Genomic DNA, 72089 nt, shown 5'->3' with positions numbered 1-72089 from the left:
GTCTAGGCCTACCATTTCTGGCTTTCTTTGACTTCATTTGCTCGTAGCCGGATAGTCAGTCCTGCATACAGTGGATTGATCCGGATGGGATTTTGGATCGGTCCCTTTCTTGTGAAAACTGGCATCCCTACCTATAAACCACCACCACCAGCCTCAATTTTTCTCCTATCCCCTATAAATCCGCGATGTAAATCTTTAATCGCTTCCGTAATCGGTTGGTTTATAAATATGAATTAACCGGAACGGTACTATACTATGTGTAGCCAGTTAAGAATCAAAGTATTCGATTGGATTATATGCCGTTCTGTAATCTTGTCGGCTTTCAGTACGATGAAATTGAAATTGGTGTTTAGGTTCCATTCGATGAAAATCATCACAATTATACGATCCAGATCGAATATGGAAAACGCTTCCATCTTTTTTACTCCATCTACTTCTTCGGATGCTGCTCCAGAGGGATCCAGGTTGCATAACAATAACCACCCTGTTTTCAGTGTAGTAGATATATACACCGCTAACTCCGGTCAAATGTCAAATCTGTTGAGAATTCCTAACATTTCTCACACTTTCTTAATATTCGTAAACGAATCAGATGTAAAATCTACTTCGGGTTTCTGTAATTTAGGTAATTTCCTGAAAGCCCGTTACATATTTCTTTAACTTTATATTGATTCTCTTCATTATGTTTCTTCAAAAGCAAATGCACCAATTCGTGATCTAGTATATAGCCATTGATCCGTTCGTAACAACCAAAATTTCATGCTTTTACACCATATAGCCTAAAAGACGTCAAAGTGCTATTTAATCCATCCAGAATTACCTTGTTCTCAGCGACGTCACTATATTTTTTACCGCAATACAGCCTGGAACTTGCCTGGAAAACTTCATTGCTGTCCCCAAAAACACGGATATCATCATCGACTTCGCAATTTTTCACATCTATTGCTATCATTCACGGCGTTGCAAAACGCGAACTTTCCAAGCACAAACGGATAATCCAAGATCGAGAAGAAGAATAAGGCTGATTGTACCTGTAATGTAATGTTAGTCATGCAAACATTTCTGAATTAATACTTCTCCTTTGGGTGAACCCATTATTATGTTAAATGCAATTTGTTTTTGTCTTACCGGCATCATACACCGGGTAAATCTGGTTCTTCGCGTACTTAGCACCTGAATGTTATGTGCACCCTTTTGTAAAATCTCGGCTAGAATGATTTTGTAGAACATTCGAGAAATACTTTTGATGCTTGAAGATAATAGTCAATCGGTAATACAGACAAAATATGATTCTTTGCAATTTAAACAATTCAAGACGCACGATTTGCGGGACACAAAATAAAAACACAGAAACAGCTGATCAACGAGGTTGTTCTACGGTCATGCTGTTTGACGTAATATTGGCGGTAATATTTTCGAACAATGATTCAATTCGAAATTTAACGACACATCGCGATATTCACCACAACACTAGTTCACAAACATTCCAGTAGAGGCGTATGAGTCGTAAGAACTGTCAAACCAATCGTCGATTGAAAAAAAAATCAAACATGGAATGTTTAATTTTGTAAACAATCCAAACGCATAATTTAAAAAATTTTTTAACTTCGTTTCAGCTTCGTTTCAGTTGCAAAAAGCAATGTTAATATTGCACTGCTGTTCTTTCACCAGGAAATAACACTGTAGTTTGTAAGAAACTTTCAAGGAGCCGACACTGGAAAGATCATTCGAAGACGATCGTTTTCAATCAGTTTTAAGAAATTAGAAATACTAAATTTTGGCAGCGCAAAGGTTGTAAACCAATCGACGCGATCGCGTACAAGGAGGCATAGGGAAAGGATGTGAATGGTTAAGAAGTTAATGTTTGACGATAAAGGAATAAATACACAATGTAGGGCAACAATAACAAAAATGTCTCTCCAGTGTTATAATCACGAGAAAGAACGCAACTCTATTTATTAGCTTAGCCGAAGAGCTGTAGTGTATGCTATTGAGCACATTTCCCACGTTCTGCGCCAAATTCGGCGGATGCCTTGCCGTATCGCGCGAATTCGGATGATGTGCTATTCTTCAAGTCACATAAACTTTGAGAGCGACCTTACGGATACCATATATGGCACGACGTTAAACATTTTAAAACATAAGCAAACGCCACCCCGATCGAAACACCGTGCTGAACGGAGAAACCAACTATGGCAACTTACATTGTTGAGTCTCTGAATACAGAATCTGACCATGGCGAGTAGAGGACTATGCATAATTTACGTTCGTAATAACCGTCTTTATCATTTACTTCAATGGTGCATCGAATTCGATCTTGAAGCAGTATTTTGGTCCGCTCAGGGTAAGTAACGGTGAGTTTAATTTGTACGTATATCAAGCGACTGAAATATTTCGTGCCACTCAAACTGTCAATCCAACCCTGATGTCGTTTGCAAGCAAGTTTGTGAGCATCGTTTCGTGCGTACAACTTTTTATGCGCCCTCGTTTACGCTGCCCTGAATTATTTCTTCTATTTTTATTTATTTCCAAAATCATTTGTTTGAGCAATTCATTCTGTAAATCATATGGTTCCTTACCCTTCATCGCCATTTAATAAGGTCTGTTTTGAGAAATAAAATATATTTTCAATTTTCGGGTACTCGGGAGTCGTCGGGAAGTTGTTTTTCCTCACCTCAGCAGCATTGCGTTGTTCGAAATGTACGGACAATAACTATTCCACAGTCGTTCTTTCCTATCCGGGCTGCACAATGTGCCATTGTAATATTCTATTTCCATTTCTTTTTATATTTATTAAAATGTTCTGCGTACATTGTGCTTATTCAAAGCGGAAATCAGACGTGCTAGATAATCTGTCTTTTTCGTGTCGTGTTTGCCTGGCTTGGCCGATACAAAGTGGCGCCTCCATATGATTACAGTCGATTCCCGAGTTCGTGTTTCATTTTACGGAGTTTTCTATACAGATTTCAATCTTGAAATTTCAAATTAAAAAAATTCTTCACATTCCATAATTACAAAAAGTTATTTTCATAGCAGTTTACGGTCATTCGTGAAATTAACGCACAAATATCAATTTTGAATGGGCTTCGTAACGTGGAAATGAGTGTCCGATCCCTTAATGCGACATGTACCGCGGTTTTGTTTTTGACTTGTTCGAAAGGTAGCAACGGGCTGCTTAAATTACCCCTTTAAACTTAAACGCATTGCATACATTTTGGCTTAAACATTCGCTGTGAAGAGGCACGGATATACTGTGGGCAGTTTGGAATGCATTTGCAACATTAAGAGGGATTAATCCCTCGAAATGGACAATTGTGATCACTTCCGTAGTGTAATGATGTAAACTATTATTCGAACAATTGATACCATTATTGCTCAAAATCAAAACAATATTAGCTCATTTCCAAAGCAAATCTTTTTTTTTTAATATAGCCAACATCAGCTAACCATTCGATGGGCATTTGAGAAAATGTTCGAAATTATTCAAACAATATATATTAGTCCATATAACTTCCAAAAAATGATATGCAAATATATCGCAACGATTCGATAACGATAACGATGATAACGATTCGATTTTGAATTCTCAAACCTAAGAATTCAACTGGCAGGCATCAACACACAGAAACCTTTGACATTGACTGTCATTGATTGTTTACAGGGTTTGGCGATAGATAAGATATGGCATGCCTAATTTACACTGCATTTGGGCTCATAAGTGGAGCAATTGTTATGTAAGGAAACATTTCTCAAATGTTAATTTTCAATTTCCGACAAATTGTGACTCGTGCGAGGCGGCCACTTTCTGCGAGCGTGTGCCGCAATGGAAAGCTGCCACATACACGCTACTATGGCAGCCAGGCAAACATCAACAAAGACACAATCGATCTGTACCGGCAGCAGTACATTCGTGACTCGTGGACGAACCTAACGCCAAAGGTTTTGTCCCATCTGGACCGCAACCTCCATCTGCAACGTAACCATCCTCTATCGATTGTGCGGGAAAAGATTGTGAAATACTTTTACGGTGCTTATCTAAGTCCACGTGGAAACCCGCTGTTTAGTGTGTACGACAACCTCAGTCCGGTAGTTTGTGTGGAGCAAAACTTTGACCAGCTGCTGATTCCGCAGGACCATCCGAGCCGGGCCAAGAGTGACTGTTACTATGTGAACAAAGATTATCTGCTGCGTGCACATACCACCGCACACCAGGTCGAATTGATCCAAGCCGGTTTGGACAATTTTCTTGTCGTCGGTGACGTGTATCGTCGTGATGAAATCGATGCAACGCACTACCCGGTGTTTCATCAGCTAGATGCCGTCCGTATCGTGCACCAAGACAAGCTGTTTGAACGCAACCCAGAGCTAAAAATTCATGAAACGCACTACAAAACACATCTGTCGAACGGAAACCCAACGACGGGCAATGGCAGCCCTTTGACGGACTGCATCGACCAGCACAAGCAGCCATGCCATACGCTCGAAGCGGTGAAGCTTTGTGAGCATGAGATGAAAAAGGTTTTGGTAGGGCTCGTCCAGAAGTTGTTCGGCGAAAGCATCAAGTACCGCTGGGTGGACGCATATTTTCCCTTTACGCAGCCTTCATGGGAGTTGGAAATATATTTCAACGGTAACTGGCTCGAAATACTCGGTTGTGGCATTACGCGGAATGAAATTCTCGATCGTGCCGGAGTGCAGAACTCGATAGCGTATGCGTTCGGCGTAGGATTGGAGCGTTTGGCTATGATTCTGTTCGACATACCGGACATACGACTGTTTTGGAGCAAGGATAGTGGCTTTCTGAATCAGTTTCGGGACGATCGAATCGTCAAGTATAAGCCAATCTCGTCGTATCCTCAGTGCAGCAACGATTTATCGTTTTGGCTACCGGAAGGTATGTCTGCCGAACAATTTGCGCTGAACGATTTCTACGACATAGTGCGAAGTGTCGGTGGTGACATTGTTGAACAGGTAAGCTGAGTAATGTTGCTAGAAATCATCAATGATAGAACTCATTACTAAGGTGTATTTTTCCAGGTTACGTTAATCGACCGCTTTACTCATCCAAAAACGGGCAAGAGCAGTCTTTGCTTCCGTATCGTCTATCGTCACATGGAGCGAACGTTGACACAGGCGGAGGTGAACGTAGTGCATGCAAAGATAGGTTCGGAACTAGTTGATACTTACCATGTTAGCATACGATAAACAATGCAATATTAAATCATTGTGATCTTCGGAGTGGAGTGCAAAGATGACGCTGATTTAGACTTGTGCCTTGAATTGGTACACTTTTGTTTCGCTTTTCGATTCGAAAGAATTCCATTTCAAAGTGTGGCCCCAATTTTTCGCAGATGCGAATCGGAAGTATAAAATGTTTAACTATTTTTCGATCAAAGAGAGATTTTAGACAAAATTCGATGCGGAATGATAATAAGCGTAGAAAAAGTTTAGCGAACAACAAGATGCTGATTAAATATGTCTGTAGGGATAATAAACTAAATAATAATAATAACTAACTTACTAACTTACTAACTTTACTTACTTTCTTGCTTATATACGTAACGAACGCGTTTCGACCTACTGCAGGAGTTTCCTGCTTTTGAGCAAGAGCCATCGTCAGTCAATTTGATAACAAGACCATGTTTACTCTATCTCAATGTGGACATACCATGTCTGCTCTGTACATGTGAACGAGCTAAGACCGTTAACTCTAACTCGTTGTACGATATTGATTTTTTCTAGGGTTGGTGACCCTAGCGCTTATCTCAACATTAATGTTGTTGTCTGTGCTTACTTTGGATCTATCTTTGGATCTGGATCCGTTGAAGAACTTCTGCCTGTGTTATCATATTTATCTCTTTTGGATCAAACCCAATGGTAATCAAACAACGCTGCATGAACGCGCAACCATATTTGCTGATGCCGAGAAACAAATTCAACCCTTTTCGATCAACAGCGTGCAGACTAGCAAGGATTAGTGGGTGAATAGCGCTTATCTCAACATTAATGTTGTTGTCTGTGCTTACTTTGGATCTATCTTTGGATCTGGATTTGTTGAAGATCTTCTGCCTGTGTTATCATATTTATCTCTTTTGGATCAAACCCAATGGTAATCAAACAACGCAGCATGAACACGAAACCATTTTTGCTGATGTTGAGAAACAAATTCAACCCTTTTCGATCAACAACGCACAGAGTCGTTAGGATTAGTGAGTGAATAGCGCTTATCTCAACATTAATGTTGTTGTCTGTGCTTACTTTGGATCTATCTTTGGATCTGGATCTGTTGAAGAACTTCTGCTTGTGTTATCATATTTATCTCTTTTGGATCAAACCCAATGGTAATCAAATCGGATCGGAACCACGATCGGAAGAAGCTCTCACTTCTCATGCGATGTTTATTGTCGTATATCCAATAGGCTGAAAAATATTCAGCGAAAATGCGATGACTGAATTGGGGTACATCATCTCGAATTTCTCGAATAATCCCAGTCTTTTCATTCCTTACAACTGTAGCGTTTGATTCAGTTTTTGGTTTTTCAAAAGATTAGCTCTTTATTTTCTGGTTCTTTTTGTTCACATAAGTAGCACTTATCCCGTCTTATCCCTTTGAGGTCTGGATTGGAACTGAACTCACTGCGCACTTCGCGCTGTCCTGAGAGAGTCGCGTCACCGATCCTTCCCGTTTGCTCGCTCTCTCTCTCTCTCTCGCTCTTAATCTGATTCGCTTGATCCTTAACACAACTACTTCCCGCATTAACTCGACAGCTTGCTTGCTTTCGTCGACGGTGAACAAGATGTCGTTAACTCTTTTGTTAAAAATGACCAACATGGCCAGCAGAGCATGACGGCTTTTTTAATCATTGTTTGCTTTAACATGTGACTCTATTTGAACGGGAGTTTTAGATGCAAAATCTATGTCTCCTGCCTTTTCGTTATTTCGTATTCTCAATTTTTCGTCTATGAAATAGCTTATAATTTGTAACTGATCAAACTTTGTTTCTTCGAACAGTTCGGTAGACACTGCTTGCTCTCGAACGGTTTGACGAGTCTTTACTTTCGATAGGAAGATATTGGCGGCCATATCCAGATAAAGTGGTATGATTTTCATATCTGGTATACTGTTGTTTGTAAACGTGTACATACTTTTCAAAATCTTTAACTGAAGGTCTTCATTGCTTATTTTGTACTCTTCCATTTCTCGCTCTAGATAGTTGATGAAAAATAGTACTCGATCGGTCTGAGAAAAGGGTACAATTCGCCACATTTTACAACCAGAGAAAGTGTACTTAAATTCGTCTGTAAAATTGTATGGTCTAGTCGAGAGATACAAATTTCGAATGCCATGAAGAGTAGCCAATCTTGCGAAATATGCCATACCAAAATCCTTGTAATGGGGTGCTATTTCGTCAACCCCGTCTAATAAACAAACTAACTGCTAAACATTAAGTTTGCTTACAAAGAATCGCAACTGTAGTAGTAGGTCAATAGATAGTTGTGATTCTTTCATCAATCCTTCATCAATTAGAATTGATTCATTTGAAACGCTTAAATGCTGTGCTATGTTATCTACTTTCACTCTCTCGTTATCCGTTTCTTTAGTTGATCGAATATTGAACAGATTGGATCTTCAACACAGATTGGATAAATTAGAGTAATGCAAGGAATTATATTGAACTTCTTCTCGACGGTAACCACGACCGAGTGTGGACGCAACAAAAATCCTTCTGAGCAAACACCTCTCGAACGGAGCTAAGAGATTTTAATCATTTTGGACAGTGTCCATGTCCTATTGGCGTATTTGAGGAGTTGAGCTATTCAAGTTCTGTATTTTCGTCAACCCCGTCTAATAAACAAACTAACTGCTGACCGTTAAGTTTGCTTAAAAAGAATCGCAACTGTAGTATTAGGTCAACAGATAGTTGTGATTCTTTCATCAATCCTTCATCAATTAGAATTGATTCATTTGAAACGCTTAAATGCTGTGCTATGTTATCTACTTTCACTCTCTCGTTATCCGTTTCTTTAGTTGATCGAATATTGAACAGATTGGATCTTCAAAACAGATTGGATAAATTAGAGTAATGTAAGGAATTATATTGAACTTCTTCTCGACGGTAACCACGACCGAGTGTGGACGCAACAAAAATCCTTCTGAGCAAACACCTCTCGAACGGAGCTAAGAGATTTTAATCATTTTGGACAGTGTCCATGTCCTATTGGCGTATTTGAGGAGTTGAGCTATTCAAGTTCTGTATTTTCGTCAACCCCGTCTTATAAACAAACTAACTGCTGCCCGTTAAGTTTGCTTAAAAAGAATCGCAACTGTAGTATTAGGTCAACAGATAGTTGTGATTCTTTCATCAATCCTTCATCAATTAGAATTGATTCATTTGAAACGCTTAAATGCTGTGCTATGTTATCTACTTTCACTCTCTCGTTATCCGTTTCTTTAGTTGATCGAATATTGAACAGATTGGATCTTCAACACAGATTGGATAAATTAGAGTAATGTAAGGAATTATATTGAACTTCTTCTCGACGGTAACCACGACCGAGTGTGGACGCAACAAAAATCCTTCTGAGCAAACACCTCTCGAACGGAGCTAAGAGATTTTAATCATTTTGGACAGTGTCCATGTCCTATTGGCGTATTTGAGGAGTTGAGCTATTCAAGTTCTGTATTTTCGTCAACCCCGTCTAATAAACAAACTAACTGCTGACCGTTAAGTTTGCTTAAAAAGAATCGCAACTGTAGTATTAGGTCAACAGATAGTTGTGATTCTTTCATCAATCCTTCATCAATTAGAATTGATTCATTTGAAACGCTTAAATGCTGTGCTATGTTATCTACTTTCACTCTCTCGTTATCCGTTTCTTTAGTTGATCGAATATTGAACAGATTGGATCTTCAACACAGATTGGATAAATTAGAGTAATGTAAGGAATTACATTGAACTTCTTCTCGACGGTAACCACGACCGAGTGTGGACGCAACAAAAATCCTTCTGAGCAACCACCTCTCGAACGGAGCTAAGAGATTTTAATCATTTTGGACAGTGTCCATGTCCTATTGGCGTATTTGAGGAGTTGAGCTATTCAAGTTCTGTATTTTCGTCAACCACGTCTAATAAAAAAACTAACTGACGCCTTTTAAATTTGCTTTCAAAGAATCGCAACTGTAGTATTAGGTCAACAGATAGTTGTGATTCTTTCATCAATCCTTCATCAATTAGAATTGATTCATTTGAAACGCTTAAATGCTGTGCTATGTTATCTACTTTCACTCTCTCGTTATCCGTTTCTTTAGTTGATCGAATATTGAACAGATTGGATCTTCAACACAGATTGGATAAATTAGAGTAATGTAAGGAATTATATTGAACTTCTTCTCGACGGTAACCACGACCGAGTGTGGACGCAACAAAAATCCTTCTGAGCAACCACCTCTCGAACGGAGCTAAGAGATTTTAATCATTTTGGACAGTGTCCATGTCCTATTGGCGTATTTGAGGAGTTGAGCTATTCAAGTTCTGTATTTTCGTCAACCCCGTCTAATAAACAAACTAACTGCTGACCGTTAAGTTTGCTTAAAAAGAATCGCAACTGTAGTATTAGGTCAACAGATAGTTGTGATTCTTTCATCAATCCTTCATCAATTAGAATTGATTCATTTGAAACGCTTAAATGCTGTGCTATGTTATCTACTTTCACTCTCTCGTTATCCGTTTCTTTAGTTGATCGAATATTGAACAGATTGGATCTTCAACACAGATTGGATAAATTAGAGTAATGCAAGGAATTATATTGAACTTCTTCTCGACGGTAACCACGACCGAGTGTGGACGCAACAAAAATCCTTCTGAGCAACCACCTCTCGAACGGAGCTAAGAGATTTTAATCATTTTGGACAGTGTCCATGTCCTATTGGCGTATTTGAGGAGTTGAGCTATTCAAGTTCTGTATTTTCGTCAACCCCGTCTAATAAACAAACTAACTGCTGACCGTTAAGTTTGCTTAAAAAGAATCGCAACTGTAGTATTAGGTCAACAGATAGTTGTGATTCTTTCATCAATCCTTCATCAATTAGAATTGATTCATTTGAAACGCTTAAATGCTGTGCTATGTTATCTACTTTCACTCTCTCGTTATCCGTTTCTTTAGTTGATCGAATATTGAACAGATTGGATCTTCAAAACAGATTGGATAAATTAGAGTAATGTAAGGAATTATATTGAACTTCTTCTCGACGGTAACCACGACCGAGTGTGGACGCAACAAAAATCCTTCTGAGCAAACACCTCTCGAACGGAGCTAAGAGATTTTAATCATTTTGGACAGTGTCCATGTCCTATTGGCGTATTTGAGGAGTTGAGCTATTCAAGTTCTGTATTTTCGTCAACCCCGTCTAATAAACAAACTAACTGCTGCCCGTTAAGTTTGCTTAAAAAGAATCGCAACTGTAGTATTAGGTCAACAGATAGTTGTGATTCTTTCATCAATCCTTCATCAATTAGAATTGATTCATTTGAAACGCTTAAATGCTGTGCTATGTTATCTACTTTCACTCTCTCGTTATCCGTTTCTTTAGTTGATCGAATATTGAACAGATTGGATCTTCAACACAGATTGGATAAATTAGAGTAATGTAAGGAATTATATTGAACTTCTTCTCGACGGTAACCACGACCGAGTGTGGACGCAACAAAAATCCTTCTGAGCAAACACCTCTCGAACGGAGCTAAGAGATTTTAATCATTTTGGACAGTGTCCATGTCCTATTGGCGTATTTGAGGAGTTGAGCTATTCAAGTTCTGTATTTTCGTCAACCCCGTCTAATAAACAAACTAACTGCTGACCGTTAAGTTTGCTTAAAAAGAATCGCAACTGTAGTATTAGGTCAACAGATAGTTGTGATTCTTTCATCAATCCTTCATCAATTAGAATTGATTCATTTGAAACGCTTAAATGCTGTGCTATGTTATCTACTTTCACTCTCTCGTTATCCGTTTCTTTAGTTGATCGAATATTGAACAGATTGGATCTTCAACACAGATTGGATAAATTAGAGTAATGTAAGGAATTATATTGAACTTCTTCTCGACGGTAACCACGACCGAGTGTGGACGCAACAAAAATCCTTCTGAGCAACCACCTCTCGAATGGAGCTAAGATATTTTAATCATTTTGGACAGTGTCCATGTCCTATTGGCGTATTTGAGGAGTTGAGCTATTCAAGTTCTGTATTTTCGTCAACCCCGTCTAATAAACAAACTAACTGCTGACCGTTAAGTTTGCTTAAAAAGAATCGCAACTGTAGTATTAGGTCAACAGATAGTTGTGATTCTTTCATCAATCCTTCATCAATTAGAATTGATTCATTTGAAACGCTTAAATGCTGTGCTATGTTATCTACTTTCACTCTCTCGTTATCCGTTTCTTTAGTTGATCGAATATTGAACAGATTGGATCTTCAACACAGATTGGATAAATTAGAGTAATGCAAGGAATTATATTGAACTTCTTCTCGACGGTAACCACGACCGAGTGTGGACGCAACAAAAATCCTTCTGAGCAACCACCTCTCGAATGGAGCTAAGAGATTTTAATCATTTTGGACAGTGTCCATGTCCTATTGGCGTATTTAAGGAGTTGAGCTATTCAAGTTCTGTATTTTCGTCAACCACGTCTAATAAAAAAACTAACTGACGCCTTTTAAATTTGCTTTCAAAGAATCGCAACTGTAGTATTAGGTCAACAGATAGTTGTGATTCTTTCATCAATCCTTCATCAATTAGAATTGATTCATTTGAAACGCTTAAATGCTGTGCTATGTTATCTACTTTCACTCTCTCGTTATCCGTTTCTTTAGTTGATCGAATATTGAACAGATTGGATCTTCAAAACAGATTGGATAAATTAGAGTAATGTAAGGAATTATATTGAACTTCTTCTCGACGGTAACCACGACCGAGTGTGGACGCAACAAAAATCCTTCTGAGCAACCACCTCTCGAACGGAGCTAAGAGATTTTAATCATTTTGGACAGTGTCCATGTCCTATTGGCGTATTTGAGGAGTTGAGCTATTCAAGTTCTGTATTTTCGTCAACCACGTCTAATAAAAAAACTAACTGACGCCTTTTAAATTTGCTTTCAAAGAATCGCAACTGTAGTAGTAGGTCAATAGATAGTTGTGATTCTTTCATCAATCCTTCATCAATTAGAATTGATTCATTTGAAACGCTTAAATGCTGTGCTATGTTATCTACTTTCACTCTCTCGTTATCCGTTTCTTTAGTTGATCGAATATTGAACAGATTGGATCTTCAACACAGATTGGATAAATTAGAGTAATGTAAGGAATTATATTGAACTTCTTCTCGACGGTAACCACGACCGAGTGTGGACGCAACAAAAATCCTTCTGAGCAAACACCTCTCGAACGGAGCTAAGAGATTTTAATCATTTTGGACAGTGTCCATGTCCTATTGGCGTATTTGAGGAGTTGAGCTATTCAAGTTCTGTATTTTCGTCAACCCCGTCTAATAAACAAACTAACTGCTGACCGTTAAGTTTGCTTAAAAAGAATCGCAACTGTAGTATTAGGTCAACAGATAGTTGTGATTCTTTCATCAATCCTTCATCAATTAGAATTGATTCATTTGAAACGCTTAAATGCTGTGCTATGTTATCTACTTTCACTCTCTCGTTATCCGTTTCTTTAGTTGATCGAATATTGAACAGATTGGATCTTCAAAACAGATTGGATAAATTAGAGTAATGTAAGGAATTATATTGAACTTCTTCTCGACGGTAACCACGACCGAGTGTGGACGCAACAAAAATCCTTCTGAGCAAACACCTCTCGAACGGAGCTAAGAGATTTTAATCATTTTGGACAGTGTCCATGTCCTATTGGCGTATTTGAGGAGTTGAGCTATTCAAGTTCTGTATTTTCGTCAACCCCGTCTAATAAACAAACTAACTGCTGACCGTTAAGTTTGCTTAAAAAGAATCGCAACTGTAGTATTAGGTCAACAGATAGTTGTGATTCTTTCATCAATCCTTCATCAATTAGAATTGATTCATTTGAAACGCTTAAATGCTGTGCTATGTTATCTACTTTCACTCTCTCGTTATCCGTTTCTTTAGTTGATCGAATATTGAACAGATTGGATCTTCAAAACAGATTGGATAAATTAGAGTAATGCAAGGAATTATATTGAACTTCTTCTCGACGGTAACCACGACCGAGTGTGGACGCAACAAGAATCCTTCTGAGCAACCACCTCTCGAACGGAGCTAAGAGATTTTAATCATTTTGGACAGTGTTCATGTCCTATTGGCGTATTTGAGGAGTTGAGCTATTCAAGTTCTGTATTTTCGTCAACCCCGTCTAATAAACAAACTAACTGCTGACCGTTAAGTTTGCTTAAAAAGAATCGCAACTGTAGTATTAGGTCAACAGATAGTTGTGATTCTTTCATCAATCCTTCATCAATTAGAATTGATTCATTTGAAACGCTTAAATGCTGTGCTATGTTATCTACTTTCACTCTCTCGTTATCCGTTTCTTTAGTTGATCGAATATTGAACAGATTGGATCTTCAAAACAGATTGGATAAATTAGAGTAATGTAAGGAATTATATTGAACTTCTTCTCGACGGTAACCACGACCGAGTGTGGACGCAACAAAAATCCTTCTGAGCAAACACCTCTCGAACGGAGCTAAGAGATTTTAATCATTTTGGACAGTGTCCATGTCCTATTGGCGTATTTGAGGAGTTGAGCTATTCAAGTTCTGTATTTTCGTCAACCCCGTCTAATAAACAAACTAACTGCTGCCCGTTAAGTTTGCTTAAAAAGAATCGCAACTGTAGTATTAGGTCAACAGATAGTTGTGATTCTTTCATCAATCCTTCATCAATTAGAATTGATTCATTTGAAACGCTTAAATGCTGTGCTATGTTATCTACTTTCACTCTCTCGTTATCCGTTTCTTTAGTTGATCGAATATTGAACAGATTGGATCTTCAACACAGATTGGATAAATTAGAGTAATGTAAGGAATTATATTGAACTTCTTCTCGACGGTAACCACGACCGAGTGTGGACGCAACAAAAATCCTTCTGAGCAAACACCTCTCGAACGGAGCTAAGAGATTTTAATCATTTTGGACAGTGTCCATGTCCTATTGGCGTATTTGAGGAGTTGAGCTATTCAAGTTCTGTATTTTCGTCAACCCCGTCTAATAAACAAACTAACTGCTGACCGTTAAGTTTGCTTAAAAAGAATCGCAACTGTAGTATTAGGTCAACAGATAGTTGTGATTCTTTCATCAATCCTTCATCAATTAGAATTGATTCATTTGAAACGCTTAAATGCTGTGCTATGTTATCTACTTTCACTCTCTCGTTATCCGTTTCTTTAGTTGATCGAATATTGAACAGATTGGATCTTCAACACAGATTGGATAAATTAGAGTAATGTAAGGAATTACATTGAACTTCTTCTCGACGGTAACCACGACCGAGTGTGGACGCAACAAAAATCCTTCTGAGCAACCACCTCTCGAACGGAGCTAAGAGATTTTAATCATTTTGGACAGTGTCCATGTCCTATTGGCGTATTTGAGGAGTTGAGCTATTCAAGTTCTGTATTTTCGTCAACCACGTCTAATAAAAAAACTAACTGACGCCTTTTAAATTTGCTTTCAAAGAATCGCAACTGTAGTATTAGGTCAACAGATAGTTGTGATTCTTTCATCAATCCTTCATCAATTAGAATTGATTCATTTGAAACGCTTAAATGCTGTGCTATGTTATCTACTTTCACTCTCTCGTTATCCGTTTCTTTAGTTGATCGAATATTGAACAGATTGGATCTTCAACACAGATTGGATAAATTAGAGTAATGTAAGGAATTATATTGAACTTCTTCTCGACGGTAACCACGACCGAGTGTGGACGCAACAAAAATCCTTCTGAGCAAACACCTCTCGAACGGAGCTAAGAGATTTTAATCATTTTGGACAGTGTCCATGTCCTATTGGCGTATTTGAGGAGTTGAGCTATTCAAGTTCTGTATTTTCGTCAACCCCGTCTAATAAACAAACTAACTGCTGACCGTTAAGTTTGCTTAAAAAGAATCGCAACTGTAGTATTAGGTCAACAGATAGTTGTGATTCTTTCATCAATCCTTCATCAATTAGAATTGATTCATTTGAAACGCTTAAATGCTGTGCTATGTTATCTACTTTCACTCTCTCGTTATCCGTTTCTTTAGTTGATCGAATATTGAACAGATTGGATCTTCAACACAGATTGGATAAATTAGAGTAATGCAAGGAATTATATTGAACTTCTTCTCGACGGTAACCACGACCGAGTGTGGACGCAACAAAAATCCTTCTGAGCAACCACCTCTCGAATGGAGCTAAGAGATTTTAATCATTTTGGACAGTGTCCATGTCCTATTGGCGTATTTAAGGAGTTGAGCTATTCAAGTTCTGTATTTTCGTCAACCACGTCTAATAAAAAAACTAACTGATGTCTGTTAAACTTGCTTTGTAAGAATCGCAACTGTAGTATTAGGTCAACAGATAGTTGTGATTCTTTCATCAATCCTTCATCAATTAGAATTGATTCATTTGAAACGCTTAAATGCTGTGCTATGTTATCTACTTTCACTCTCTCGTTATCCGTTTCTTTAGTTGATCGAATATTGAACAGATTGGATCTTCAACACAGATTGGATAAATTAGAGTAATGTAAGGAATTATATTGAACTTCTTCTCGACGGTAACCACGACCGAGTGTGGACGCAACAAAAATCCTTCTGAGCAAACACCTCTCGAACGGAGCTAAGAGATTTTAATCATTTTGGACAGTGTCCATGTCCTATTGGCGTATTTGAGGAGTTGAGCTATTCAAGTTCTGTATTTTCGTCAACCCCGTCTAATAAACAAACTAACTGCTGACCGTTAAGTTTGCTTAAAAAGAATCGCAACTGTAGTATTAGGTCAACAGATAGTTGTGATTCTTTCATCAATCCTTCATCAATTAGAATTGATTCATTTGAAACGCTTAAATGCTGTGCTATGTTATCTACTTTCACTCTCTCGTTATCCGTTTCTTTAGTTGATCGAATATTGAACAGATTGGATCTTCAAAACAGATTGGATAAATTAGAGTAATGCAAGGAATTATATTGAACTTCTTCTCGACGGTAACCACGACCGAGTGTGGACGCAACAAGAATCCTTCTGAGCAACCACCTCTCGAACGGAGCTAAGAGATTTTAATCATTTTGGACAGTGTCCATGTCCTATTGGCGTATTTGAGGAGTTGAGCTATTCAAGTTCTGTATTTTCGTCAACCCCGTCTAATAAACAAACTAACTGCTGACCGTTAAGTTTGCTTAAAAAGAATCGCAACTGTAGTATTAGGTCAACAGATAGTTGTGATTCTTTCATCAATCCTTCATCAATTAGAATTGATTCATTTGAAACGCTTAAATGCTGTGCTATGTTATCTACTTTCACTCTCTCGTTATCCGTTTCTTTAGTTGATCGAATATTGAACAGATTGGATCTTCAAAACAGATTGGATAAATTAGAGTAATGTAAGGAATTATATTGAACTTCTTCTCGACGGTAACCACGACCGAGTGTGGACGCAACAAAAATCCTTCTGAGCAAACACCTCTCGAACGGAGCTAAGAGATTTTAATCATTTTGGACAGTGTCCATGTCCTATTGGCGTATTTGAGGAGTTGAGCTATTCAAGTTCTGTATTTTCGTCAACCCCGTCTAATAAACAAACTAACTGCTGACCGTTAAGTTTGCTTAAAAAGAATCGCAACTGTAGTATTAGGTCAACAGATAGTTGTGATTCTTTCATCAATCCTTCATCAATTAGAATTGATTCATTTGAAACGCTTAAATGCTGTGCTATGTTATCTACTTTCACTCTCTCGTTATCCGTTTCTTTAGTTGATCGAATATTGAACAGATTGGATCTTCAAAACAGATTGGATAAATTAGAGTAATGCAAGGAATTATATTGAACTTCTTCTCGACGGTAACCACGACCGAGTGTGGACGCAACAAGAATCCTTCTGAGCAACCACCTCTCGAACGGAGCTAAGAGATTTTAATCATTTTGGACAGTGTTCATGTCCTATTGGCGTATTTGAGGAGTTGAGCTATTCAAGTTCTGTATTTTCGTCAACCCCGTCTAATAAACAAACTGTTAGAATACGCTATAATAAGTACGCAGCACTTTTCTACTCGACTCGTCACACGCTTGGTTTTTATTCTCTCACACATGTATACAAAGACGCTTTGCGTATCAAAACGGAAGTAGTTAGAATGACAGAAGAAATGTCATTTCGTTATTATGTCGTCTGCGTTGCACAGTGGGTGATCCCATGTCCAACACTCCTCCTCAACGAAGACGAGTTTACTTCCTGACGCCGATAGCTTCGCGATGTTTCTCGAGTTTGATGCGCTCCAACGGCTTGGTCATCATATCGGCTTGCATTTCATCTGTTGGCAAATAACGAAGATCGATTATGTCCCTTTTTCGCAGATCTTTAGTGTATGCATGTTTGGTATCGATATGCTTCGATCGATTGTCGATGCGGTCAGACTCAACCATCTTAATGCAAGACTGATTGTCTTCCCAGATGACGACGGTCCCGGGATCTGCTTCTCCCGAGTCGTTCAACAATCTTCTGATCCACATCAGTTCCTGGCAGCACGCCGATAGGGCCACGAATTCTGCTTCTGTTGATGATAAGGACACGCAAGTCTGTTTTCTGGTAGCCCATGAAATCAAGCCTCCGCCGTATTTGATCAAGAATCCAGAATTGGACTTTCTGTCGATTTCGTTGCCTGCCCAATCAGCATCCACAAAACATTCTAGCTTTCCTGCTTCGCTGCCCAGGTGCAGCCGAAGGTCTTTAGTACCTTTCAGGTACCGTAGCACTCGTTTAGCTTCCGTCCAGTCACGGTTTGTTGGCATCGACACCTTTCTGCACAGTATGGATGTACTAACACTGATGTCCGGTCGGGTATTCACTGATATGTAAAGCAAACTTCCTACCAATGAACGATACGATGTGTTGGTTTCCAGGACTTTCTCCTCCTTTTGCTTTAGATAACATGGATCGAGCGGAATCTTCGATGGCTTTGCATCCTCGTGTCCGAATCTGCCAACTATCTTTTCGATGTAATTCTTTTGATCAAGTACGTAATGGCCGTCTATTTTCTCTATGTGTATGCCTAGAAATTGCCGCAAATCTCCCAGGTTGGACAGCTTAAACTGTTCTTTTAACACAGCGCTAATATTGTCGAATTCTTTTTCCGATTTGCAGAACACCACCATGTCGTCCACGTAGATCAATATGAAGCACCTTTCGCCTTCCTCGTTCTTCACGTACAAACACGAATCTGCCAGGCCAGGTTGGAACCCCATGTTCTTGAACACTCCGTCGATCTTTTTATTCCAAACCCGTGCAGATTGTTTTAAACCGTACAAGCTCCGTTTGAGTCGGCACACTAGATTTTCATCCGACTGGAACCCTGGAGGCTGCTTCATATATACTTCTTCTTCCAGATCTGCATACAAGTACGCACTCTTTATGTCCAGATGTTTTACCACCATACCCTTCCGAGATGCTATCGACAGCAAAGTCCGAAGAGTGGTTTGTTTCGCCACGGGGGCAAATACTTCGTCATAATCTGTGCCGAACTGTTGGGAGAATCCTTGTGCGACCAATCTCGCCTTGTACCGTACCACTTGACCATTTTCATTTTCCTTTCGCTTGTAGGTCCATTTACAACCTACTACTTTCTTTCCTGCGGGTAGCGGTACTAACTCCCACGTATGGTTTTCATTCAACGAATTTATTTCGTCTTCCATGGCTGACTGCCAAGCATCCTTTTCTGCGTGCTGAATTGCTTCCGAGTAGTTTCGGGGCTCACTTGCATCATGCTTTGTCAATCCCGATACTTCGACGTACCGCTCCGGTGGGACTCCTTTCGTAACTCGACCAGATCTTCTCGGACCATCTTCAGTATCCACGCTGTCGTTGCTACAGGGTGCTGAGTCTTCATCATTGTCGCTGTTGGCCGAATCGAATGTTTCTTCCTCGTTATCGCTGTTCTCTTCCAGATGATATGAAGGTTTCTTTAACATGGATTCGTATTCAACCTCCTCCTCGATGGCTTTAATTGATGATGCTGGTCTGATTCTGTTAGCGCTGAAATTAAAATTTTCGACAAAACGAACATCCCGGCTAACAATAACCTGTCGCGTTTCAAGATCAACAAATCTGTACGCTTTATGATCCGGTGAGTATCCCACGAACGTGAGCCGTTTTGCGGTAGAAGAGAGTTTGTTACGCTTTTCTTTTGGTATGTGTACCCACGCGCTGCAACCGAAGACCTTAAGATGCTTAACATTTGGCTTAACTCCATGCCATAATTCGAATGGTGACCGCTTTACTGCTTTTGTTGGTAAAATATTTTGGAGATATACTGCGGTATTCAGAGCCTCCGCCCAGTACAATTGGTCCATATTAGCATCAGCGAGTAAACATCTCACCATTTCGACGAGATAACGGTTCTTCCGTTCTGCCACGCCATTCTGCTGAGGACTGTATCCTGCTGTGAATTGCGCCTGTATGCCGTGACGTTTATAAAAGTCCTTCAGCTTATGTCCACGGTATTCTCCTCCTTGATCAGATCGGATAATTTTCGGATTGCGACCGAAAATATTCTTTACCATCAATACGTATTCTTCGATCTTGCTGGCAACGTCTGATTTGTTCTTAAGGAAGTAAAGAACACAATACCGAGAATAATCGTCGATCAATGTCATGAAGTATCGATATCCGGTAACGGAGGGTGTTTCTACTGGCCCACAGACATCTGTGTGTACGAGATCCATCGGAGCATTCGTCGATGAAAAAGATTCCCTCGGGAATGGAGTACGCACACTTTTACTTTTCATGCAGCGTTCGCAGGGTTCATCAACGCCGCAGTGTACCATTTTGTATCCGGTGACAAGGTTTTCTCTGGACAGACGGTCAATTGCTCTGATCTCGCGGTGCCCGAATCTTTTGTGCCATACGTGCTCACAGTCTATGTTGTGGTGGCTTTGTGTCGCTAGCACGGCCCTGCAGGATTGCTTCAGTACATATAGGCCGTTAACTTCATATGCACAAGCGACGGTCGTATTTCCCAACGTGATTCGACATCCTATTCGATCGTCAAATGTTACTGTTGCACCTTTCTGGATGATTTGCGACACCGACAGCAGGTTTAGAGTCAAACTTGGTGTATATAAGGCATCACTTAGTTTAACCTCCCTGGGCTCTCCTTTCTCGTTGCATAGTGTTACCATCGCGGTACCCTTGCCTTTGACTGGAGCCTGTTTTCCATCTGCCAGCCTCACCCATTTTACATCGCTGCTTCTTAATTCGCTGAAACAATCCCGGTCTGCAACGGTGTGGCTGGATGCACCAGAATCTACAACCCAAATTTTGCTTTTATTATCCGTTTCACTTACCCCTGCAAACGCAAATGATACGCTGTCGTCCTTCTTCTGTGGTTTGCCACGGCTGCTGCTTCTATCAGACGCCCGAACCGATTGTGGACAATTCGACTTCGTGTGGCCCGTCTTGTTGCACCGGTAACACACGATCGGCCTTCTCTGCTTGCTATGTCGTCCGATGCCAACCTCCAGCACGGAATCCGTTGTTACCTCGCGTTGCTTGTCGGCCTCGTCGATCAGCTTACTCTTCACGAGCTCCATTGTGAGATCGTCGTCTGCGCGAGCCTCCAAAGCGGTGGAGAGTGTGGCGAAGGAGTTTGGCAGGCTCCGCAGAATCATCGCGACCCTGAGGTTTTCTGGCAACTCCTGTCCAGCATTTCGCAGCTGCTCGAACAAATCTTCCATTTTAAATATGTGTTCGACCATATCTTCGCCATCCGAGTATCGCTTATCACAAATCCTTTTTAGGAGTGAAACTTTTGAGGTTAGAGTTGTCTTGCGATGATGGTTCTGTAGCGACAACCAAGCCTCGCGTGCCGTCCTCGAAGCACGAATTAACCCGTGTTGGTTGTCCTCTATCAGCAAACCGATTGTCGCCCTGGATTTTAGAACACCAGCGTCCCATGTAGCCTGCGATTCGCCATCCGGTTTGACACCCGGTTCTACGAAACGCCAAAGCTCCTCCCGGACGAGTAACAGCTCCACCTTAAAACGCCAACTGTTGTAGTTGCTGTTATTCAGCTTTGTTATGTTGAATCGGCTACCCTCCATTTTCGACATCGACTCAAAAGGATTTTACAGCGGATAAAACGGTGTGCGCTGGGCCCATAACCTGTTAGAATACGCTATAATAAGTACGCAGCACTTTTCTACTCGACTCGTCACACGCTTGGTTTTTATTCTCTCACACATGTATACAAAGACGCTTTGCGTATCAAAACGGAAGTAGTTAGAATGACAGAAGAAATGTCATTTCGTTATTATGTCGTCTGCGTTGCACAGTGGGTGATCCCATGTCCAACACAAACTAACTGCTGACCGTTAAGTTTGCTTAAAAAGAATCGCAACTGTAGTATTAGGTCAACAGATAGTTGTGATTCTTTCATCAATCCTTCATCAATTAGAATTGATTCATTTGAAACGCTTAAATGCTGTGCTATGTTATCTACTTTCACTCTCTCGTTATCCGTTTCTTTAGTTGATCGAATATTGAACAGATTGGATCTTCAACACAGATTGGATAAATTAGAGTAATGTAAGGAATTACATTGAACTTCTTCTCGACGGTAACCACGACCGAGTGTGGACGCAACAAAAATCCTTCTGAGCAACCACCTCTCGAACGGAGCTAAGAGATTTTAATCATTTTGTACAGTGTCCATGTCCTATTGGCGTATTTAAGGAGTTGAGCTATTCAAGTTCTGTATTTTCGTCAACCACGTCTAATAAAAAAACTAACTGATGTCTGTTAAACTTGCTTTGTAAGAATCGCAACTGTAGTAGTAGGTCAACAGATAGTTGTGATTCTTTCATCAATCCTTCATCAATTAGAATTGATTCATTTGAAACGCTTAAATGCTATGCTATGTTATCTACTTTCACTCTCTCGTTATCCGTTTCTTTAGTTGATCGAATATTGAACAGATTGGATCTTCAAAACAGATTGGATAAATTAGAGTAATGCAAGGAATTATATTGAACTTCTTCTCGACGGTAACCACGACCGAGTGTGGACGCAACAAGAATCCTTCTGAGCAACCACCTCTCGAACGGAGCTAAGAGATTTTAATCATTTTGGACAGTGTTCATGTCCTATTGGCGTATTTGAGGAGTTGAGCTATTCAAGTTCTGTATTTTCGTCAACCACGTCTAATAAAAAAACTAACTGCTGACCGTTAAGTTTGCTTAAAAAGAATCGCAACTGTAGTATTAGGTCAACAGATAGTTGTGATTCTTTCATCAATCCTTCATCAATTAGAATTGATTCATTTGAAACGCTTAAATGCTGTGCTATGTTATCTACTTTCACTCTCTCGTTATCCGTTTCTTTAGTTGATCGAATATTGAACAGATTGGATCTTCAAAACAGATTGGATAAATTAGAGTAATGTAAGGAATTATATTGAACTTCTTCTCGACGGTAACCACGACCGAGTGTGGACGCAACAAGAATCCTTCTGAGCAACCACCTCTCGAACGGAGCTAAGAGATTTTAATCATTTTGGACAGTGTCCATGTCCTATTGGCGTATTTGAGGAGTTGAGCTATTCAAGTTCTGTATTTTCGTCAACCCCGTCTAATAAACAAAGTAACTGATGTCTGTTAAACTTGCTTTCAAAGAATCGCTACTGTAGTAGTCGTTCAAAAGATAGTTGTGATTCTTTCATCAATCCTTCATCAATTAGAATTGATTCATTTAAAACGCTTAAATGCCTTGCTATGTTATCTAACAGGTGGGCTGATAATTGTTTGGCCTATGACAGTAAAACACTTTTGTTGGCCAAATTATTTTTTTTATATTCAACATACGTCCCTTCAAGGGCGATACACCGATTTTAGCGGTCTTTCAACTTTTCAATACCCTTTTTGTAGTAGTATTTGTCCTTTGCCTCAAAAAAGGCCTCAGTTTCGGCGAACACCTCTGTTACTTTTGTAACAAACGAAAGACCCATTTTGAAGTTTTCACTGATTTATTTCTCCAACCGGATAGCAAGTAAGAAACAAATATAAATAGACAACTCAAAATAGTGGTCGAACGCGTCTTTCCTTTTTAGCTTTCTTTACGCTACTCCCCCTGCAGTCTCCATGTTCAGCCGTGGCCCTAGCTCTCCCCTCCGTTTATACTGTCTGTTGGAACTTGACAACTGTCATTTTGAAATGTTTCATTTTATGGCTAGCAGCGTCAACACCCCCACCCGTAACGTCCCTCGTTCGCAACGATGGACTTACAGTATTTCCATAGCTGCTAAGTGTATAACTGCTCGCCTCAAGATTTTTCCATTCGCTAGTCTCACATCCACCTGTCTTACTCGATTGTCTTTTCCCCGTATTCTTTTTTCAACTCTACCTCTCAACCATTCATTTCGATTCCTACCCTCGACAACGAACACTAAATCACCAACCTTCAACTCTTTCTTATCCTCATACCATTTACTCCTCTGGTTTATGGACGACAAGTACTCTTTTGTCCATCGCTCCCACATCCTATCAGCTAAATGCTGCGAGCGTTTGAACTGGTTCCTCAATCCTTCAGCTAGATTATAACTTTCGCAAACCGCAGTACACGACCCAGGTGCCCTCAAGAATTGGTTAGGAGTAAGCGCTTTTGGTTCTAATGAATCTTCTGCCAGATAGGTTAACGGTCGAGAGTTCATCATTTCACACGCTTCAGCCAACGTTGTAACAAGGATTTCGTCTGTCAGTGGCCGGTTGCCATCCAGCACCCGCATCGCTTCTTTCACCGACCGAACCATCCTCTCCCACACGCCGCCCATGTGTGGAGTTCCAGGTGGGGTGAAGTGCCATGATGTTGACGCCGAGATGACCTTCTCTGCACACTCGTAGAAGATCCGTTTAATACGTTGTAGCTCGCTGTCAGCACTTCGAAAACACGTCGCGTTGTCGGAATAGATGTCGTCTGCCTTCCCGAACTTACTTTCGAACCGTCTAATCGCCATCATGCAGGATTGGGTTGATAGACTGTGGACGACTTCCAGGTGTACCGCCCTTACGGTCAAACAAGTGAACACAGCTACCCATCGCTTCTCCTTGCGCCGCCCAACGGTGACCTCTAATGGTCCGAGATAATCGACCCCGACTGCGCTGAATGGACGAAGGTTTGGTGTTGTTCTCTCAATAGGTAGCGGCGCCATTCTTGGTGTAAAAGGTTTGCACTTGTAGACTTTACACCAAGTGCATTGACGACGTATCTCTTTGATCGCTGCTCGAAGTTTCGGGATTTTAAAATGTTGCCGCATCTCGTTTAAGACCGTTTCACTATTGGCATGTCCGTAGGACTCGTGATAGTGCTGAACGATCCTTTTTGTGATATTGTTCTGTCTTGCCAGTATTTTCGGATAACGTTGGTCGAATGGAAGATCGGGGTTGTTAGTCAGTCTGGTATCCATCCGCATTATTCTATTTTCGTCTAACACTGGAGAATACTTGTATACTGGGCTCTTTTTCTTTATCTTTCTTTTAGCCCTTTCGTCTGAGCTGTCAAGATTCGCGTTAAGGATACTCATTTCTTCTGGGAATGATTCCCACTGTGATTGTCTTACCAAATTGGTCTCTGCTCTTTCCAACTCTTCTTTTTGTAATGGTATCTTTTGAGCGATCACATTACCTCTTAGTGATTTTGAGAGCCTTTCAGTTGCTTCTATTGTGTGGATTGCTTGTTTTTGCCTCTTTCTTACACAGTTGTCGATGAATCGATTTACGTATGCCATAACACGAACTAATCGTTGCCAGGTTGGGAGTTGTGGTGATGAAATTACGGAGTGAAATAGCACTATCTTCCGGGTGTCTTCTTCAGTGCTTTCTATAACTTCATCTTGAGCAGGCCAATTTTCTTCAGGCTCGTAAAGAAAGGCTGGACCTTTGAACCATTCTCCATTCATATCTAGTGGAGGACCTTTACCCCATTTGGTCATAATATCGGCGACGTTCAGTTGAGTTGGCACCCATCTCCAGTCTGTTTTGTTGGTAAGCTCCCATATTTCGCCTATGCGAAAAGCTACAAATTGCACGAATTTATGTTGTTCAGAATTGATCCAACTGAGAACAGTTTTGGAGTCTGTCCAAAATGTGCATTTTTTTATCTTTAATGAATGAGTATCAATGATGGTGCGACTGATTCGAGCCCCTAAAACCGCTGCCATCAATTCCAGGCGAGGAATTGTTTGTCGTTTCAATGGTGAAACTTTGCTACGGGACATGGCGAGTTTACAGCGAATTTTACCTTCAGCCAGAATACGGAGATATGCTACACATCCGTATGCGTGTTCACTGGCATCTGTAAATATATGTAGCTCGATCGATTCTATGGCATTCGAATGTGTTGCGTCTAAGTAACATCGAGGTATTTTTATGGCTTTGATCTTCTCTAGAAGCTCTATCCATCTGTGCCATAGAGCTATAGCGTCTTCATTTATTTCGTCATCCCAATCACATTTTGACCTCCAAAGCTGTTGAATGAGGATCTTGCCATGAATGGTGAAAAGCGAAATTAAGCCCAGAGGGTCGTAAAGACCCATAACACAGCTGGTTACAATTCTCTTCGTAGGCACAACCATCTCTTCGATGTACGGCTTCAAATTGTCTCGCATCAAAGTTGAGAAAGATAACATATCCTCTCTTGGATCCCATATCACGCCTAATACCCTTTCGTTGGAGGTCTCTTTATCTTTATTGAAGTGTATTGGGACTAATTCCTTTGTTTCTCCAAAGCTTTCGAGGAATTCTATTGAGTTCGAAACCCAATTGCGAATTTCAAATCCTCCTTTACGATGCACTAGAGTGACCTCTTTCGCCAGTTGTATGGCCTGTTCTACCGTATCGGTACTATCAAAATAGTCGTCTACATAGTGTCGCTTTATGATTGCTTCGGTTGCTTCAGGAAATTGATCTTTGAAGTCGCTTGCATTCTTATTCTTAATGTGTTGCGCTGAGCAAGGTGAGCATGCCGCTCCAAATGTTGCCACGTCCATCACATAGGTTCCCATCGGCTCATTTGTAGATTTTCTGAAGACAAATCTTTGAGACTGTTTGTCCTCTGCCCGTATCTGGATCTGGTGGAACATTTCACGCAAGTCTCCACCAAACGCGATTCTCTTTTCTCGAAAACCAATGATCACTTGCATGAGGGGAACAAGCAGATCCGGGCCTTTAAGTAACTCGGTGTTGAGTGACACTCCTTTCACGGTTGCAGCTGCATCCCATACGACTCTTACCTTGCCAGGTTTCTTGGGATTCAATACTACATTAATCGGCAAATACCAGACATTGTTGGATGGTGTGTTATGTAACTCCTCCGATGTAATGAGATGGGCATAACCTTTTCGTTGATACTCTTCTATTTGCTGGCATAAGTTGTTGTGTAGTTCAGGAGTTTTCATCAGTTTCGTTTCGAGTTGCTTAAAGCGTTTTATCGCCATGGAATAGCTTTCTGGAAAATTTCGTTCTTTTTCTTTCCATAACAGTCCCGTCTCAAATCGCTCTCCCACTCGTCTGGTTGTGCGTTCTAAAATCTCCTTCGCTCTTTTGTCTTCAATGGATTCACTGGCAGTTGTGGTGACGGATTCTTCCAATTTATATTGTTCTTTTATGAGCTCATACAGGTCTTCATTGGTTATGCAATTATGATACCCGATGTTGTTATTTGTTGCACCAGACTTTGTGTAGCCATAAACAGCCCAACCCAGCTTCGTTTTCACTGCAATAGGGTCATTTTCTTCTCCGGAAACAACTTCTAAGGGTGTGAACATATCAATGTTGTTAAGTCCTATCATGATCTCTGGCCTACCCGTATACGATGGCACAGGAATTTTTTGAAGATGTGTGTAGCGTTCTTTCAATTTGTTCGGATCTAATCGTTGAAGTGGAAGATCTAAGCTTTCGACTGTGCGCGCATCCCTCAATAGCTGTAGCTCTGTTGAACCTACGGATGATACTGATAAGCTTAGTTTCTGTGACCCCTTCTCCACTCGTTCAATGCCAGCCGTCCACCGCATAGTCAGGTCTTCTGGGACACCGTCCGCCCCAAGACGCTCCACTAAACGACGTTCTATCAATGTTACAGATGCCCCTTCATCAAGAAAAGCAAGAACAGTTATTTTTATGCCATTATGATAAACATCTACCGGAACCACGCGAAATAACATACTTCCATTTGCATCCACATGCGCACTAGTACCGTCAATTTTTATAGATCCTACCTGTTCATGCAGAAGAGGGTGATGCATTTGGTTACAATCCCCTATATTACATCTCGATGGCACCATGCACTTTCCTTTATGCCCGTTAAGACACAGCTTGCATAGTTTGTGTTGCGTTACGAGCTCTTGCCTCTGCTTTAGTGTTGATTCCTTAAAAACAGAACAGTTACGCAGGCGATGATCCGTTTTGTCACACGCAAGGCAAGGTTTTCTCTCTGGTTGCGCCGTCTGATGATGTATCACCGTTTCCTTCTTACGTGCATCTTTTTTCGAAGATTGAGGCATATATTCACTGATCTCTAAGGTGGTTTCGAGGACTTCAGACACCACTTCGTTCAGGAAATCCGTGAAGGTTCTCAGCGATGTAGAGTGATGACCTCGTTTAAAGCGCGCCCAAGCTCGCTTGTCCGCGTCTGGAAGCTTTTCCACTAATTCCTGTATCAACAGCGGATTGTGGAGATGGTATTCAAGTTGCGAAGCTTCTAGATGTTCACAAAGTATTTCAACCGCGTTGGAGAACGGCAAGAAGCTTGTCATTTCATTGGCTTTAGGAGCTTTTGTTTCGCGCACCTTCGTTAGCAAATTGCGCAAAATAAGCTCAGTTCTTCCGTATACTTGTCTTAACTTGTCAATAGCCAGTGGTACTGATTCCGGTCGAATTAGCTTTCCTCGAACTAGTTCCAGTGCCGGACCTTTAAGACAATCTTGCAACCGCACGAGGTTTTCACTTGTCGTATAACCGCATGCTTTGTTTGATGCATTAAATGCACCGTAAAACCTCGGCCAGTCTTCAGGCTTTCCATCGAACACAGGCAATTTCTGAGAAATTCCACGCCGAGCTCGTCGCTGTTCTTTGGTCGGCTGTTTTTCTTCTTCTTCTTCACTAGAAAAACTTTCACTCCCTTCCGAAGAACTTGGTATAGGTTTCACCATTTTCTTTTTTCCACTTTTCGCGTGTTGCTTGCGCGTGTTGCGCATTACGCGTCGGTTTTTACCAACACTACCGTCACTTTCGTACTTAACACGTCGATGTTCTTTATTTGACTGTTCTTCTACTTCTTCTTCACTAGAAGAACTTTCAACACTTTTCGAAGAAATTGGTGCGGGTTTCAGCTTTCCCCTTATTCCACTTTCCGCTTGCTGCTTGTGCATGCTTCGCGTTACACGTCGACTATTACCATCACTATAGTCGCTTTCGTCCTGGAATAACAGCTTCTTCTTGGAAAGCTTTGGAATCGCACCTTTATTCTCTGGCGTCACTTCACCAACACCATTATCCTCGGCATCATGGCCGCTTTTTGTCGGCTGATCGTCCATTTTGTTTTTTAATGTTCAATTCACGTTACCGTACACTTTAGTCTCTCTTCAACACTCACTATCTATTCAATTCACTTTCCTGCAAATCGAACCACGCCGTAATTTGCACAAGCACTCTTCTATACGTCGCACCGTATCTTTTTGCCGCACAAAGGACGCGTTCTGAGCGTGAAGTAGTTTTGCGTCTATCGTTGTATTGGTAGCGTCTGTGGATCACCACACCGTTTTAGAAAGCTCTTTCGAAAACTGCATTTCGTTATTTTGAGAAATTTGTTACTTTTGTAACAAACGAAAGACCCATTTTGAAGTTTTCACTGATTTATTTCTCCAACCGGATAGCAAGTAAGAAACAAATATAAATAGACAACTCAAAATAGTGGTCGAACGCGTCTTTCCTTTTTAGCTTTCTTTACGCTACTCCCCCTGCAGTCTCCATGTTCAGCCGTGGCCCTAGCTCTCCCCTCCGTTTATACTGTCTGTTGGAACTTGACAACTGTCATTTTGAAATGTTTCATTTTATGGCTAGCAGCGTCAACAACCTCTTTATCCGACGAAAATTTCTTCTCGGAGAACATCCTTTTGGGATCTGAGAAATGGAGTTTGTTTGTTTGTTTGTTTATTTAGGTAAACTGGTGTCCGCTCATAGGCTAAACACCAGAACTTATGCTTCTAATATACAATAATCAATGCTTAGATACTAGTGGACAAGAACTACAGTAGGCTAAATAAGATCCCGTATCATATACACGTCATACATACTTCCAAAATGCGAATGAGATAAGACAAATACAAGAAGATAGTTGAAGGAGAATTCATAGAGAAGAAGAGAGCCGATTTCGGAAGGAGGTTAGAGAGAGGTTAAAATCGAAAACGGCGTACAAAGAATTGAAATTTCGCATACTGACAAGAAACGGTTCATTAGCAGCAAACTGAGAACGGCGCATAGGAAGCAACAAAGGGTCACGAGGACGGAGGGTTCGGGATGGGATATAAAGGGGTATTCGGGATAGTATAAGAGGAGCGTCGGTCTCTCCTAATAAAAGAGCTGCAATAAACATCGCCCGCGACTTGTTATTATCACACTTGTGAGTGTGAGTGTGACAAGTGTGACACTTGTTATTATCGCTCAACACAAGCGGTGTTGAAAATACGGCATTGCCGTCATAATATAAATTAAATAAATAAATAAATAAATGGAGTTAGTCACTGAGAGCCAGATCTACGAAATACGGTGGGTGGCGAAGCATTTCGTGTCCTAATTCATTAATTTTTGCCATTGTTTTCACCGATTTGTGGCACGGTGCGTTGTCTTGGTGGAACAACACTTTTTTCTTCTTCATATGGGGCCGTTTTGCCGCGATTTAGACCTTCAAACGCTCCAATAACGCCATATAATAGTCACTGTTGATGGGTTTTCCCTTCTCAAGTTAATCGATAAAAATTATTCCATGCGCATCCCAAAAAACAGAGGCCATAATCTTGCCAGCTGATTGTTGCGTTTTCCCCGTTTTGGAGCAGGTTCATCGCGTCCAGTCCACTCGGATGACTGCCTATTGGACTTTGGAGTGAAGTGGAGAAGCCAAACCTCATCCATGGTAACATACTGACGCAAAAACTCGGTTTTATTTCGCTCAAACAGCTCCAAACACTGCTCCGAATCATCAAATCCTTGTTGTTTTTGGTCAAATGTGAGCTCGCGCGGCAGCTATTTTGCACAGAGCTTTCTCATATCCAAATACTCGAGAACGATATGTCCAATATATTCCTTAGACATCTTTGGGTGTGTCAGCTATCTCGATCAACTTCACATTATGGGTGTTCTGAATAATTTTGTGATTTTTTAATTGTTTTTGTCTGTAACCACCTCTTTTGGTAACGACCTCTTTGGTCCACTGTGTTCATCGCCCTCAGGGTTTATTTTACCACATTTAAATTTAGTATACCAATATTTGATGGTTGATTTTGGTGGAGCAGTGTCCAAAAACTCTTCATCAAGTCAATTTTTGGATTCGACTGTATTTTTCCCCTTCAAAAACTAATATTTTATCATCACGCGAAATTCCTTCTTTTCCATGATTACACAAAACACAAAAGATGCGTCACACAAAATGCTCTAGTTCATTAGGTTGTGGCCCGAGTGCTGTCAAATTTGGACTGAATTCGTTTGAAGGTTGGTACAAACGAAATATGATATGGATAAAAATCTTCTAGCGCGATAAATGTGTTAGGCCAAACAATTATCAGCCCACCTGTTAGCCACTCAAATTTTTAAAAGTGTCCACAGAATAATCGGTTGGTGACCAGCATCCTATTAATTAAACCAGCGCTTGTCTTAATATTAATGTTGTTGTCTGTACTTACTTTGGATCTAAGATAGGTGATTTTTCAGAAGATCTCTGAAGTTCGATCACGTGTCTTTGTATCACCCCTGCATACATTTTGTTTCTTTACGAGACACTTTTTTGCAGTACACAATTATACGACATTTTTAACATTCATCAGATCTCATTTTCTCCCATGTCTCATCACAACGGGGATCACCGCATAATCAGAACGGTCATCCGTAACTGTTGGTACCGCTGTTAGGTATCATGCATTAGGGTTTTGCTATCACTTATTGGTGCTTAGTAATAGGAGGGATCGGAGAACAATGGAATTAATGAATTAATGGGAATTAAGGTGGATCAGTAGAATGGCGCTGGTTTTCCTGATAACAGTGTTTATGTTCACTGTATAACGTGATGCTTTAATCTTCCATCTCGGTGTCACAAATCGCCCTGAATTCTTTCAAGCGCATAAGACATTGTCCTTTGGCGATAAACTATTCCTTTCTAAGATCCAGCAGTTAATGAAATACGACAACCGGCAATTGGTTATCTGACATTTTTTTATTGTAGCTGATGAACTTTTACTGATTCGCAATCGCAGATATATTTAATTAAAACAACTGTTTGCACTATTATGCGTAAGAATCTTTTAACACTGGTAATTAGTGCATTCATAACACGAGACATCCATTTTGTCAAACTATATTCATGATATTTAGATATTTTGGTGTATTCATATATTCATATTGCTATTCATATTCGCGGCGTATTCATATTGGCGATTATTTTGCATTGGTACACTATAGTAGTACTAAAGGTAATCCTTTCCTTCTCAATTGTATATGTTATGACTTCTGCAACTCTAACTGATTCACTATCAATACACTACCTTAGATTCCCTCTACCTATAGACTGAAAGCGACTGAATTTGCTGCGGGAACAAATCCGGCATACTAGTTCCGCCGCCGTAGTTTTGACCAAGCGAAATTTGGTCTACCTTGAAACTCTCGCACTAGTCACCGTTGGCTTTTCAGATCAGCTCGGATCGGACGTTAGGCTTCTTATCTGGATTCCCAGACTGAGTTTCTAACGGTGGACCTCTGCTTTCACTGGAAGGGCCATAGAAGGGCGCTCGGAATAATTTGGGTCGGACATTAGCCTATTGTGTCTGAATAATCAGAGTAAGTATCTAATGTGGACCTCCGTTCAATTCGATTGCCAACCCAGCGACTTGAAGATAGCGTGGTTAGGTTTGAAGTACAAGTGAAGTTTATCAACAATTTTTTTTTTGCTTATATACTAAAAATGTGTCTTGAGATTTGAAAGTGAAAGCGAGATGAACGAAAGAATCATTCTCCTTACGCTAGCATATCTTACATTGTCGGGTGTACACGTCCGTTAGTGATTGTATGGAGTCAGCTGATTTGCGATAATTTTTTCTTCACCGTATCGTTGATCGTATTTTGTTTACCCTATCAATGGTGAGGGCTCGTATTATTTATGCGCTTTCGAACGGGTTTCCAGGCGTTATTTACTTATGGTCATGCGGTTTTCTCAATTGTTATGATTACCCCTCGTAGCAGCTAGCATGCTCATTCATGATTTCTGTTCGCGTTCGTAACAATGGCACATCTTATTTTCTATTATCCATGAAAAGATTTTTAATTTGCAAATTAAATTTTCTCGGCATAACAGCTTGTGATTCGAAAGCAAACTTTTCCTTTTCAGCGTTGGAAAGAGTGCGACATTTGTCTTCAAACAGCGCTTGCGCGACTATGAAACGTTCGTTGCTAATTGCAATGTCAAAAATACGCTCACTCATTGGGCCAAAGGTATCGTAGAAATCCACAAGCGATCGTTGTTGAAGACATACAAATATATTGGCTGAAGATTTTTCTTTCCAACTGTTTAAGCGATGTTGCAAAACATCCCAATGGTCTTTTAAATTGATCATTTTTTTATCAAACCCAATGTCAATCAAGCAGTGCAGCATGTACACGCAGCCATACTTAATGGATATGAGAAACAAATTAAGCCCTTCCTCCTTATCAACAGCGTGCAGATCGCGGATCTTCTTGAACAGATATTTGAATGTAACTGCACATGCTTTATGATCTCTGTAACTGTGGTCGACTCCTCGTAATTGTTGCATAATCCTTTTAACTAATTCGACCGTTACGACCATATTCGTCTTCTGAAGTATGTAACTAACTATTTGTACGTTGCCGTAGTGTATCGCTGCAATCAACAATCCTTCTTTATTGAATTCTAGATCTGGGGAAGTATATTCGAAACAGCAATATCCTTCAAAATGGATTTTTATTTCAAACGTTTCATTCGTGCCTAAATCAACAAATTCATTTCTAAAATTGTCTTCTGCAGCACAATCAATCTGCTGTTCGATGTCGAACTTTTTAAAGATTGTTTTAAACAACTCCGTGAGATTGTTTTGAGTTGCACTTTTAGCACAATAATATAAAACTTCATTGTCATTAATGAAGGGCACGAGAGAAGGATGTTGTTCCACAAGATACATTGTAATTTTGTCAAATCTTTTGTCCAAAGATAGTTGTAACAAACGGTTGGCACGATCGTCCACATCCAATGCCTGTGGATCTGATGTCGTAATTAGTTGACGAAACATCGAAGAGGAACCTAATGTTACAACTTTATCCAACAGCGATAAAGAATTTAATTCTGCAAGTGGAGCAAAAACATCTATGTGTTTATCTTCAATGAGATACCTTGCCACACGTGCGCTCAGCACACCTGTTAAGTCCTTCCGATCCATACAATTGTTTGTATACTTCTTTTCCTGCCTTAGTAATGTATCTAAATGATTTGAACACACCTGTTGAAATAAATTATCCATATCAGGTTTGACACCTTTTGTAAAGAGATAGCCTGCTAAATCCCACTCGTTGAGAACAAAGGCATAATCCAAAGCGTTCCATTGGAAAAGCTCATCCCTTGGATTGAAAATCTCGCCATCTCGTGCGTATTGCAATATGTGATTTACTTCGTCTAATTTGTTCAAAATCGAGCGGTCGAATGATGTGCCTTTGTCTTCGTCTACGTCTAAAAGATAATGTAACAAATGCAATGGCAGACGGCCTGCATTATCCTTGACATCCACAAGAGAAGGTTTTTCACGCAAAACTATTTTAATCTCTTCGTGGGATTTGTTCACCAGTGCCAAGTGTAAATCACACCCTTCACTTTCCCTTAGTATCAGTCGGTCGAAAAACTCGCGGATTGCTTTGCAACGATACGACCAGATCGTCTGTGAGCGAAAAATGCTCTCACTCTTAAACCGTTTGCAGTTTTCAAATAACCAACAGGCGGTGTAATATTCTGCATACATCATATGCTGAAACAGAGGTACTCCATTTTGTACACCAAAAACGATCCCCGTTGTTCCATTGCCTTGGTTCACTCCTTCCATTATCTCGGTAGCACGCTTCTGTTCCTTAGCGGATAACAGTTTTTCTCTGTCGTTTTTGTCGAATATAACATACATGGCCAACAGAGTGTGCTGTTCCTTTATTTCTTTCTTGAACTGTTCTTCAGTTTTCTTAACTGCAACAGTCGTCTTATCTTTGAATAAAATCTCTATCCTTCTATTTATAATTCGTTCGACCAGATGGAGCTTATTCAGCTTCGGTTGGCAGATGGATGAATAAACTGAATGCCACGTGTCATTTTTAATTCTACCTTCAACAGAACTTTCCTTAAGCAGATTTTTTGCGAACTCCAAAATTAGTCCAACGTCGAACTTTAATAGCAAATGGTGTAGTAATTCCAGTATCGCATTTTCCTTTCCCGAATGAGATAAATTGCGGAATTTGCCTTCAACTAGCGTTTGGGCGGCTAAAAATCTCCTTTTGCTGATTACCTTATAAAAAATGCTCTCATCTATTGGACCTAACGTAGCGTGAAAATCCACGTACGAATGCTGCTGAAGGTACTCAAATATATTGGCCGAAGATTTTTCATTACAACCGTTTAAACGTTGTTGAAGAATTTCTGCCTGTGTTATCAAGTTTATCCTTGTTGGATCAAACCCAATGGTAATCAAACTGTGCAGCATGAACACGCAACCATTTTTGCTGATGCTGTGAAACAAATTCAGCCCTTTTCGATCAATAGCGTACAGATCGGGGATCTTCTTGAATAGATATTGGAATGCAGGTATACATTTGCTGTGATTGTAAGTAAGTTGTTGATATTTCAACGTGGATATATTTTGCATAATCTTTCCAAATAATTCGATCGTGACGGTCATATTCGTCTTCTGAAGTATGAAACTAACTATTCGTATGTTGCCGTAGTGTATTGCTGTAGATAATAATGCTTCTTTATTGACTTCTGGAGAGTTGTAAGAAAACTCGAAGCAGCATTCATTTTCAAAAGGGATCTCAAACGTGTCATCCCTGCCTTCATCGACAAATTCATCAACAAAATTGTCTTCTTCAACGCAATCAAACTTCTGCTGGAAGCAGAACTTTTTGAATAATGTTTGAAACAATTCCATACAATTGTTTTCAATTGCGCTTTTCGTGCAAAAGAATAATATTTTTGTGTCGTTAATTTTAGACGTGAGCGAGGGCAGCCGTTCAACGAGACAGTATGTAATTTCGTTACTTTTCTTCTTCAACGATAGCTGTAACAATCGATCGGCACGGTCGCCCAAGCTCAATGTCTGTGCATCTGATTTTGTAATTAACTGACGAAACATAGCAAAGTTACTCTCGGTTACCACCTTTTCCAACACCGATAAGGAATTTAGTTCTGCACGTGGAGAATAAATATCTATTTTCTTGACATCGATCAGATAACCAGCCACACGTTCGCTCAGTTCTTCTACCAAGTCATTTCGATGTATACAATTAACTAAGAAATAAGTATATTCAGTTCCCTGCATAACTAATGTGTCAACAGTATTGGAACATACTTGCCGAAATAAGTTATCCATATCAGGCTTAACTCCAATTGTAGAGAGATGTTCTATTAACAAGCCCTCGTTAGAAACAAATATATAATCTAAGGCATTCCATTCGAAAAGCTTGTCTTTTTGATTAACAAACTCAAGGTTTCGATTCGATACACAATTTAATATTTGGTTTACTTCGTCTAATTTGTTAAGTATCGATTGATAGCATTGTTTGTCACTGTCTTCGCCCACGGCAGAATAATAATGTAACAAATGCAATGGCAAACGGCCAACATTATCCCTGACAGTGGCAGCATTTGGATCTTTATGCAGTATTTCTTTAATCTGTCTATGGGATCTGTTCACCAGTGCCAGGTGTAAGTCACAACCTTTGCTGGCCCTAAGTATAAGTCGGTCGAAAAATTCACGAGTTTCTCGTAAAGAACGCGACCAGAACGTTTGAGAGTGAAAAATGCTCTCACTCTTGAAAAGATCCCAGTTTTCGAAGAACCAGCAGGCGGTGAAGTACTCGGCAAACATTCGATGCAGAAATTGAGGTACACCATTTTGCACACCAAGGACGATCCCCGTTTTTTCATCGCCTTGCTGCACTTCTTCCATTATCTCGATAGCACGCCTCTGTTCCTTGCGGGAAATCAGTTTTTCTCTGTCGTTTTGATCGAATATAACGTACATGGCTAACAGCATGTGCTGTTCCTTTATCTCTTTTTTCAATCGATGCTCGTTTTTCTTCGAGGCAGCCGTCGTAAAGGCAGAATCTGACGTGCCTGTCTTATCTGTGCCTAAAATTTTTATTTTTCTCTCCACAAATTGTTCCACTAGATGCAGTATGTCAAGATTTGCGTTTTGTAACATGTCACTCGATATTGTATGTGTCCCTTCACTGACATGTTTCTTTATCTCGGGCAAAAGGATAATCTGCACAATGTATAGCAATAGTGGAACAGTTATCACATCATGCAAAACATCTCGGATGGTACTGTACAGCTTAGCTAGTATATCGTTTCGATGCTCCTCCTTGAAATGTTTGTAACCATCTAAGCTTTTCAAAAGAAATTTGTGTAACGAAAGTATTATATTATCATTGGAAAATGGTTTCAGCCGATACATTTGACAGTAAGTGAAGGTGTTTTTTAATTCCGCTTCAAACCCGTACGGCCGACTGGAAAGGTATAACGATCGTACTCCTTTAAGACGAGCGACACGTTCGAAATACTTCATGACCACATCCTTGTAATATGGCGTGATCTCATCAAACCCGTCCAGAATGAGCACGAGCTTCTGTTGGTTAAACTTTTGCTGGAACAACCGCAACTCGATTAACTCTTTCGTTGACAGCTTATTTGCTTGCTCTATTACTAGTTTGCCCTTGTCACTGTCAAACGATAACAGTTTTGCACATTCGTCGGCATTGCTTCTGTCTCTATCAATCTCTGCGATCTTACGGCTATTTATATGCTGTACAAACAACGCCAAATGGACGTAGCGATATAAAATCCTCACGATTGTTATATCGTCACTGTTGTGTACATCGCTCTGTTTCAATCGGTCGAAATCGGTTGAATATTCCATTGCCGTAATTTTTAACAAATATAGAGATGGATCGGAGGTTGACAAATGCCAAGCTAACCAGGTAAAGTAGGTTGTTTTACCGAATCCTGTATTGTTGAGGAAGATACATACCTTGCCACCGTTACCATCTTGACAACTAGGTGCAACGGGTACTTCATCGTTGAAAGCTAGGGCTCTTTCCACATGTAACAGACTTGGACCATTAATCAATCGATCATCATAATTTTCCTCATCATTTCCCTCGTAGTCGTATGGCTCAAAATGGCGCTGAACGTACCAATGTTTGATCTGTTCATAGTTATGTTCATTTAAGTTTTTATCCTCTAGTTTCCCTGATTGGGCACACAGCTCCAATACATCTACTAAAATACTCAAATCATCGGTAGCTTCCACAATGCTGCTTAGGAGCGTGATTGTTCCGAACAACATTCGTTCAGCTTGTTTGTACAACTGGTTCGAAGCTTTTTCTGAAAGATCCTGCACTAGAATCCTTTCAGCATTATCGTCCTTTTGGGAACTTGCTGCCAACTTCACTACAACAATGATCTTTTGGCAATACTTTTCTGATAACTTCTTAACCCCATCAGCCATGGATTGGCTGTGATTCGCTAATATCGTGATCACTTTGATAGCAGAATGATTTACATCTCTGAGATACAACAGCAAATCATCAAGGATATTCATCATAGCTTCCTGCGTTGTATACTTTGTACTATCAACCAATATTGTTTCATGTTGTAAGAGTAATAGCGCTTGATCTAAAATGCGAGAGCTTATGTTAAAATCAAACGTGCTACCAAACTCATAAACCCCACAACCGGGCGCGTTCTGTAGAAATGCATACAACTTCAATTCTTTTAGGCGCTTCGGGTCTATTTCAATGCAGGGATATTTCTCGCGTCCTGACTCAAAGCACTCTTCCGAAGAACGTTTCAAGTCACTGATGTGTTGGTTGAGCTGCATTCCCGAAATCCAGTTTTGCATACGTTCAAGGTCCATGTAGTAGCGTCGTTGGTTGTGTATGTGTATGCTGTTAATCAATAGAGCCTCCAGCTTATCAACTACTGTCTCACGTTGAACGTTATCACACCACTTTGGCAATAGGTGTCCTGCCTTTAAACGAAGATTTTCCTGATTGCTGGATTTGCATATAAGCAAAAACTTCCCAAAGAAATCGTCCTTTTGCTTATAAAAACCGGATTCGGTTTTTAGTTTATCTTTATACGTTTGCCTTAATGGCTCTAACAGAGCTGGTATGTCGCAAAAGAACTGATAACATGTTGCGCCTATTTCTGCACAAAACTGCAAAGATTCATCCTCTTCTGGCTCGATTTCCGTAAAATAACGTTCGACGTTCTTATGAAGTTCCGCATTAGTACATATGGCATAGCGAGTTTTGTGTCCAGCTTCGCCGGTTTCGGGTTCTCCTACTGTAAGTTTCTTATCCACCGCCAGAAATGATGCAAAGTACATGGGAATCGAGAATTCGCCATTGGCAATACATAGATCCCTTTCCGTGATACTAACTCCAAACTTTTTTTTATGCTTTGCTTGGATGTATAAGGTGCTGGCGCCGTTTGGCGATTCGTAGTGGTACAGTATGTCATCAAATTTCCCTGCTTCCGACACTTCTGTTGCGACTACAAACTTGTTCTGCTTTTTGAATTGGTGAAGAATAATAGATATGGCCAAATACGTACAATATAACTCGCCATGGATGGTTGATGCAGGGTTTACCGATTTTTCGATGATGGATTTAACATGTTTCGTCGCAGCAGATTGATTGTTACCTAAAGATGTTTCATCTTGCACCGTTGCAATGCTTCTAAAGAGTACATAAGCAGGAAAGTAAAGAAAAATTAAAAGTTACTTTAAGTATAAAAATAAGTAATATAATATAATGTAATAAATATTAACTTAATAATAAGTTAATAAGTAATGTAATAAGTATAAATATAAATAATAAACTAAACAGAAAATACATAGCATTTATTTTCATAGATTTACTGATCTATTAAAATGTGTTTTTGTCAATTGAAGGAATACTAATAGAAAATACGTTAATTCTGTTAGCTTCCCTAGATTACTAGAGTCCTCCTCCTTACTCGATGTGTGTTTATCCATTTTTTATTCCCACTTGCTAGCACGCTACGCAAGAAATTCCGTCAACAAATGGGGTAAAGCGCATTGAAACGACGGGCAAAATTGGCAAAAATGAGCTTTTCTATTCGAATGGACAGTTGGTTGGACCAGTGGTGTTCAACCTACTGTCGGCAAACCACTTGTGCCACATATGCTTATTCTACAGAGTAAATGATCGCAAGATGGTGGATGGAAAACTCTCAGGACCCTTTGCTACCACCAAGGGTATGCAACAAGAAGATCCACTTGTCTACTCTTCAACCTAGCGCTAGAGAGGACCATCCGCGACTCGGAAGTGGAAACCTCGCGGACCATGTTTTATAAGTCAATCCAGATCCGGGCATTCGTTGATGACATAGACATCATTGGTTTACGGCTCTCCAACGTAGCGAATGTTTACCAAGAGATTGAGCAGGTGACAGAAACCCTCAGATTGCAGATTAGCGAGGCAAAAACCAAGTTGATGGTGGCACCATCAGCGGCTCTGCTAACTTACGCAGGGGTGACATACAAAAATACGCGCTAAGGTACAGGCTGCCAACCGTCCATTTTACAATCTAAGGAAACTTCTCCACCTGTCGCGACGAACAAAACTGGGACTGTATATATAGAACTTATATAGCTCCAGTACTCACATACGCCTCTGAGAAATGGACTTCATCCAAAACAGACAAAACCCTCTTAACCGCGTTCGAGAGGAAGATGCTCAGACTGATTTTTGTCCGTTTGCCCGAGGTCAATGGAGGAGCCGTTCCAATGACGAGCTCTATGAACTGTACGGCGAACTCACTGTCGTACAGCGGATTAGACTCGCCAGGCTCCTGTGTGCTGGTCACGGCATAAGAATGACATCGGACGACCCAGCCTGTAAGGTCCTTTTAGGTCATCCACATGGAAAGAGGAGGCGTGGTAGGTCCAAATTGAGGTGCAGTGATGGCGTTGTTGCGTCCGCCAGAAAAGCCGGGATAATGGATTGGCAAATGATGGCGTTCGTCCGTGAGGTTTAGAGGATTCCTGCAGCAGGCCAAAACCACGAAGCGATTTTAGCCCCGGATAAGCAAGTAAGTAAGTTAGTAAATGATCGTAAGCTGTTTTGACACGTTCATTCATCTTTTGCCATGTTTGATTTGCAGCCCTAGCCATATGGACCATGATAAACATATGCCCGCGCAGGGGCGGGTCAATCCCCTTGAAGGCCCTTGGCGGAATGATAGTTTGGGCTTCTAATTTGAAAAAGAATGGGGGAGGGGCGGGATGATATTTAGATATCATCGAATCCGTATCAGATCGAACGTCCGTATCAGATTCTGCATCCCTTCAACGGCGACCGCCCTAAAACAACACTCAGATCGTCATCCGGCCGATCACCGTTATCTATGTCCTTCCTTTCATCCCTTTTAAACGCAAAACTTATATTTAAAGCGGAATAAAACCAAAGGACGGTACTCGCAGCCTAACCAAGAGGCGAACGTAGCTGCTCAGCTCAAAGACTCTATAAAAACAACAAACAACATCATAGCCTTACCGCCTTTTTCTTTTCTTTTGGATTGTCGGAGGAGAGAATCTTCATAGAGAACCCACTTCCTTGCCAAGGAAGCCTGTTAAGACAGGAACCACCACAACTCCTCAAGCCTCAGAAACCCATGCCGGATGGTCCGTTAAGACATTTACGTCAGCATGGGCCCTCTGGGTACATATGCCCCACGGCGCCGCTCGATGATCATTGGTTAGATGTCAGGCGTTCGAGATGATCACGGCATCCACACGGGAGTAATGAAACTATCCGTGCTTCAGCCTACTCCCCTCGCGATTGGCAAAGCACGGTCCACGTATAGACTACATGGAGAAGGGGCTAATGATGCTCCTCCATGGATCCACATAGTCCCCCTTCGCGCACTCAACCTCACGAGTCTGATGCTGCAGTGGCGGGATTGCCCACGTGGCGCACCCCTACAGCGGCGCATACCACGATGTCTACGACCGAAAACTTCCCACAAGGAGCATGTTAACGGCCTCAAGCGTTTAAACCCCACGTAGACACCGATTTGTATACTTGCCGCACGATACACCTGTCAACTACCACCGTTGACTTATGCGTTCAAAAGCCGGTTGGTGTACCTGCGACCACTCAATTTTTGTGAAAGGGGGTTCTGTGTGCGGGGAGCTAACAGTGAGGACTTTAGGTAAAGTCGAACAAAAGGGACCGTAGCATCCCTTCCAGTACCATTCGTCTCACATTATGTTAGCTTAAGCCCACAACAGAGAGGAGATACGGCGCATTGGCACCCTGATGGCACCGCGCTTATCCCCAACCTTTACACTGCGCTTCATACAGATCAAGGTCGTAGTTGTATAAGCGAGACTCCGGATAACTAGTCCATTAGGAGAACTCACTGGCCTACTGCCGAGGATACGGCGCATTGGCACCAGGCGGCACCGCGCTAATCCCCTAACCCTGCAAAGGCCTCACATGACTGCGGAGGTGGTGCGCACTCAATAGCGTTCAAAAACAACTATTCCCAAGATTGCATGTTTCTGCCCCGGCTGGAGCCATGATATGGCCTACTTATAGTGGTTGGATCGTTAAGGGCCGGGCCGGAAGCCTCCGGTTCCCGGTTTACACCCGTTCACGTTAACCTCTATACTTCGGCCCCACACCTACAGGACACGACGCATTTCAGACTGGACAATAAAGTCCAACTCCAACATCCTCCATGCTCGGTCCTGCTGCAGACGCGGCATAATTGGGTTTGAACGTAAGGCTGCTGCGCCCCCATGGGTGCAGCCCACCATACCGTTCCCAACACTCACGCCTGCGAAGACACAACGGATTTACGGGTTGACCTTTCATGTGGCACTGCAATTACCCGTGCTTGCTTGGATTTCTACACGTTGACGTCCGAGCACCGTGCAGATGCCTCCACTTCCAGTTCCAAATATCTCGCGGTCTCCTGCAGACACAACGGATTTTAAGGTTAACCATACGAGTGGGCGACAAACTCCACTTAAGGTTCCCTACATCTCGCGGCCCTCAACCGTCCAAACTTAGTTAGGGCGTACCGAGTTAGTGAGGCCCAGTATGTCCGTATCCAGCAGCGCCACGCGGAGGCGTGGGATCGGACTTTTGCCGGTGACTACTCGCGTTAGGTATCAGATCGCACGAGCACTTCACCGAGGGGAGGATAAGCACACCTCCCCCTGCCTAGCCTACCGCCTTAGAAGAAGGAAGCTTTCGTTTATTTTAACTTTTTTTATCATCCGAAGTGATAGTTTCAAGTATGTGCTTGCAAGATGAGTGTAATAAATGAATGAGCTTGATCTTGGCCCAACAAAAAGGATCAGCAGACGATTAGGCAAGTCTGCAAGTTAGGGTGGCATAATGGAGGAAATTGTTGATGAGGAAATCTCAAATGCCTTGGATGCTTCCATCCAAGGACGACCTCTTCGATGGTGGCAATTCAGACCTCGAGGAATGCTTAAACGTGAATCTTGATAGAACCGAAAGCGAAGATGCAAAATTCCATAGTTGTTATGAAGCTTTAATTTTCTCTGTTTGATTTTTGTTGACAATTTGTTTGCTTTTGTTAAAAGTGATTGTAAAATTTAGGTGAGCATTTGAATTCAAATACACACAGTCATACACAGTACTTGAACAATTCGCTAGTTGATTTGATTTGGCGATTGTTAAATTGTTTCTCAGCTGGGTTGTGAAATTAAATCAAGCATGATTAGAGTTAGAGATAATTAGATGAAAAATGTGCAGTATGCGCTCAGAAACACGCTGCTTATTGTTCGCGAAATAGTGAACGATATTCACAGCATATGACAATGCGAACAAACACAATTGAAGCAAACAGCATTAGCGCTAGAAAACGGGCGAACTAAAAAGAGTTAACGCGTACGGTAGTAGGAAAGGATAATTTATAAAAGTATAGTACAAAAGTATAATAGGTATGCGTTATCAAACAATGGCAAATCAATAAGATTTTCATATAAAACCTCTGGTGATATACAAATGAGTGAAATGATAACAATCCATTAATCATATAAGCTATACCTTTCTGTGGGGAATCTTTCGTTGTGCAACGATGTATCTGTCCTGGATGTCTGTGGTTCATCATTCTTACGCGTTACCTTTGGTAGTTGTGTGTCGATGCTACCACTATAACCTCTTTTACTCATTTTTATTCTGAAATGAATTAGCAAAAAAAAAAAAATAAAAACAAAGATAATAAAGGTCAACATTAATGCAAACTCACGAAACTACAGCTTAGCGAGTAAGTTTAAGTAAGGGAGATATATAGTTGGCTAGTTATAAAAATTATAAAATTGTCTTTTACATTTTTACAATACTTCTACAATAATTCTACTTCCCCTATTATAGCATATTCTGTTATGCACAGTCAGTATGGCGATAGTGTATGGGTTATTTGTAAAAACCAAACCATCCAACTAATATTAAAATAAAATTCTAGTCTTTAAAAAAAAGCAGAGCGTCAAAAAGAAACATAGTGTAGGTTTATTGGCAACAGAAGTGGTCGTTACTTTCGTTCATTATTACCTTAAGTTCTATATTTAAGTTATTTATGTTATATTCTTTTAACGCAGTATTAAATATTTTGAATGATATTTCCAAAACCACTGACGTTGGAAGTGCAAGTTCAAATTTGTTTGAAACTACTTCGAACCCTGTAAAACCGTCAATCGGATTTGCACGTACTATTGAATGTGTACCCTTTCACTACCTATGCAATACAGCAAGTCTCCGCAGTACACGGAGCGCCTCGATGTGGGCAGTTCTCTTATACAATCAAGGGGATTTTGCGAACGGCAGTTCTTTAAATTTGGAAAGGCTATAAAATAATAGAACGAATTTATTAGTTATGTAAATGGAAGGTATGAAAAATAAGCTAATTCCTCTCAGTTCATCGTGATTTCATTGTGAAATTTACTCTGACCCTTTTGTACATGGCTATATTTGAACTCTTCGAAACGATATGGCTATGGAAATTTGTTATACGCGAAAACTCTCTATATACGCCAAAGCGTCCGGGCTCAAACAGTAGTTTAAAGCCTGGAACGGCTGTATTTCTTTAATAAAATTTAAAAAAACCCTCTGAATATTTTGGTTATACTTACGAATACAGTTCGTTCGAACAGTTTGGATGTTTTACAATATTTTTTTGGTATTTATCACTTGCAGCACGTAACACACAGTCACCAACGTTTACATGAATAAATATTTTAAGTTTGCAGCTGGAAAAATTCTGCGTATTGCAAATTGCATATCCATATTCTGCTGGGGAAACCTTTTTTTTTGATTGTGTATTGATAAATATCAAATTTGCATTTGCGATAAGCTCAAAATCGTACTCTTTATACACAGCTTTATATACAGCACATGTCTTCGTGAGACCGCTGCGCTGGACATCACCAGGAAGTATGTTTTCTTCCTAACTCCAATATCAATGTGCTTGTCGAAGCACTACACAAAGTAAATGCGCATCACTCAAATCCGCATCAAATTTCCGCGCATAGTTGATACACACGCACAGATCGAAAATGTTCTAACACCCATGACGTGTCCGTCACGGACTTTACGTTCTGCGGACTGAGTTGACCTTGTTATGGGTGGTGGCTATGGAAACGCTAGAATATGTTTCTAGAATCAGAATCGTCTTCGCTCGCGAAATCCGCCGTTACCTGACACACACATTCAACGGCCCCCATTTTTATGCGGCGCCACACGTTGTTTCCCCAACATTTCTTGTCCTTCTCAGCCCCTTGGCCTGTAAATAGCATTCCTTTTTTTTTCTCTCATTGCGGTAGTGTACGGTTCGCGAGGTGGGAATTCAAAAAACCGAAATCAAAATCCTGCTTTTTGGGGCGCCTTTTCTTGGGGAACACAGCACAGAATTCTGTGCACAAACCGGTATCCAAAACGATGTTTATTGTATGGCGTCTGATCCACAAGTTGAGGATTATGCTTTTTGGTACCCAAAAACCTTTATTTGTTCGCACATAATGTCGCACACGCTTCAACATGCATTGATCTTTTTTTTCCTACCTCCAATATCAATGCGCTTGTCGAAGCAACCATGGAGCGTAGGGACAAAAGTTAACACCACACAGTTTCCACTTTTAAGTGGACAGTTTTCCACTTTTAAACACAACACTGTATAAAGCAAACGTACAACAACAAACTTCTTTCGCGCAACGTTGTTCACGCCCAGATTGAAAATTTAATAAAATCGCGTTTGTTCCGATTTTACCGATCAGGTATTTGCGTTCATTGCGGTGTCGATAACTCAGGAGTAAGAACGCAACAACTAAAGACACCTACGTAGGATAATATGAGATGTTAACGTGTTCAAGCTTCAGCACCCAGCAACGGGCTTAATGCAATAGCCAGTCTTTTCGTCTAGCGCGTCCAGCGTCAACTCAGTTACTGATAGGATGGGTGCACACGCGACATCCCCGTCTTGCCCGCATCGTGCAAAGCCGAACATAAACGCCTATTCTTTACCGTACGCACAAGCGAAACAGCGTTTGTCATACGATCAGCCCGTACGCGTCATTCTAATAGAATCATGCGTATCGTTCAGAGAGGATCTCGGATCGTTTCCCCTAGTTCCTTTCATACACATTTTCTTTGTGTGTTTAACTACCGTAGAACATCGATTGTCCGGGGCCTGATTAATTGGCGGGTGGATTATCCGTGAGCTTGTAAAACAGGTTTGACTTTTATGGCCGTTTAACCGGTTGGCTCGAGAGGAATTTGAGAGTTTTCTATACAAAGTTCATCAACTTAAACTCGCAGGTAAATGTTCCATAATGGCAATAAACATTGACTGCTAAAATTAAACACAAATAAATGCTTTAATTGCTATCATTCTAGCCATCTTCAGTTATTGCACGTACAAAGTTGAAGGACCTGAAAATCGGGAACCGCTTAGTAATATGTTTGTGTTTTCTAAACATTACATCGATCATAGCTTCTTTTCGCGGCGGCCCGGTGGCATGATGGTAGCGACGCCGGTCTTCATACGAACGAACCGGACCAAAATCCCATCGGAACCAATCTCCCATAGCAAGGACTATCGGGCTAAGGGATTAATATTAGTCGATACGGCCAGGCCGTTCTAACGAAATAAAGGCTATGCTTGTCTTCCTAGTTCTTAAAAACGGTTAGATCATAATCCTGTTTGCAATCCATCCTTTTTACTCTTCAACAGCATGACTGTTAGAAGTATTGGTGATGCGCGAATATCACTAACACAATTACATTGATATTGACAGTAATAAAGTGTAAGTTTTAGTTTCAGCCATCGCCATCAACCGAGTAGGTTCTGCTTTTCCTGTCTTCACCGCTATCAAAAGATACCTCCACTCGATCAAGCCAACAACATGAGATTTTTTCTCCGATTCCTCTTTCGCCTACTGCTATGTGGAAGCGTCCACCACAGAACCCAATTTTTTTTTGTATGATTTGGTGGTCTTTGGACAGCCCGGGGAAGTACGTGTGTGCCCAGCCATTGACTCACACCAAACCTTATCATATATCATACCGCTTCTACCATCCACAAATACCATAGCAAACCAAAGTGGAAACATACACATTCGATTAACTATTTAGCATAACGTCGACGCTCGAGGTCACACATGAAAATGAGGAGGGATTAAACGCAGAATATCCGTACTATGGAATGAACACCGACATCTTGCTAAGCACAATCAAACACAACACAATCAATAACACAACACAGTCAATTTATAAACAGAAATTGATAGGCTTCAACCCCAACACGTTAAAACGTTGTGATGATGATGCTTTACCTTTAAAGCCTTTAAATTTTCAGTAACTTTTTGCACACGTCACTACGTATTTTTGAGCAAAACTTTAACTTTCTTCTTTCCTTGTAATTACCGTTCTGCTGTACGGTATGGTCGGATGCAGCGACAACTTTGTAACTTCCTTAACGAACTAAATACTGTTGGGGGTTACGCAGTATTACACATTAAGTGAAACTGGGAGTTCGGATTGAATGTATAACAAGGAAGAGAAAAACACGTGCACTTTCCTGTACGTCTATTGGCGGAATCAAATTTACATGCAATCATCATTCCAGGGTTGAGCAACCTGCGGTCCGCAACTGTCAAGCTAATGTTGAGGGGTAGGAAATTGCTTACTTCAACACTCCTCCTCAATTAATAGCCCTCTACTATAATCCTACTAATCCTAGATTACTCGAAAACATGTTATGTTTTATTGCACCTAAAGGTTTTGTTAAAATGTCTGCATTCATACTATCAGTTGGACAATACTTTAAAACGACATCTCCCCTTTTACATAAATCGCGCACGAAATGATGTTTAGTCTCGATATGCTTGGACCGCTTAGAAGTTTTCTCCGATTGAGCAAATGATATACAGGCCTGATTGTCTCCATTCACTGTGGTTGCTTTGTCTTGAACCTCCCCAAAATCACCAAGAAGTCGACGCAACCACAATACCTCCTGGCAGGTCTCGGCTAATGCAACATATTCTGCCTCCATAGTTGACAATGTAACATTATCCTGCTGTCGACTAGCCCAGGATATTGCTCCTCCTGAGAAATATATAACTAATCCAGTTGTTGACTTTCGCGACGAGGAATCTCCTGCCCAATCTGCATCAGAAAACGCAACTAAACCATCGGAAACGATTCCATCATTAACACCACCTAGCTTCAACACCCAATCTTTTGTACCTTTAAGATACCTAACGGCACGTTTAGCTGCTGTCCAGTCACTTTCAGTTGGAGCACTGAATTTCCTTCCCAATATCGTAGCTGTTGTCATAATGTCAGGTCGTGCACAAACTGCTATGTACAAAAGTGCTCCCACAACGGACCGATACTTGGTACTATCTTCTAGTATTTCGCTTCCTACTTCATCTTTCAGAAAACCTTGGTCCATAGGTGTTTTCGCTATTTTCGCTTCGCTAAGCCCGGTTTTGATCACTAGTTTGTTGATGTAATTCGTTAAACCTATATTGTAAACGCCATTTCTCTTCTGAACTTCTAATCCTAAGAAAAACTTCACATCACCTAAGCTAGTCATTTCAAAATATTCCAGTAACTGTTCATAAACACCCATTATTTCCTTTTTGTTTTCGCACCCTACAAGTATGTCGTCAACGTAAACTATTAAATAGAGCATTTTTCCGTTTCTGTTAGCCATAAACAAACATGGATCGGCAGAACTTGTAGTGAACCCTAGTTTGCTTAGCACTCCCGAAAGCTTCTCGTTCCAGCACCTTGCTGATTGCTTTAGTCCGTAAATGCTCCTTCTTAGTTTACACACAAACTCCTCCTTTCCTGGAACCTCATATCCAGGAGGTTGACGGATAAAAATTTCCTCGTTGATTTCACCATAGAGGTAAGCAGTACGAACGTCGAAATGTTGTAAAGCCATATTCTTCTTTCCAGCCAGTACTAATAACGTTCGTAGGGTAGCATACTTTGTCACTGGAGCATACACTTCATCATAGTCTTCTCCGTAGCGTTGATTGTACCCTTGAGCTACTATCCGTGCTTTGTAACGCACGATCGCATCCGATTCATTTCGTTTTTTGCTTAAAGACCCATTTACTACCAAATGCTCTTTTTCCTTTGGGAAGCTGTACCAATTCCCATGTCTCGTTGTGTTGGTGCGATTGAATCTCACTGTCCATCGCCTGTTTCCATGAATTTCGATCTTCACTCGAAATTGCCTCCTTATAGCTTGTTGGTTCATCTGCGGTATACGATGCAACACCTACTACGTAATCACTCAGCTTGCTAGGCAGTTCACCGCGATTTACACGACTCGAACGCCTTACCGGTTCCACGTTGTCTTCATGTTCCACTAAGACCAGGGGATCCACGGTCTCACCAACTTCAGTTGAGTCGAAGAATAAACTATCATCACTCGTACTGTCTGTAACCACTTCCTCTCGGGTTGTTGGTTTCATTGGGTTCGACGTTAAATAGTATTCCACGACATTCTCTGAAGAAGTATTACTTTGAGTGTCTTTTAACAATCTTGTAGTTGTTTGCTTTAATTTTCCTTCAGATGACTTCCATTTATTTACAGGCACTACATCACTCTCCAGGAATATAGCATCCCGGCTGATGGTAATCTTATCCGTTTCTGTATCAACGAAACGATAACCTTTATGTTCATCTGAGTAGCCAATAAAGATTAACTTGCGTGCCTTGCTTTCGAACTTTCCTCGTTTGACATTAGGAATCTGCACGTACGCGGGACAACCATACACTTTCAGATGACCTAAATCTGGTTTACGACCAAACCATTTTTCGTAAGGTGTCATATTAGTCGCTCGGGTAGGAAGTCTATTTTGTATATATGCTGCTGTCATAACTGCTTCACCCCAGTACCGTTTGTCTAGACCTGCGTCAAGGAGCATCGTTGTTGCCATCTCCTCCAAAGATCTATTCTTTCTTTCTGCTACGCCGTTCTGTTGAGGTGAGTAAGCTACTGTGTACTGCGCCTTGATGCCTTCCTCTGCGTAGAAAGTACGTAAGATGTTATTGACATACTCGCCTCCACCGTCGGATCTTATTGTTCGTGGTTTTCTAGCAAAGAGGTTCTCCACAAAACGAACGTACTCCTTAATTTTACCGGCAGCATCAGATTTCTTCTCTAACAAATAGACAAGAGTAAACCGACTATAATCATCTATCATACTCATAAAGTACCTTTTTCCTCCCGGCGTTGTTGTCCGCGTTGGACCGCAGATATCGGTGTGGATTAAATCCAAAACCTTTGTTGATTTTATCTCCGCTGCTTTTGGAAAGGGGTGTCGTGCTAATTTTCCCTCGATGCAGCTTTCACAAGTTTCACTAATGCCGCAGTCCACCATTTTCATTCCGGTGCATAAATCGTCGTTTATTATCTTCGTGATAGTTTTCAGGTCCCGATGACCAGAGCGACGATGCCACATGTGTTCACAGTTAGCATTATGTGTCTTCTTCTCAGCTGTATTTGCCACCTCAGCCGTTTTCAGTTTATATAGGCATCCGGAACGTTCGCCTTTCAGCATAAGTTTATTGGCCTCGTTGCGAATCTCTTACCCATCGATTTTGAACGCAATTGTGTAGCCATTGGTCGCCATTTTGTCCACTGAAATCAGTCCTGCCGTCAATGACGGAACATACAGGACGTCTTTTAAAGTGATTTTTATAATGCCGCCGTTCGCACCTACACAACGAATCGTTCCATGTCCAATACCGGTTGCCTTTGCAACGTTCCCGTCGGCCAAAACGACACTTGGTCCTTTTTCATACACGATGAGTTTTTCGAAGAATTTCTTGTTGCTCGTCATGTGACAACTGGCACCACTATCAATGAGCCACACATGTGACTGATTTATGCCAACCATGAAACACATACTGTTGCACTCTGCGCGACTGCCATTTTGTTTTCTTTCCTTAGACCGACAGTTTCTTTTAAAATGTCCCGGCTTACCGCACTTATAACAAACTGTTCCGTGGCTTTGTTTCACGTGACCTTTCATGGCCTTTGGTTCGCTAGTGTTACCTGACCGATCTTTTCTTCGCTCGCTTTCGTCGAGCAACTTCGACTTAACGACTTCCACCGTTAACTCGGAATCCGGACGACTCTCCAATGCAGTCACCAGCCCACCATATGACTCCGGCAAGCTCCGGTGAATCATTGCAACACGTAGCTCTGGCTGAAGCACCAGACCCGCTATTGTGAGTTTATCGAATAAACTCTCGAGCTCCATTAAATGTTTTTCCATGTCGCCACCCTCGATCAGTTTCATGTCACAGATTTTCCCTAGAACCGACACTCGCGACGTTGCACTCGTCTTTTCGTGAAACACTCGTAGTTTTTCCCAAAACTCTTTTGCCGAAGGTATGTCTTTTACCAGATTGACCTGGTTATCCTCTATACAGAGCCCCATTGTGGCACGCGCCTTGCGGTCATCTTTGACCCATTTCTCCGGTGGTGATTCTGGTTTTGGATCAGCGATCACATACCATACTTCTTCTCGAATCAGAAGCATCTCCATTCGAAACTTCCAAGTGCTGTAGTTCGAATTGTTCAATTTTGCAAGCGAGAGTTTTCCGAGTTCCGCCATTTTATTTTGCACACTATACCGTACAACACACAAAACCGACGCGCACGTTCCTTTAGCAAAACTAGCCTTTCTTCACTGAACAATCAAAATTTCCCAGGATAATTATATCCTGTCTGGGCCCTGTAACGTTAGTTTATAATTATTACCTACGGTCACACCTTACATGAATACACCTTGCATGAACTCTGTATACATACAACCTGATATGACAGTGAATAAACATTCCATCTGGAGATGCCATCCTGAGCGGAGGCCAAACGACACATGGTGTCAGAAGTGGGATCAGTCAAATTTTTTAAGGAAATAGTTTCCTAAGTTTGGAATTATACAATTTAGACGAGTTTGGAGTGTAAGCAGTGAAAATGCCGAACGAGGATAATGTGGTCATGTCGACTCAAGCCGCGTCGATTAAACCACCGAAGCCGCTCACAATCGAGGAAAACATGGCACCCAAGTGGAAACAATGGTGGCGTCAGTTCAAGTGGTATTCAGTTGCGACAGGGCTGGAAAATAAAGCACCACAAATACAAGCGGCAACGTTTATGAGCTGCATTGGCGACGACAGTGTTAGAGTGCTAGACACTTTTGGTTTAACGGAAACGCAGGAAGCGGACATTAATGTGCTCAAAGAAAAATTTGAGGCTTATTTTGTTCCGAAATCGTGCTTAACGTACGAGAGATATATATTTGGGAAAATTATTCAGAGTGAGGGAGAACAGTGTGATGTATTCTTCACTCGAATCAAAGAACAAGGAAAACGGTGCGCTTTTAGTGTGCTACATGATTCGATGGTTAAAGATAGGATCATTGCGGGCACGCGTCACACAAAGTTGATACCGGAATTGCTGAACGATGACAACGACCTACAAAAAACGATCGATTTAGTGAGAAATTATGAACAATCACGAAAACAAACCGAAGTAATAATAGAAAAGCCTGTTGTCGAAGTGGATGAAGTACGACAGAAAAGGAAAGAAGGCATATCGCACAGTGATGATACGATTCCATGTAATCGCTGTGGTAGAGAGCACAGACGAAGAATGTGCCCAGCATTTAACAAAAACTGCTTGAAGTGTGGAAAGAAAGGCCACTTCGCGGAAAAATGCTTCAACAGCAGTGCACCCGAATCAGTGAACAAATCATCTAACCGGCCGACAAAAGGAGCAGTAACAACTCGACACGTAAGAATGGTGGATATGGAAGACGAAGAAGATCTGACAGTGGAAGAAGTGTATATAGCTGCGATCCAGGATGACGACGAAAGAAATGAAGATGTATGGTATGAAAAGGTGACGATTAAAGGAAAAAACGTTTCACTTAAGCTGGACAGCGGAGCTTCTTGCAACGTGCTGCCGTGGAAGATCTTTTGTACATTAGGAGAAGAACTTAAACTTTCTAGGACAAAAAGATTAGTCTCGTACACAAACCACAAGGTAAATGTGAAAGGGGAAGCAAATATTCCACTAATGGTCCGTGGTCGTAAAGAAAACGCAACGTTCAAAATAGTTGACGGCGACGTGACACCCATACTAGGAAGAAAAACAAGTGTACGTTTAAAGCTGATTGCACGAGTGGATGAAGTGAGCATGGACAATTCGCTTTTCGACGGTCTAGGCTGCATCAAAGGATTCATATATGACATCGATCTAGTAGATAACCCAACATTTCGGAATGATCCGCCCAGAAGAATTCCGCATGCGCTTCGATCAGCGGTGAAAAAAGAAATAAATTCGATGGTGAAAATGGGCGTAATAAAACCAATAACAGAGCCAACACCAGTACTTAACGCTATGGTCATCGTACGACAAAAAGGTAAGCTACGCATTTGCATTGATCCATCACAGGTAAATAAGAACCTTATCCGTCGAATACATCCGCTCTCGACAGTGGAGGAAATCTCAGCCCGTATCTGCGGATCGAAACATTTTTCGATTTTGGATATGAAAAAAGGATTTTGGCAAATACCAGTATCAGAGAGAACGGAAAAATATTTGGCTTTTGGTACACCCTGGGGAAGATACACCTGCGCAAGATTGCCGTTTGGATTAGCATCTGCGCCAGAAGTATTTCAAAATATGATTAGCACATTATTAGAAGGAATTGACGGCGTAGAAAGCTCCATGGATGATATTCTGATTCACTCTAAAACAAAAGATAATCTGGATGATATCACCAAAGTAGTGTTGAAAAGAATACAAGATTCAGGACTGAAATTAAATAAAGACAAATGTCTTTTCAACAGACAAATAGTCAAATTCCTAGGACACTTGGTCACAGATAAAGGTCTGAAAGCTGATCCAGAGAAGCTGGAAGCAGTACAAAAACTGAAGCGTCCGACAAACAAGCTAGAATTGCAGCGAATCCTGGGAACTATTACCTATTTGGGAAAGTTCGTCGAAAACTTATCAGCGTTAACTGAACCGCTTAGAAGATTATTAGTAAAAGACACTGAGTGGTTATGGGACCATAACCAAGAAGAAGCGTTCTTGAAAATAAAACAAGCCTTGACAAGTCCACCTATACTAGCTTACTACGATGTTAACGCGAATGTCACTCTGTCTGTGGACGCTAGCTCCAAGGCCTTCGGTGCAGTTCTACTACAAAATAACAAGCCAGTCGCATATGCGTCCAAATCACTGACAAAGGCACAAGAAAATTACCCACAGATTGAAAAAGAAGCAGCAGCTATTAGATTTGCTTGCAATCGATTCCACGACTACATCTACGGAAAAAAATTGATTATAGAAACAGACCACAAGCCATTAGAAACCATATTCAAAAAATCTATTGATAGAGCTCCTCCCAGACTAAAACGCATTATCCTTGACGTAACCCAGTATGCACCTGAAATAGTATATAAAAAAGGAACGGACATCCCTCTACCAGACATCCTTAGTAGAGATGTAAACAACGAAGAATCGACAAGTGAACCATCAGATGAACTGGAAGTACATATTATTCTACAAATGTCCAAAACAGCACGAGAAGAGATAATTGTAGAAAGTCGGAATGATTTAGAAATGGTCAAATTAGCACAGGTAATAATGGATGGTTGGCCGAACGAAAGAAGAATCCTTTCAGAAGCTATAAGAAAGTATTGGTACTTTAGAGATGAAATGGCCGTGTACGAGGGACTAATATTTCGTTCTCATCAAATTGTAGTCCCTAGCCGTCTAAGAAACAAGATGCTAAAAGAAATTCATAAGGGTCACACAGGAGTTCAAGGATGCATACGCCGTGCAAAGCAATGCTTGTTTTGGGTAGGAATGACAACAGAAATAACACGGATGGTGGAACAATGTGCAGTTTGTGAGAAACATCAAAGGTCAAACATTAAACATGAACTGATCAACAATGAAATCCCTACACTTCCGTTTGAAATAGTATCATCTGACTTGTTCCATTTCGGTGGCAGTGAGTACATTTTGATAGCGGATAGCTATTCAGGCTATTTCGACTTTACAAAGCTAAAAGAACCCACATCTAAAAAAGTAATTGAGCAACTGAAAAGATGGTTTGCAACGCATGGTATACCGAGAGTGCTGTACACTGATAACGGACCACAATATTCTGCCAGTGAATTCACCACATTTAGTAAAGAGTGGTCATTCGACCATACAACGGCTAGTCCACACTTTCCAAGAAGCAACGGCCTGGCGGAAAGGTTTGTGCAAACTGCCAAAAACTTGCTGAAGAGATGCGCGGAGGACGGTTCTGATATACAGCTGGCTTTACTATTAACTAGAATTACACCAAGAGATAATGAGTTGCAATCTCCAAGTCAAAGACTAATGAATCGTACAATCCGTTCTACCATTCCAGTTTCGAACATGGTACTCAAGCCCAGGATCGTTCAAGAAGTAACAGAAAGCTTGAAACAGAAGAGGCAGCAGCAGAAACAATATGCCGACAGAGGTACTGTGAAACCCAAGACATATCAAGTGGGACAACCGGTGATGTTGAAGGATATAAAGTCAGGCTTTTGGAGCGACGGCAAAATCACAGAGACTTTAGTAGAGCCAAGATCATACAAAGTACAATTAGAAGATGGAAGAGTGCTACGCAGAAACGTCCGAGACATTAAAGATAAGAAAACTGCACAGAACATCGACAACAACAACTGCGAGAGACAGCCATGCCTGATACAGTCGACCACAAACAATCATCAGAATCTGCACGAAGATTGCCACCTAGAAGTTGATCCTCAGCCGGAAGTTAATTTGCCAGACTCGATAACACCACACGTCTCTGAGCCGGTACCCCCAACAAATTCGGTAACGACTAGGAGCGGAAGAATAGTGCGTCCAAATCGCGATGGCAAATTTCAATATTATTAACAGACTCGAAAGGGAAGATGTAACGTTAGTTTATAATTATTACCTACGGTCACACCTTACATGAATACACCTTGCATGAACTCTGTATACATACAACCTGATATGACAGTGAATAAACATTCCATCTGGAGATGCCATCCTGAGCGGAGGCCAAACGACACAGGCCCATAACCTGTTGGGGGTTACGCAGTATTACACATTAAGTGAAACTGGGAGTTCGGATTGAATGTATAACAAGGAAGAGAAAAACACGTGCACTTTCCTGTACGTCTATTGGCGGAATCAAATTTACATGCAATCATCATTCCAGGGTTGAGCAACCTGCGGTCCGCAACTGTCAAGCTAATGTTGAGGGGTAGGAAATTGCTTACTTCAACAAATACATGTACAATAAATTAAACGCGAGACTTCAGACCAAACGCGTCCGTTCACGTTTCAGCAACACGGAAAATAAGCAGCAGCAGCATCGATAGACTTTTTGTTAGCTTGTCATTTGTTTTTCGGACTGGTTCGGACAGTGCTGACCACTAAATGACGCCACTGCTACATGGTGAAGATCGATATCGTCAGCACCGATGTTATCAAATCACCACCAATTGACTTGAAAATTGACCGATTGACCGATTGACCAATTGAAAATTTCATCAAATATTGACTTGTTCACTCGATTGGTAACTGCTGGAAGTTTCGTGACATAATATAATACTAATCATAATATTTAAATCCTATGTCACATGATCAACCAATCTCCGTAAATATAATGGCGCTGCTCATTCTTTCAAAAGCGTTAATTCGGTTGCACTATACACGGCAACAAGATGTAAGAATAATGCCAGTCTTCAACTGATTGATGAAAATATTTAATGACGGTAATGAAACATAAATTTATCCAGATAAGAACGGCACAATACGATGAATCAATATTTGATCTAAAGAGCTTTCATAGAGAATCAATAGATAGCTTTTTCGTAGCAAGGATAGCAGATAGTCCATCTGGCTATGTGGTAAATATAAGTCGATACGTTACTAAATAAACAAGATAGTACAAGTGGTCCGCTAGACACACGCTGCCTCTAATAAGCGTTTTTTTTTTAATTTGATAACTTTGGGATTAGATTTTGTTCAATGTTTTATTTTAAAATTTCGCCCGAACCGTTGATATTTTACCAGCAAAGCAGAAAGTCCGCGCTGTAACTTTCAAAGATAAATTATATTGCACCGGAATTCGGCATACAGGAGATTCGAGGAACGCGATATATCTCGAATGCGGATTGATGCAGTCCTGCAGTCCTTCGAAGCTGCTGTGAAGAGCTGTTGTATATAGAATCAATAGACATTTTTGAAGTCAATCAATAGATATTGTCGAGAACCAATATTCTGCGTGAAATTCATAGGAACCAGTTTTGTGATTTCAAACGAATCACAAAATTACGATCTCGTACAATGACGTGTAGGAGAAGGCTGTTGAGAACAAGACGATATTTCTGTAACGAAACTCATTTTGATTATTAATTTGAAAGCAATGGGTTTAACGTGTATCTTGTGAAACGATCGTTATCGTTTGCTTAAATAAATATATGAGCATCGAAAGGCGCGATTCACGAGACCGGAATCAAGCGTGCAAGCATAAAGTATTGGGGAAAATAGCGCAAAGGCAAGAGCAACGCAACGAACCAAACCATACGAATGCAATAGCTACAATCGGTCAAACCATAAAACTAGAAAACGAACGTTTTCAGGATCGGCCATAAAAAGAGGCTCGTTCAGTCACAACAAATTGATAGGCAGATAGGATATGTGTTCCTAACTCATGTCGTTTATCAACGAGATAGCACTTTACTTTAGGCTAATTATTTGTTTAGGATCAAAGTAAGAATATCGTAGGAAAGAAAAGGTCGAGATCGACTTCGCCAATACGTTTGAAAGTTACAATCCGTTGAAAGAAACCTCCGCCTGTTTAAGGCGTTTGGTCTTTGGTTGAAAATTGGTTTTTAACTAACAAGGGTTCAAGAACGGATGTTTGCCTGAGACGCACTGCGTTTTGGTCTTCTCTGAAGTACTACCCTCGAAAGTTACAATCTTTTGAGTCTCGAGAAAGGGATCCGTTGTCGCGATAAACGTACGCGACCGAAGTACCTTCGCACTGCAGGTCGCAAACTAACAAAAGGAAATGTCTACTCTTATCGATATTAAAGCAAAAACATACACCACCTTTCTAGTGATCGTTCCAGCAGCAGTTCTGTCTCGACCGTCGATCCGTGCAGACTTGTTTGATAGTACCTGCGACTTCAAATTCTTCATACCCGGATAAGTAGAACCACTCTTGTTTTATTACGTTGGTATTGGTGTTAGAAGGGGAATACGTTAGTGTTTACCGTTTGATTGGACACAAAGGATTGTTTGTTAGAGTCTGTTGTGAGACAAAGTGATCGATTGTTTGAGAGGGCGAAAGTGAGCGTCCAGAAATGCCTGGGCCTCCTGTCCCCGAGGGGAAACCCCCTTTTACGAACAAAAACGAAAGGCAAATACCGGCTTGGCTAGACACAAATGGATTAAACGGTGAAATGAAATTTCTAGTTTTGCAAGCAACAGAAAACAACGTATTGCCGAAAAATCCATTTGTTATCGGAAAGAGTTTGACAAATTTTGCCGGAGAGCTTCCAATACCTGGAAGCAGATTTGACAACGGATCTAAGTTACTAATCAAAACACGCTCGATACAGCAGTTTAAAAAATTGCAAGAGCTAAACTGCCTAATTGATGGTACAAAAGTTAGCATTCTACCGCACAACTCGCTAAACTCTGTTTCGTGTGTTATCGTCGCCCCTGACCTCCGTGAGATTAACGTTGAAGATATTTTGACCGAACTTAAACCACAAAATGTGCAAGAAGTGAAACGTTTCACTAAAAAAGTATCAGGCGAATATGTTCCAACAAATGCTCTGTTGTTGAAGATTGAAGGCTGTAAAGTCCCAGAATACATCCGTTTGGGTCCAATCCAGGTACGTGCTAGACCTTACTATCCAAGACCTATGATCTGTTTGAACTGTTGCCAATACGGACACACCAAGATCAGATGCAAGTCTGAAACAATTTGTGGAAGTTGTGGACTTAGCGTACATGGTGATTGCACTAATGCGACTTGCTGCAAAAATTGCAAAGGCCAACACAACGCTTTTGCTAGAAACTGCCCAGTCTACAAACAGGAAGAAGCAATAATAAAATACCGTGTAGATAACCAAATTTCCCACAAAGAAGCAAGTGAACTCGTAAAAAGCATGCACAGCGTACAAAACCGTTTGAGCTATGCCCAGGTTACAGATAATTCTTCTAACAACGAAAAAAACACGATTATTGCCAATCTTACAAAAACCATAGAAAATTTAAACATGCAGATTAATAAAATGAATGTTACGATACAAAATATGAACCAACAATTAGCTAAACAAGCCAGCATAATTGACAACTTTCAAACTGAAACTGACACAGAAGAAAACGACAAATCTGAAACGGAAATCATAGAAACGGAAACTGAACAAACAGCATCATCTACCGCTGGAAAACGCAAACGCGGCGTAAAATCCAGTTCAAATTCGTCAAGTGAAGATATTTCTCTCCGCACTAAGAAAACACACTCAAATGCCCCAGCTAGTGTTCGCCAAACTTCCCCAGGTTCTTCCCCTGAAAGAGGTACAAACTCAAATACGAGACAAAGGAAAAAAAAACACTGAACTCAAACAATCGCATATATGATAAAGTTTAATCTTACACCCTCTCTCCTTATTTGACTCTCACGTATACCAATTCTCATAATTTCGATCGTACAAATACTGCAAACAGCAAAAAACCCACTTTTGCTCTATCCTGGAATATTAGAGGCCTAAAAACGAATATTGACAATCTACGTATTCTTTTATCAAAACATAATCCTGACATAATTGCATTGCAAGAAATACACAATCACAAACTTCCAAACAGCACTCCCTTTAACAATTACAACTGGCATTTCACTTTCTCTCCTTTTACATCTTGCCATAGCACCTGTATAGGTGTTCGTAAAAATATACCTTCCAAACCATTATCTCTTAATACTCCTCTCACGGCAACAGCCATACAAATAGATTATCCGATAAACGCTTCAATTCTTTCCCTATATCTCCCACCAAATAAATACAATTCCGATGAATTGTTAGAACTTGTCCCTAACCTACTATCACAGGTTTCAACTTCTGTTATCATCTTGGGTGACCTAAACGCAAGCCATCTTAGCTGGGGCAACCCTCGAAATTACAGCTATGGTCAAACAAATAGCCTGTAGCTATATTTTCCACTAGAAACTTACAACCTCTATTCAACTCCACTCCCACGAGATTTTGCTCATACAATGGGAAAGGTACAACTATTGATCATGGTGTTGTGCCATCTGCGCTACTCCAACACTTCACTTTAAAAATAGAAACAGATAGTTATGGCAGTGATCACTATCCGCTACTTATACAACAAAATTACCACATTCCCAACCCCACACCCGATCCTCGTTGGAAGTTCGAAGATGCTGACTGGGACCTTTTCCAATACCAAATATCCCGACAAATCCCAGCCGATAATCCTCCCGATGCATCACAATTCTGCCACATCATACTAAAAGCGGCTGAAGCTAGTATTCCACGCACAAAGGGGCTTTCGAATAAGCGAAACGTACCCTGGTGGAACAAGTCTGTGGCAAATGCTATAAAAAACCGCAGGAAAGCACTCCGACAGTTCCGAAAAGCGAGTAAAGACACAAACAACTTCTTTATTCCAGTGCTTGCCGAAAAATATCGTGAAGCAAACATACTTGCCAAAGAAATAATACGATCGGCCAAAGCTGATTGCTGGAAAAGATTTGTAGAAGATCTTAACCCGTCCATTTCCAGTAAGGAAATGTGGAAACGTGTAAATACTGTCAGCGGTAAAAAAAAGATGCTCTCCTCATAACACCATTCTACAAAAAAGCTCTTCATTCCATTCCGATCCAAAAACAGTCGCAGAAATCTTTGCTGACCAATTCTATAACAATTCCGCCACCGCAAAATTCCCCTCCAACTTCATTAAACGCAAAATATCCACGGAAAGAAATCCTATCAATTTTCCCAACCTAAACCACCTGCCATACAATAAATCTTTCTCTATTCAGGAACTAAACTGGGCTTTGCAGAAACGCAAAGGCAAATCTGCAGGACCTGATAATATTGCATACCCACTACTACAACACCTGCCCCTAGAGGGCAAATTAGCGCTGCTAAACATCTACAATAAAATTTGGTATGAAGGTATCATCCCTGATGATTGGAAGTTGGGACTCATCGTCCCAATTTTAAAACCCGATAATGATCCCTTAAATCCTGAAAGCTACCGTCCCATATCCCTACTAAATTGCATCGGAAAAGTTCTCGAACGTATGGTAAATCGCCGACTGATTCAGGAATTGGAAGATCGTAGTCTTCTAAGCCTGGAACAACATGCTTTCCGTTGCGGACGAGGTACGGAAACGTACTTCGCTGCTTTGGAGGAGATACTTACAGCTGCAAAAAGGAATGACTTCGTGGCTGATTGTGCCGTCATAGACCTGGCGAAGGCCTTTGACCGCACATGGAGACACGCCATCCTGAAACAACTGAAAAGTTGGGGTTTCGGAGGTCGCCTAACGACTAACATTCAAAACTTTCTTACCAACAGGACCTTTAAAGTAAAAAACTCTAATACACTATCAGACTCTAGATCCCTTGAAAACGGGGTTCCACAGGGAGCCATACTCTCTCCAACTCTTTTCCTGATCAGTACCGAGTCACTTCTCCGGTCCATTCCCTCTCACACCAAAATCCTAATCTATGCTGACGATATAATACTAATCACCTCCTCCCACTCACCCAAATTATCCAATCGAAATCTTCAAAAGAGTATATACAGCATCCAAAATTGGTCTAAATCCACTGGATACGAAATATCACCTAACAAATGCAAAGCAATACGTTTTTTTCACTCCAATAATAAAAGAAATAAGTCACAACTGAAACTTACAATAGAAAAAGTGAACATTCCAACAGTCAAAAACACGAAAATTTTAGGAATCACTTTAGATGCTAAGCTCACATTCACCAAACATTGTACCATTCTAAAAAACACAGTTAAAAACAGAATCCTCTTGTTTAAAATGCTCGGATGTGGTCGGTTCCGTTCTTCCCGCACTATCCTTATTACCATCCTTAAAACATGGCTTTTACCTAAAATACTTTATGGTATCGAAATAATATCGCTTCAAAAAGAAACCTTCATTAAAAAATTAGCCCCGATTTACCACACCGCACTAAGATGTGCTACAGGTGCATTTATAACAAGCCCGATTGACTCACTCCTTTGTGAAAGCGGTCAGCTCCCATTTCAACACATTGTATCAAACAAACTAATCAACATAACTGGCAGAATATTAGAAAAAGGTTTGAAAGCGGAATCTTTAATCCATAGAACCAAACAGCACTTCTTCCAACAAACTGACCAACACATACCCGACATCATTAAACAAGTAAGATATGGACAAATATCATGGCTCGCTAAATCACCTGCAATAGATCTGGACCTCTACTACAACTGGCGAAATCACACTGAATCCTTTACCCGCCAATATTTCTATAAAATGATCAACAATAAATACAAATTTCACCATCAAATATATACCGACGGCTCAGTAAAAAATGAAAGTGCGAGCTGCGGTATTTTCTCAGCCACATGTAAATGCGCAATAAGACTCCCGAACAACACCTCAATCTTCTCTGCTGAAGCAATTGCCATCCTCATAGCTGCAGAAGAAGACACAAATCTTTCTAAACCTAACGTAATATTCACTGACAGTCTTAGCGTACTCAAAGCGTTAGAAAATGGTAGATCACGTAATCCACATATCCAAAGACTTGAAGACCTAAATACCCAAGCTAATATCACCTACTGTTGGATACCAAGTCACATTGGTATAAAAGGGAACGAAACTGCTGACCAATTAGCAAACAAAGCCCGTGAAAAAGCAAATAGTCAGAATACCGAAATATCAAAGCAAGATATGATAACCTGGGCCACTTCAACTATAAAAAATACCTGGTACAAATACTGGGACGTCCAACACCACAGACTACTAAGACTAACCAAATCAAACACTCACACTTGGGAAGATGTAAAATCCAATATAGATCAAAAAGTACTCACACGCCTACGCATAGGACATACAAACTTGACACATAGATACCGACTCTCCAAATCAGACCCTCCACTTTGTTGCTATTGCGGAGTTACAATCACCGTACCCCATATCTTAACTGAATGCTACGGCTACACCATTCAACGCAACAAATTTAATATATCTAACAACGTAGACTTCATTCTGTCCGATAACCCTATAAGCCAATCCAACCTGCTTAAATTCCTTAAAGCTACCGACCTTTACCACCAAATATAAAAAAAAGACAATAACACGAGCCATCTACAAACAAGAGACGAATGTCGCCGCAAGTCGCAAAGTCTCTATAAGCAGAAACAACAACAACATCGTTCCAGCAGATTATCAAATTGCATAACTTGTGTATTCAAGCACTAGTGCCTATCACCAGTGGCGAGTTTAACGGTCAGCAGACTAAGCATTCCCACGGGGTGTTTCTTGATTGGTAGTGTATAAAAGAATATTTCTTTTTACGAAAAAAAAACATATCACGAGGTCCTTGTTTGTTGTTTCCGTTTGTATTTAAGATCTCCTGGAGTTCGCTTGTAGTCCCCACAAGTAAAGAACCACCATGGAAATCGTTCCGTGTTCAGCACTACCGAGGTGAGTTTGTTTAATGATTACCCGATCAGAAATAGTTTATCAATTTCCCATTTTTGTTGTATTCTGAAGAACAAGATCTAACAATTCGGACGAGTACACTCGGGATAAGTTGACATTTCACCGTTTGGAGAAGGAAATGTTTTCATGCGAATGTAAATTTTTATCTTAGATTAAGTTACCTTAAATTATAAGCCATTCGGTCCGGCCTGAATATAAAATAAATAAATAGTGTTAAAATAAATAAATAACATCCAATAATTAATAAGATCGCATGGAAAACATTAATACAGCGGCGGGTCAAACGGTAGGCGGAGTAGGCGGTCGCCTAGGGCCTCGCCGTATTGATTAGCTATATCGGCCCGGTTACACGGCTACGCAAGAGAAGTATGCAGTGTATTCAAACTCCTTCTTCTTTATCGGCACGACATCTTCAGGATGTTGAAGCCTACCATTTCTGACTTTTTTTTACTTTATTTCCCCGTGTGATAGTCAATGCTGCGTACGGAGGTTTGGTGGTCCAAATGAAATTTTTCCGTGGTCCTGTCTTGTACAAACCGACTGCGCTACCAATACACCATCTGGCCGCCCCGTGAACCCTTATATGCCCTTTTACTTCAACCTATTCATGTATTCTCTTTCTTGAACGGGATTTTTTCATCTGTTCGTAAATGATCCTACCGTTAGATGCTAGAATAGAAACCATGCTTGTTTTCACTTCCGCAATATTTGCAAGCTATTGCCATTGCGATACTCGTGGTGTGGTATTGTTTTCTCTCCCCGATTGAACCGTGAAAATGTCCAGCCTACGTGTTTCGAAACAGTATTGTGGTGGAGTGTTGTGTTTAGTATTTAGATTGTCACAATTTCTGCAAGTTTGCAAGCCGGTAATGATGTTATAACCGACACAATCTGTCAGTGTACTACGACATAGCTAGCATTGTCATAGAATATGAATAACATCATATTGCAATCATTAGAACTCTCTTTTCCGTTCGATATTTGATACCTCATGGTTCTTGGAATACCATTTCTGTCTTTCTTGATTATTACTTATTCGAAGCTGGATTGTAGGTTCAGCTTATGTCCACCCATCCTAAACTGTCCAAACACTTCATCATATCCCCTTGTAGAATACTGTTCAAACTACATTGTTGTAATCTCGGTAACATTTGCATCGTTGTTAGACTGGAATGGTTCTAAAAATTCCAATTCTAAATCCATACGGTTGACGATCATCACCGCGAAATCGTTGATCTAAATTTAAAAAAGAACACAAAAAAGATATTTGAAGAAATCCAGTATGCATTGATATAAAAACGATGTATTCAGTGAAGAACCTATCATAGTAATCTTGCTAAAACATTGTCGTGCGTGCTGAAAGCGGTTTCGTTTGTTGCATTGAAAGCTCAGTTTGTTTGAGAAAAATTAGTGAGTGCTTTGTGGTGTTGCATCCCTATAATTTGCTACTGACTATCAAATTGTGCCTGAGGAGCACGTAGTGTGTTTCATACTGATGTAAATGTGACGAAATGATCGCAAGTGTCTTCACAATGACCGAAGAGATCAGTCCAGAAATTCTTGGATTTCTTGACGCACGGACAACCGACCTAAAATTGGAGCATCAAACTTCATACGCGAAAATCAAGCGAACGATCGAAATTCACATTAATGTGTGCAGGGCCACGAGAGTAGACAAATTTGTCCAATGACCAAATCAACTGGTCAACTGTGAAAACCACAATACCGTAGCCGCGCACACAATTGTTTTCAGATTTTCGATACCAGGAGAGCATGTTTTAAAAGAGGTGGAATAAATTTGCACTGCAGGTGAAATAACCTGAAGCGTGGAATAAATTTGCCCATCACTATTGCATTACATACTATCAAACCCGTGAGAGTGTTCAGTAGTTTAAGGAAGATGAATGAAACGGAGAGCATTTGAGCAGATTTCGCTCAAACTTTCCATCGGCTGGTACGAAATTCCATACAAAACCAGCTGTTTTCAGATTCCCGATACCAGCCGGAAACCGCCGAAAGGTATGCAATGTTTAAACACTAACTTTCCCGTTGGTCGTGAAAAATTTCTTCGAAAACTACTAGTTTTCGAAAGTATAGTACCAGGAGAGCATCCACGGAAGAGGTAGCTCCTGGTACTGCGCCGGAAGGTATGCAATCCACTTGCAATGCAAAGCGCCGTAAGGTATGCAATGTTTATACACTAACTTTGCAACCGAATTTCCGCCGTAAGGAATGCAATGTTTATACACTAACTTTTCATACAAACCAGCTGGTTTCAGATTTCCGATACCAGGAGAGCATGTTGTTCAAGAGGTAACAGCGTCCATCCCCCTCCCCCCCTTCCCCCACCAAGATGGCGGACAAGATGGCGGTCAAGATGGCGGACAAGATGGCGGACAAGATGGCGGACAAAGTGGCGGACAAGATGGCGGACAAGATGGCGGACAAGATGGTGGACAAGATGGCGGACAAGATGGCGGCCAAGATGGTGGACAAGATGGCGGCCAAGATGGCGGACAAGATGGCGGACACAAGATGGCGGCCAAGATGGCGGCCAAGATGGCGGCCAAGATGGCGGCCAAGATGGCGGACAAGATGGCGGACAAGATGGCGGACAAGATGGCGTACAAGATGGCGGACACAAGATGGCGGCCAAGATGGCGGACACAAGATGGCGGACAAGATGGCGGACAAGATGGCGGACAATATAGTGGCCAATATGGCGGCCAAGATGGCGGACAAGATAGCGGACAAGATGGTGGACAAGATGGCGGACACAAGATGGCGGACAAAATGCCGGACACAAGATCGCGGCCAAGATGGCGAACACAAGATGGCGGCCAAGATGGCGGACACAAGATGGCGGACAAGATGGCGAACACAAGATGGCGGCCAAGATGGCGGACAAGATGGCGAACAAGATGGCGTACAAGATGGCGGACACAAGATGGCGGCCAAGATGGCGGACACAAGATGGCGGACAATATAGTGGCCAATATGGCGGCCAAGATGGCGGACAAGATGATGGACAAGATGGCGGACAAGATGGCGGACAAGATGGCGGCCAAGATGGTGGACAAGATGGCGGACAAGATGGCGGCCAATATGGCGGCCAAGATGGTGGACAAGATGGCGGCCAAGATGGCGGACAAGATGGCGGCCAAGATGGCGGACAAGATGGCGGACACAAGATGGCGGCCAAGATGGCGAACACAAGATGGCGGCCAAGAGGGCGGACAAGATGGCGGACAAGATGGTGGACAAGATGGCGGACGAGATGGCGGCCAAGATGGTGGACAAGATGGCGAACACAAGATGGCGGACAAGATGGCGGACAAGATGGCGGACAAGATGGTGGACAAGATGGCGGACAAGATGGTGGAAAAGATGGCGGACAAGATGGCGGACAAGATGGCGGACAAGATGGCGGACAAGATGGTGGACAAGATGGCGGCCAAGATGGCGGACAAGATGGCGGCCAAGATGGCGGCCAAGATGGCGGACAAGATGGCGGCCAAGATGGTGGACAAGATGGCGGACAAGATGGCGGCCAAGATGGCGGACATGATGGCGGCCAAGATGGCGGACACAAGATGGCGGACAAGATGGCGGACAAGATGGCGGACACAAGATGGCGGCCAAGATGGCGGACACAAGATGGCGGCCAAGATGGCGGACAAGATGGTGGACAAGATGGCGGACACAAGATGGCGGCCAAGATGGCGGCCAAGATGGCGAACACAAGATGGCGGCCAAGATGGCGGACAAGATGGCGTACAAGATGGCGAACACAAGATGGCGGCCAAGATGGCGGACAAGATGGCGGACAAGATGGCGGCCAAGATGGCGGACAATATAGTGGCCAATATGGCGGCCAAGATGGCGGACAAGATGGCGGCCAAGATGGTGGACAAGATGGCGGCCAAGATGGCGGACAAGATGGCGGACAAGATGGCGGCCAAGATGGTGGACAAGATGGCGGACAAGATGGCGGCCAAGATGGCGGCCAAGATGGCGAACAAGATGGCGGCCAAGATGGTGGACAAGATGGCGGACACAAGATGGCGGCCAAGATGGCGGCCAAGATGGCGGACAATATGGCGGCCAAGATGGCGGACAAGATGGTGGACAAGATGGCGAACACAAGATGGCGGCCAAGATGGCGGACACAAGATGGCGGACAAGATGGTGGACAAGATGGCGGACAAGATGGCGGACACAAGATCGCGGCCAAGATGGCGAACACAAGATGGCGGCCAAGATGGCGAACACAAGATGGCGGCCAAGATGGCGGACAAGATGGCGGACAAGATGGCGGACAAGATGGCGTACAAGATGGCGGACACAAGATGGCGGCCAAGATGGCGGACACAAGATGGCGGACAATATAGTGGCCAATATGGCGGCCAAGATGGCGGACAAGATGGTGGACAAGATGGTGGACAAGATGGTGGACAAGATGGCGGACACAAGATGGCGGACAAGATGCCGGACACAAGATCGCGGCCAAGATGGCGAACACAAGATGGCGGCCAAGATGGCGGACACAAGATGGCGGACAAGATGGCGAACACAAGATGGCGGCCAAGATGGCGGACAAGATGGCGGACAAGATGGCGGACAAGATGGCGTACAAGATGGCGGACACAAGATGGCGGCCAAGATGGCGGACACAAGATGGCGGACAATATAGTGGCCAATATGGCGGCCAAGATGGCGGACAAGATGGTGGACAAGATGGCGGACAAGATGGCGGACAAGATGGCGGCCAAGATGGTGGACAAGATGGCGGACAAGATGGCGGCCAATATGGCGGCCAAGATGGTGGACAAGATGGCGGCCAAGATGGCGGACAAGATGGCGGCCAAGATGGCGGACAAGATGGCGGACACAAGATGGCGGCCAAGATGGCGAACACAAGATGGCGGCCAAGAGGGCGGACAAGATGGCGGACAAGATGGTGGACAAGATGGCGGACGAGATGGCGGCCAAGATGGTGGACAAGATGGCGAACACAAGATGGCGGACAAGATGGCGGACAAGATGGCGGACAAGATGGTGGACAAGATGGCGGACAAGATGGTGGACAAGATGGCGGACAAGATGGCGGACAAGATGGCGGACAAGATGGCGGACAAGATGGTGGACAAGATGGCGGCCAAGATGGCGGACAAGATGGCGGCCAAGATGGCGGCCAAGATGGCGGACAAGATGGCGGCCAAGATGGTGGACAAGATGGCGGACAAGATGGCGGCCAAGATGGCGGACATGATGGCGGCCAAGATGGCGGACACAAGATGGCGGACAAGATGGCGGACAAGATGGCGGACACAAGATGGCGGCCAAGATGGCGGACACAAGATGGCGGCCAAGATGGCGGACAAGATGGTGGACAAGATGGCGGACACAAGATGGCGGCCAAGATGGCGGCCAAGATGGCGAACACAAGATGGCGGCCAAGATGGCGGACAAGATGGCGTACAAGATGGCGAACACAAGATGGCGGCCAAGATGGCGGACAAGATGGCGGACAAGATGGCGGCCAATATGGCGGACAATATAGTGGCCAATATGGCGGCCAAGATGGCGGACAAGATGGCGGCCAAGATGGTGGACAAGATGGCGGCCAAGATGGCGGACAAGATGGCGGACAAGATGGCGGCCAAGATGGTGGACAAGATGGCGGACAAGATGGCGGCCAAGATGGCGGCCAAGATGGCGGACAAGATGGCGGCCAAGATGGTGGACAAGATGGCGGACACAAGATGGCGGCCAAGATGGCGGCCAAGATGGCGGACAATATGGCGGCCAAGATGGCGGACAAGATGGTGGACAAGATGGCGAACACAAGATGGCGGCCAAGATGGCGGACACAAGATGGCGGACAAGATGGTGGACAAGATGGCGGACAAGATGGCGGCCAAGATGGCGGACAAGATGGCGGCCAAGATGGCGGCCAAGATGGCGGACAAGATGGCGGCCAAGATGGCGTACAAGATGGCGGACAAGATGGCGTACAAGATGGCGGACACAAGATGGCGGACACAAGATGGCGGACAAGATGGCGGACACAAGATGGCGGACAAGAAGGCGGTCAAGATGGCGGCCAAGATGGCGGACGAGATGACGGCCAAGATGGCGGCCAAGATGGCGGACAAGATGGTGGACAAGATGGCGGACAAGATGGCGGCCAAGATGGCGGCCAAGATGGCGGCCAAGATGGCGGACAAGATGGCGGCCAAGATGGCGGACAAGATGGCGGCCAAGATGGCGTACAAGATGGCGGACAAGATGGCGTACAAGATGGCGGACACAAGATGGCGGACACAAGATGGCGGACACAAGATGGCGGACACAAGATGGCGGACACAAGATGGCGGACAAGAAGGCGGTCAAGATGGCGGCCAAGATGGCGGACGAGATGACGGCCAAGATGGCGGCCAAGATGGCGGACAAGATGGTGGCCAAGATGGCGGCCAAGATGGCGGCCAAGATGGCTGACACAAGATGACGGCCAAGATGGCGGACAAGATGGCGGCCAAGATGGCGGACAAGATGGCGGACACAAGATGACGGCCAAGATGGCGGACAAGATGGCGAACACAAGATGGCGGACAAGATGGCGGACAAGATGGCGGTCAAGATGGCGGACAAGATGGCGGCCAAGATGGCGGACAAGATGGCGAACACAAGACGGCGAACACAAGATGGCGGACAAGATGGCGGACAAGATAGCGAACACAAGATGGCGGCCAAGATGGCGGACAAGATGGTGGACAAGATGGCGGACAAGATGGCGAACAAACTGGCGGCCAAGATGGCGGACAAGATGGCGGACACAAGATGGTGGACAAGATGGCGGCCAAGATGGCGGACAAGATGGCGGACAATATGACGGGTGGTGGTGACTCGTCGGAGGTGGGTGGGAGCCCGTGGGAGGTGAGTGGTGACCCGTGGGAGTTGGGTGGTTGCTTGTTGGAGGTGGGAGGTGACACGTGGGAGGTTGAAGGTGACACGTGGGGGGTAGGTGGTGACACGTGGGCGGATGTTGGTGACACGAGGGGGTGGTGACACGAGAGGGGAGGTGACACGAGGGGGGAGGTGACACGAGGTTGTAGGTGACTGCTAATTGACGGCTAATTGACGGCTAATCGACGGCTTTCGGCGGTTTTCGACCAAAATGGCTGTACAAGGTGCTACCTCTTCCGTGGATGCTCTCCTGGTACTATACACTCGGAAGCTGGAGTTTTCGAAGAAATTTTTCACGACCAACGGGAAAGTTAGTGTTTAAACATTGCATACCTTTCGGCGGTTTCGAGCAAAATTGCTGTACTTGGTGCTCTTCCGTGGATGCTCTCCTGGTATCAGAAATCTGAAAACAGCATCTTCCTTAAACTAGTGAACGCTCTCACGGGTTTGATAGTAGGCAATGCAATAGTGATGGGCAAATTATTTATTGCAATAGTGATGGGCAGGTTATTTCACCTGCCGCGCAAATTTATTCCTCCTCTTGAAAAACATGCTCTCCTGGTATCGGAAATCTGAAAACAATTGTGTGCGCGGCAACGGTATAGTGGTTTTCACAGTTGACCAGCTTGGTCATTGGACAAATTTGTCAGCATTTTGGCAACTCTCGTGGCCCTGCACCTAATGGATCAAAGAATGCTATAAAACATGATCAAATGTTGAAAAAGTTCAGTAAGTAGGAGCTCACCACAGAAGTCTACCGTTAATTTTTGTTCATCGCCTAAAACATCTACATGAGCGGAACAGGTTGCTAAGAAATTTCACTGATTGTTACCGAAAAAGTAAACCGATTGGAAACTGTACCTTGGGCGAAAAAATCGTAGAAGGCGTTGGACTAATTACGAATCATAAATGTACGCAAATCGTAGAAAATGTGATCCAAGTAGTGGCGTTATGGTTC

At 41.9% G+C, this 72089-nt stretch overlaps 2 protein-coding genes and 1 long non-coding RNA gene across 3 annotated transcripts in view; 1 reads left to right on the top strand and 2 right to left on the bottom strand.

Annotated features, from left to right (window-relative positions):
- LOC128298195 (uncharacterized) overlaps positions 1 to 1323 on the bottom strand; it is a 2642-nt gene extending 1319 nt beyond the window's left edge. The window contains exons 1-2 of the long non-coding RNA XR_008287261.1: positions 1129 to 1323; positions 821 to 1031 (exon numbers count right to left, since the gene is read on the bottom strand). This is a non-coding gene — a long non-coding RNA (uncharacterized LOC128298195). The remainder of the gene's footprint in view (positions 1 to 820; positions 1032 to 1128) is intronic.
- Positions 1324 to 3729: 2406 nt separating this feature from the next.
- Positions 3730 to 5632, top strand: LOC128310831 (probable phenylalanine--tRNA ligase, mitochondrial). Its single transcript, XM_053047558.1, has 2 exons — positions 3730 to 4971; positions 5038 to 5632. Exons 1-2 carry the CDS (start codon positions 3754 to 3756, stop codon positions 5203 to 5205), a joined length of 1386 nt encoding a protein of 461 aa, XP_052903518.1. The 5' UTR covers positions 3730 to 3753; the 3' UTR covers positions 5206 to 5632.
- Positions 5633 to 31661: 26029 nt separating this feature from the next.
- Positions 31662 to 51958, bottom strand: LOC128298777 (uncharacterized). The gene is made up of 5 exons (XM_053034562.1): positions 51394 to 51958; positions 50928 to 50988; positions 36316 to 38807; positions 34813 to 36270; positions 31662 to 31693 (listed from the first exon to the last, which is right to left on the bottom strand). Exons 1-5 carry the CDS (start codon positions 51956 to 51958, stop codon positions 31662 to 31664), a joined length of 4608 nt encoding a protein of 1535 aa, XP_052890522.1.
- Between the last annotated feature and the right edge of the window lie 20131 nt (positions 51959 to 72089).

The sequence above is a fragment of the Anopheles moucheti genome, chromosome 2 (genome assembly GCF_943734755.1).
Source record: "Anopheles moucheti chromosome 2, idAnoMoucSN_F20_07, whole genome shotgun sequence".
In the NCBI taxonomy this organism is placed as follows: Eukaryota; Metazoa; Arthropoda; class Insecta; order Diptera; family Culicidae; genus Anopheles; species Anopheles moucheti.
Note: the sequence above shows the minus strand (reverse complement) of the source record. Positions and strands in the feature narration are given on the sequence as shown.

Excerpts from the sequence above, each read along its gene's own strand:
- LOC128310831 (XM_053047558.1), top strand. The coding sequence starts at position 3,754 with ATGTTAATTTTCAATTTCCGACAAATTGTGACTCGTGCGAGGCGGCCA. Across the intron at positions 4,972-5,037 it reads GTGGTGACATTGTTGAACAG|GTTACGTTAATCGACCGCTT; the intron begins GTAAGCTGAGTA and ends GTATTTTTCCAG.
- LOC128298777 (XM_053034562.1), bottom strand. The coding sequence starts at position 51,958 with ATGGCGGAACTCGGAAAACTCTCGCTTGCAAAATTGAACAATTCGAAC. Across the intron at positions 38,808-50,927 it reads ATTGCGTTCAAAATCGATGG|CAATCAGGAAAATCTTCGTT; the intron begins GTAAGAGATTCG and ends ATGCAAATCCAG. Across the intron at positions 36,271-36,315 it reads TTCTGCCGTGGGCGAAGACA|TAAACCAAATATTAAATTGT; the intron begins GTGACAAACAAT and ends AATTAGACGAAG.